The 72,089-nt window shown below is 45.3% G+C and overlaps 1 protein-coding gene across 1 annotated transcript; it reads left to right on the plus strand.

The window, feature by feature from the left end:
* Positions 1-3,147: 3,147 nt before the first annotated feature.
* On the plus strand, positions 3,148-25,801 carry BARX1 (BARX homeobox 1). The gene is made up of 4 exons (XM_069206409.1): positions 3,148-3,656; positions 9,301-9,586; positions 15,408-15,492; positions 24,008-25,801. Exons 1-4 carry the CDS (start codon positions 3,452-3,454, stop codon positions 24,173-24,175), a joined length of 744 nt encoding a protein of 247 aa, XP_069062510.1. The 5' UTR covers positions 3,148-3,451; the 3' UTR covers positions 24,176-25,801.
* The last annotated feature ends 46,288 nt before the right edge of the window (positions 25,802-72,089 follow it).

A 72,089-nucleotide genomic window follows, 5' to 3' on the forward strand; every position in this document is an offset into this window, starting at 1 on the left:
CTCATTACATGTGAAAATGTACCAGTTGTAACTTTACAGTTATAAATTGGGCTCTATTCCCTGAATTCAGAGGGTGGAGTCATGTAAATGTAGAATTTACAGTAAATGTGTGCTTGTAAATGGTGAATGGCCAAAAGGTTGACATTTACTACAAAGTGTAAGAATAAACTTCAACATGTCATGTAGATTTACATATGTGTAAGTTTACCTTTGTGAATAGCCCTTTATCTACCATCTCAGGTGACACTTACAAACCACTTGATCTTCGACCCTGTGCTTTATGATGTCACTAGATCCCCTAAGTTTAGTATTGTTCCTTATTACACAGTTACCTGTCATGTACTCTCTCTTTGTATTTATACATAGCATGTTATTTAGAGCAACAATAATAATAAACAGACATTAATTCATTTATTACGGCAATGAAAAGGTCAAATTACAGTTTATTACTTCGGAAGAGCAAAAGTGGTATGTCTAACAGATTGCATATTGGAACTACTTAACACACTGAAGCATTTATCCTAAAAGTCACAAGACATCTTTTATGTGATTTAACTTGCTGCACAAATTTAGTCTCTTGCATCCTGGTTTTGGATACATAACTTTTAAAAAATAGATAGGCATGAAAAAATACCTTGGAATAAATCACATATGGTGATGTGCAGAATGTAATCTGCAATTTATTTTGCTATTGTTGAGTGAGGTGAGGGGGTCATGACCCACTATAGGCTTCATTTCTCCTGAGTCATGGTACCTCCCCACCTTCACCAACAGTAATAAATGGTGCATTACACCCGCCATAGAAGACATAAATAAATAATTAATTAAGGATAACTGGGTGATATGGACCTACATTGCTACTGAATGGTTCTAGTGACATTTACAAACCATAAAATTACACCTGAGCTTCAAGATGGTAATATTGGACCATATTAATCATGTTACTTGTTATGTATTTTTTATATTGTACGATGTATTAACTGTTTATAGCACACTTTAGAACGATGTAATGAATTTAAGCATCACCCATGTAGTATTTCTTGTTTGCCTGAGGCTGTAGATATGCGTGACAGTGCTTTGAGTAATGTATGTTTTTGTTTGGCGTGTATTCTAATAATTAAATTTAGTTTTTTGTAATAATGTGTGTTATTATGCAGCAATTTTGTTAAACAGAATGTGCATTGTTAAGGAATTTTAAAAAATGCATTCTAAAATGTGCTTCTGTTTTGTAGTGCATCGCCAGCAAACATTATGTTTAATAAGCCATGCATAAATAATAAAGAAAATAAAGTGCAGTGAGAACAGTACATTTCTAGGGACAGAGATGTTCATTCAAAATGTTAATTTTTAAACACTGGAGGATTCTTTTGTAGATGGCTGAATAAACAATGGGCCTGAAAGGTTGAGCTTGTCATGTGTGCTGATTAATGGTCTGTAAGCAACACTGTACATTGTGAAAACTCTCTTTTTACCAGCACATGAAAGAAAGACAAATACTGTCTTAACCCCTCATTTAATTTTTTTATTTCTTTAGGGAGCATAAACAAACTGCACTTGAATTCACCACATAATTTATAATTAGGCCTCTTTTCTGTGAACATGTGGTTTGAAAACCCCGGCAAATATTCAATAATGATGATTACATACATGTACACACACACACCACACCCATTTGTGTGTCATTCTGTTTTTACGAATGCAGACATCTTTCCTCTCTCTAAATGAATACTTTCATGTTCTCGTTACTTGTGCTTCAGGGTTATCAAGCTTCCTAGAAATATGATGATCTTCAACTGCACAAACAGTCTAATTATCCAAAAATACCCGTCTGTATGTCTTCCTGTTGTCGCAGTCTCTTGGGAGGGCGGCGTCCCTTCACCCGTGGCTGCGCTCGGAGGTCTGAAGAACACACATTTGTTTCCAAACGGCGGGATGACTTCCTTTCTCTCTCAAACTTCACTCGAGCTCAGAACCTGCCAAGAGCGCGGAATGATGTTGTGGAGCGTCTGCCGTGAAGACTGACAGCTCCGGCATTGTTCGCAGTCCTTCCCGAGGGGGACGGTTATCAGCGCAATTAACAAACCTTTCATGTGCTGGAGTCAGTTTGGCAGCAGAAGTGGAAACTCACGCTCACTCCTCCCTCAGTCAGAGCAGGAGCGGGGGCCGGCCTCGCTGTCAGTCTGGTGTCAGAAGGACCGGTTCCACACCGCGACCAGGCAAGGTCTCGGCACCGGTGGAAGTGAAAAGTGTGCCGAAGATCACACGTCGAGTCAGTTCACAGACACTAGGTCGGGGCGCGTCCGTTCCTCTGGCGGTCCGGGGGGACAGGGTCACTTCAGTGCGGTCAGGCAAGACCAGGGCGCAGCTAGAAGTGAAAGTATGCCCAAGATCACAAGCAGCGTTAGTGCGTGCCCCGCGAGTCAGAAAACGACGCACCCACGACTCTGACGGCCACGGGACTGACCTGCGTTTACAATTACTCTAGGTCCGAATGTCTCATACTATGTAGGGGAGCATAGCTCCTTGGTCTCAAAGCGGGTATTAACGCTGTTTGACCGAGCGAACCCTGAGTGTCCCAAGAGAGCTCACACTCCCTTCATTGGTTGGCAGGATGCTTTTCCGTGGTCCTGGTCCCCACCCAGAAGTCGCCACCGTCCCCTTTCCAGAGGTCCTGGAATCGCTTCCCAACTGCCCGGACTCTGCGCTCTCCCGTGGCTTTTTGAGCCCCGTGTGTCCGCAATGAGTCTAGTTTATTCCTACTTTCAAGCTACCTTCCACAAACCCTTCTCTCTCTGTCTCTCTCTCATTTCCAAATTCTCTTTAAGCCATCAGACCATTTCTATCTTTAGAGTCCCTTGTTCTCTATGTGTAGTTAAAAAAAAAATCAAAATCTTTTTTCTGCTCCAGGATCCTCCTTTATTTCTCCCTGATTCCGGACATCTCACAAGATCCATACCCACCCTACTAGCCCCTCCCCTTACACCCCAGTCCCCCCACACACATACACACACCCTCGTCTCACGTGAAAGTGTTCACTTTTTTTAATTTAGTTTTTTTAACAGACCGCGCCTCCGGTGCACCATTCATCCTATAGGCTGCCCTGAGCCACGGGGGCGGGCTCAGCCCTGTGCCACGTGACCCGCCGCTGGAGCCTGGGACGCGGGGCGCCTGGACACAGAATTATTGGAGCTATTCTACCGAGCGCTGCGTTCGCGCCCTGACCAAACAGCATCTTCTCAGCTGTGCTGCGGGGGCAATAAAAGAGGCAGCCCACCACATCCGGAGCACGATGAGCCGACCCCCCCTGGTGCCAGGGCCCGCCGGGCTCCCGGATAGCTCCTTCTGGTGAACCTCGCGGCGCACGGACACTCTCCGTCCCGGTGGGCGCGTTTTTAAAAAAAAGTTTCGGAATCTTTCACTTTCTCCGGGAAAGGCGAGCTCTGGAGGAAGGATGCAACACCCTCTGGAGCTGGGGGCGCAGTACTTCCCCCACGAGGCCTCCTTCCCAGACCACCGCTCCCATCGCTACCGGAGCTTCATGATAGAGGAGATTCTGACCGACCACCCGGACTCCAAGGTGTCTGCGCCGGCCGGGGAGCTGCTCAAGTTCGGGGTCCATGCGCTGCTGTCGGCCAGGCCCTACCACAGCCACCTAGGTATGCCTTTTCAGTAAGCGCCTGCGCCCCCAGGAGCTGCACTAAGGCCCCGGGCCGCTGTTCCTCCAGAAATATAAGATGTGCCAGGAATTAATTAATACTCAGCAGCTGAGCAGCGAGAATGTGGATCAAAACGTACAGCAGATGTAGAGGAGGCGCATAGAAAATAATAACAGTAAAACAATGGCAATAGGGATAAAGCCAGATAATAATAAAAGTAATATCTGTACAAATTACATTAATAATAACAGCGTCAATGGTAACAATAACAAAAATAATTAATTTAATTTAATATTTATTCTCGCTTTCATTATTCCTTGTAGATTTATTTGTTGTGCTACTGCTAATATTAAATGAACCACGCAGAGCATAGCTTAATATTTATGGTTTATGTCGTTTTTATTATGAGCTGTGAGTTGTCTTCAAAATGATAACAATAATAATACATATTATTATGAATATTGTCAATAATAATAATATAATATGTTTCCATCTAACGTATATTCAGTCTTGAGACTTCAAAAGCCCTTGTCCACGCCCAGGAGGCGGCAGTGACTCCAGACTGAGTATTTATTAGCTGTGCTTGAAAGTACCACAGTACTGCTTGATTCTGAGAAGTGCCGGTACTCTCCAATTGAAAGTATTAACTTTTTCTTCAGAAGTGCAGGTACTCTCCCTCGCAAAATAAACAAAAGTGCCGGTACTAAGTACCGGCCCTTCAAAACACTGAATTAGGCCTTGGCTCTCGCCAGACCGAGGATCTATTGGTGTTTTCAGGGGCTGGGGACTCACGCACTGTCCCCTCCACGGCGATTCGGGAAGGTTTAAGACAGAAGCAGCATCAGAGACGGCCCAGGCGCGTGCATGGACGGGTCGAGAGCACGTGCATTTACCGTCGTTGCGACCCCTGCTCTCCGGCAGACATCCCCGGGCCGGCGGTCTGTGTGCGCCGGGGGCCCAGTGGGTTGGGATGGACCTTGGGGACACCCGAGGGTGGGTGACCAGGTGTCCCGCATATGCCAGGGCAGTCCCGCTTTTTCACCAGCTGTACTGGCAGATTTCAGCAATTTTGTCTTATGTCTTGGTTTTTAGAGAGAGTCAACTAAAGACATCCAGAGGAGCAATTTTATGTGGTTAGCAAATATTGCAAAAAAACACTTTAATAAACAGGTGTGATGCTGGGTTTAAAAATAGCATTTTAAGCTTTTTCTTAGTAACCATTTTGTATTTCTTTGTCCATAGCGCTGTCATTCTGTTGCGAACAGATAATGAAAATTGCAGTCCTTCTATTTTCGAGAAATGTCCCCGTTTTGGGGATTTAAAATCTGGCCACTCTGGAATTGCGTGGTGTATCCCTCGGCGCGTGCGTGCACGTGAGACTCAGGCCGAGGGTGACGACTCGCGGCCCTGTTCCCTGGGCCGCCCGTGTCTATCACAGGCTTCCCCACCAGTCAAAAGGGGATTTTTAATTAAATTCAAACCAGCGGTCTGTGAAGATGTGCCGGTGGCGAGCGGCTGACTGCATAGAAAAACGGACATATACGGAATATAAAAAGGAATAGCAAATATTCCTTCAAAGTAACCGTTCCAGTTCTCCACCGAACGTCAAAAATAATACATTGTACGTACAGTGCCTTTCTTTCAAATACATGGAGAGCAGAGAAACTAAAGGGCTTGACTCTAGGGGCTGCAGAAAGGTAGCAAGGGCTGAAAGATAGAAGCAAGAACAGGGCTGGGAGTAAGCGGAAGGATGAATGAACTAATGCATGTATGTATCGATTGCTTGCATCCCATATAGAATATCTACTTGCATTGTATGCGTCGTAAGTGGAATGTGATAGACTGTGGGTACGGAAAGACTCGAAAAGACACATGCAGAAATAAGTCACAAGTATAGGTGGCTCAATATGTAGATGAATTATCGGTGGCTGTGCTTAAATTCAGATGTGACGCACTGACATATGTGAAAGGTCTATGCATCAAATAATGTCCAATCTGCGTGACCTGCAGACGCCTAATCATGCTCTTTACAATACCGCTAGGTCATTACATAATGTCCATTAATGCTGCGCATCCCTCGCCTCAGGTGTTGAAGTGTTTACCGAAAGGGCAGGGACACGTTTTTAAATGCACAGTTGTGGTTCTCACTGTTTGTTGTTGGCCTTAACGGCGTCTCGCGTGCCAACTGGCGGCCTCTCTGCGCTGCTTCACGCTGCAACACGGGGTATATCTTGAAATAACACACATATTCCTGCCTATGAAAGAGTTGGCAGAGTACGCCGTGCAAACCTCGGCTACGCCGAATGAACGGCTAAGCAAACAAAACAGGGGCAAGCGGCCCGTCCTGCGAAACCGAAACCAGTTGATGTGCAGAAGTCAAGGGTGGGCAGGACTCCTCTGAAAGGAGAAACAACTGCACAGCACTAGCAGGGAGGTGTGGGGAGAGGACAGGTGCTGTGTGTGTCACTTCTGCAGCCGAACAGCAGACCTGACACAAGCAGCCAGTGAACCTGCCGCTCTGGGCGGGCAGGGGGTCGCCACTGAAGTTCACCCCCAATAGGACCGCGTAGCTTTTATCCAACCAAGAAAATAACAATTCTAGATACATACAAGCCAGGATGCACTCTGAAAGTCCACTGTCCACATGTTCTGGTGACTGAAATCTTTTACACGTACAGCAGGTACATGAGCATAATGCAGGCGCCTAAACAGGCGCCTGAAACTATTTTAGCTTTGATTCAAAAAAGTGTAATCCCTTGTTTGGTTGAGCGCAAAAATAATATTAAAGGCCTTGCGGCAAAATGTATTTAGGACTCGAAATAAGCACCAAGAACACACTTTTAAACAGTAGAAGACAACAGTTCCTGAATATTTTTTTCATCAAATTATTTGATATAAAATAAAAAGCGTTGAAACGGGACTAGCAGGACTGCAGCCGTTTCCTTTGTCATTATTGTTTCTCTTGTAGTTTGCTAGGAGGTCGGCGTTTCTGCTGCACCCGTGTGAGAGCGCGATTCTTGCAGCAATGTTGTGAGCTACTTGGACACGCGCGTGGCCCCTCTTCCGCCCAGATACTGACAGATGATTGGTCAGGTAGCCTTGAACGTGTCAATTATGGGAACATGGCGTGCAGCGGGTTGAGAACGCCGCGTAGGCACTTTACAATGGATTACATTTTTGTATCGTTGTTTTATTTACAACAATACAGCACCCAAACTGAACGAAATTGTTGTACAATAATTCCTCCTGCCTGTGCATGCAGCATACATAACAAACTTTATTATAAATATTCAATAAAATGTAAGTTTTCACAGCTGCAGTAGCTTGCAGCGCACAAAGACTGGTAGGGTATTTGTTCTGTCATGTTTTCCCTCTATGAGGGCGCTTTTAGTGCACTTATAATGTCCCGGAACAACTCCGAGGCCAGGCCTCGGCCGCCCAGCCGAGTTTAATTTGTAAAATGAATCATAAATGCAGGGCACACGTCTGTCTTGGGGAACGTCTGGGGGCCTGCCGAATGCAGGCCTGGTGTTGGTGTTAAAGGTCCCTGGTGTGGATTTCACCTCATGCCTCTTTCTTCCTCCACCACACACTTCCGGTGTCTTTATCCCAACCTGCTGGCTCTTTCCATCCCCGTTTTCGCCGGTGGTTACCCGCTTCTTTATCTTTCTGTCTCCTTCTGTCGCCCTTTGTTATGGAATTTTGAGCTCTCTATTCCCCCTTTTTGTTATCTCACTGTCACTCGTTGCCGGAAGTTCCCTTCCTCCGTCTTTGTACTTTTTCTGTTTTTCTCTCTTACTCCGGGCCACACTCTGATGATGAGAAGTACGTCCGGGTCAGCGCGGGCAAAATTAAGCACCGTCAGATCTACTGACATCCCGAAATCGCCAGATTTGGGCACACGGAACCGCCGCGTACGTCCCGTGAGTCCTTGTGACAAAATATAGTGCGCGCTTCCCTCAAGGAATCAAAGTACTAGTATTGTGAGCCAAACCGAAAAAATAAGGCTTGCGAAAAAGTTTCGAGCGCCTTGTAGCGCGCGGAGACTACGAGGGCGGCCCCTTTCTAACTCTTTGAGCCCAACACGAGCTAAGTGTACCTGAACCCAAGGGCTGTTACAAAGGCAAGCCATGTGACCTGAAGTTTTGGAGCAAATAGTGACAAAATAAGGGCAATCAAATGACGGCGACTTTTACTACTGTGTGTGCACTACTGACAACACAAACTCTGGCATGTATTTTTGTACGTCACTACAAAGCAGACATCTGCTTGGGAAAGTGAACATTAAAAAGTTTCAACAGCAAAATATGTTTTATTATATATTTCAATACGTTCCCACGCTGATTGCTCTTTTCAGATATTTTAGCTCCAAAATGGTCTCGCCGAGACTGTGACTTCACTGAATATCTGAGCAAAATATTAGAAGTCGTTTAAGACGAAACAGGTGAACGTCTGTCAAGCAAAAGGCTATTATGTCTGTTGGCCGAATTCCCGAGAGTCAGTCCCGTAAATGACCCCCTCATTTCCGGAGTCACTGGTGCTTTCATACATACACCGCGAGGTGTGCCGCACCCGGGTACGTACGACAATGTATTTTTTTCCGAAAAAAAAAATGAATTTATCAGACAAGTGACAGCAACACAATCCGGCAAATATTTGTTTATTTTTCGGTTTTGCATAAAAACGCCGTGTACACAGACTCTCATCTCCGGGTCTATGTGGGCGCCGCGCTTTCACTGAGGGTGCGTGTTTCACCCCACTGTCACGGGTTCGCACACCCGGCGGGCTCACTCATCCTCGGCTCACTACAGGAGAGACGTTCACACCTGAACCTTCTCAGGTACACTCTGTACAGGTGGGTGGAACAAACTGGGTACGGGTGGGGGTCTGTCACCACCCCCGGCACCAGCTGCAATGAGAATGTTTGACAACACTTTATCCAAACAGGTAACCTCCATCTTTCCAGACGCAGGGCCTGCCCGGGCCATTTTGTTCGTCGAAGTTGCAAACGTCTGTGTTTGAAGCTTTATTAAAAAAAAAACAATAAATAAAAACTATTTTCATAGCAGAAAACTGCCACCCCGGATAGAAATTTATATTTGGCAGTTATAACGTAGTTATTTTATCCAGTTGTGGCAACGTTATTTCCCACGGTTTCTGAGTAAAATCCATGACTCCAGTTCACCTAGAACAAATGTGTTTCGCATGAGTCAGTTGTGGTAAAACAGGTTTCCAACATCAACCGAATGAGATTGTTTTTTTTCCATTGGGCTCTATGGTGCAATTCAAGTCCAAAAGCACGGGTACTAAAGTCCAATTTATCAGATTTAATTTGCAATGGTTTTAATTAACTGCGCAAATAAAGATTTAATTTGAGGTATAATATGAAACTGGCATATTGGCACTTAGGCCCGAGGAAACACACTGTTCTCAGGAAGGTTTGGCTCAGGTAAGTAAAATGATATTCACATAAAAAGCTTTCGATAAATGAGAGAGATGTTTGGTGAGCTTTGAAAGAATGAGGGGAAGGATGAATGAATTAATTAATGCACACTGCTTGTTTTTTAAGGAAGAGCTTTACTCTTGCATCCTATTTTGAGTGTAAATGCCCCTCCTCGGCTAACGGTGCCCCCTCTGTCCCCAGCGCTGCTGAAGGCGGAGCAGGCCGGAGTCTTCAAGTTTCCGCTGGGCCCCTTGTCGTGCGGGGCCCTGGGCTCCCCCCTCGGCGCGGCCCTTCTCGCGGCGGGGCCCGGCTCCCCGCACCACCCCCTGGAACTGCACCTGCGGGGTAAATTGGAGGCCTCGGGGAGCCCGGATCAGGGCAGCAAGGCCAAGAAGGGACGCCGGAGCCGCACCGTCTTCACAGAGCTGCAGCTCATGGGCCTGGAGAAGCGCTTCGAGAAGCAGAAGTACCTCTCCACGCCCGACAGGTAATGAGAGGGAGGGGCTGGGGTAAGGAGCGAGGAGGGGAGGGGGACATAATGCGGGGGTCTTAGAGAGGGTTAAAAGAAGGGGTATGACGGGGGCAGGGAGGGACGAGAAAGAGACAAGTGGGGAGTGAGGTGCGATATAGACTAAGGCAGAGGGGCTAATCAACCGGGGGTGGGGGTGGGTGGGTTGCAGGGGGGAAGCGAGAGAGGGGGAGAGATTAGCAGTATGAATTGACCAGGTGGAAATCGAGAGGTACAGTGTATGCCACTCATGGCAGAGAGTGCCCCATCCTAATAATTCACCTTTCAGTGTCTCATATTTCTGTGGTTAACTCATGGCAGAGTGTTGTCTCCTACACGAGTTCACAAGTTAGTGCTTACCTTCGTAGAAAGTCATCTCCCCTTCACACACCCACACACCAATGTGTGACTCACGGCAGGGATTTGTCTCCTACACTAAATTCAACGTCAATGTCTAATTCGGGACAAAGGCACCTGTTCACACAGGACACATCACCGTTTCACTCATGAAAGATGCGTCTCCCCTACATTGATCCAGACTTCAATGGCTAACTGGGGACAAGATACTGCTCCTTCACACACTCACACATTAGCGTCTCACTCGTGCCACAGCGTTGTCGCCTACAAGAGTTTACACTTTAGTGTCTAACTCGGGACAACGTGAGCTCTCCCTCGCACACAACGTTAGTGTTTCACTCATGGAGAGGGTTGTAGGCTTCACTTATTTACACTTCTGTCCCTAACTCGCGACAAAACCACACACACCAACACACCAGTTTAACTCATAGCAGGCGGTGGTCTCCTACACCAATTCACACTTCTGCCTCTAACTCGCGACAAAGGCACATGCCCTTTACACACTCACACGTCAGTGTTTCACCAATGGAAGAGGGTTGTCCCTTACACGAATTCACACTGCAGCGCCTAACTGAGGCCAAGCGCACGTAACCTGCACCTACGCGCCAATTTTTCTGGGGACTGTCATTGAACCCCTCTACCTCCCCCCTTACGAACCCCACCGCCCTTCACAGGTCTCGTCCCTCGAAGTCTACGTGGTCGTGTCAATTCACTGTACACACTCACAGGAGTGTCTCACTGGGACGTGCCTTATACATTAACTCATACATCCATATTTTCACTAGGAACAGAGCTTTCCTTACTTCAGCACTCGCGAGCACACCGACGGGTCGCTTTCAGGCACACAGTACTCCCTCTCGTTCTGTCATACATGCAGACACACACAGTCATACGTACAGGCACTGGGACACACAGGGAAGTATCTAACTTTGGATCAGGGCCTCGTCTTTTTTGTGGTCTCCCTTACTCGTGCGTCCAGACATAAAGGCCTACAGACTCACGCACACTCAAGACAGCCAGATAACACACAGACTGGCAGAGAGACGCATTAGCGCCCTAACCCCGGGCAGCGTCATCCGTCACATTATATCGCCCCTCGTCTTTCTAACACACACACGCGCTCACATACCAGTCCAGTGTGGGCCTGCCCCTCATGGGGTACACACTCCCTGTGTCTTGCGCTCCACCTCTCTCCATCTCGCTCACACAGGCTCGAATTGGGACAGAAAATAGTCCCGGGCACCAAAATAAAAATAGCCCTCTTAGTGAGTTAGGTAGCAAAACTCTAGCAACGCTTGTGAATTAGGACAGTGTGGAACTTTTGGCAAGGTGTGAAAAAGTGCGTGGCTGTGAGCTTGCGGCAGACGATTTTTGTTTATCAGGGAAATCAGATATACAATCCGGTCCAGCAGACCATAGAACAGGTCCACAAGCGGCCCGAAAAAAGACCTACATCCTGACCTGTTAGACTAGCCCGTCAGTCCCTGTCTGATTGCCCAATGGGCCAGTCCGACCCTGCTCACATACGCACACAATCACATGCACGGGCAAGCGCGCACGCACACACCAATGTTTTACTTCAGACAAGGCCTCATGGTTACTCTCTCTCTCTCTCTCTTTCTTCCTCCCTCTCGCTCTCTATCTCCCCCCCTCCCCCAACACACACACGCGCGCGCGAGCTGCGCAGCAGGCGGGCATTCATCCCAGTACACGGACAGGGGCTCATGGCCTCTTGGTTACCCTTTCTCTGTCTCTCTATCTCACACACTCCAAAATCACGAGCGCGACACGGGCAAGCGCGCGTGCGCGCTCACACCCCAATATTTTACTTCGGACTGGGCCTCTTGGTTACCTTTTTACACTCGGTCTCTCTCGGTCTCTCTTGCTCGCTCTGTCGCGCGTGCGCGCTCTATCTCACACACACAAAATCACATGCGCGGACTCGGGCAAGCAAGCGCCCCCCCTAATGTTTTAATAGGGCCTCACGGTTAACCTCTCTCTCACACGCACACACAGACACACAAACAAATTCCTACATGCACACGCACAGACCCGGCGCCAGAGCCCTCACGAACGACACTCGGCTCTTCATACTCGTGTAGGGAAAAAAAAACATCCCCAAGTCATTGTTGTCCTAAAGGAGACCGCATCGAGGGAACTCCCCATTAAAAGAGCCTCGCGCTCCCGCCTTAATGGTTTTAGCAATAACCCGCGCCCGAGGCACCAAGTCATATGAGGATTGCTGTCTCTCATAAGGCGACTCTCCAACATACTTTCCCCCCTCTCCACACAAGCTATCCGTCCCAGCTCCGTGTGTTGTGGGAGACGGCGCCTGTGGCTTCCAGAGTCCACACCTTGGCCTATTTGCACCACACTGGGTCTCAGAGCATCACACCGAGCCCCACCCCCTCACCCAGCCTTTCTCCGGTGCTCATTCGATTCAGTTCACACCATAGCCCCACTGCACAACATTCCTCCATTGCTCATTCAATGCAGTCAATGCCCTGGCCTTGTTGCACAGCACTGAGCTAAGGCCATCACACTGAGGTCCCCTCAAACCGCCCCGCCCCCCAACTTCAGTGTTCACTCACTGGAGTTCACATCCTCACCCCAGTGTACAGCACTGAAGCGCACCACCCCACTACCCTTCAGTGCCCATGCAGTGGAGTGCACATCATTGCTCCATTACACAGCAGCCACCCCCACCCTCAGTGCCCATGCAGTGAAATGTACATTACTCCATTACATAGCAGCTTCCCCTCACCTTCGGTGCCCATGCGGTGAAATGTACATCGTCACTGGTTTTACACAGCAGCTGCCCCCTCCCCTTGGTGCTCATGCAGTGAAATGTACACTATTACTCCGTTGCACAGCAGCTGCCTCCTCTCAGTGCTTATGCAGTGGAATGTACATCATTACTCCATTTACACAGCAGCTGCGCCTACCCTTGGTGACCAAGCAGTGGAATGTACATCAGTACTCCATTATACAGCAACTTCACCAACCCTCGGTGCCCCTGCAGTGAAATGTACATTATCACTCTATTACACAAAAGCTGCCCCCACAACCTCAGTGCCCATGCAGTGGAATGTTCATCATTACTCCGTTCACACGGCAGATAACCCCCACCCTCGGTGCCCATGTCAGTGGAATGCACATCATTACTCCATTGCACAGCAGCTGCTTCGCCATCATCGGTGCCCATGCAGTGGAATGCACACCATCACTCCATTGCGTAGCAGCTGCCGCCAGCCTCGGTGACCAAGCAGTGGAGTGCACATCGTTGCTCTATTGTACAGCACTGCAGAGAAGCTGCCCCCTAGGTGCTGATGCAGTGTAGTGCACACCATTACTCCATTGCACAGCAGCACCCACCCCCCCTGTCTATGCAGTGGAATATACACGTCATTGCTCCACTGCACAGCAGCTGCTCGCCCCCTCCGGTATCCGTGCTTTGGAATATGCAAATCATTTCCCCAATGCACAGCGGCTGCTCCCTCCCCCGGCCCTCCGGAGCTCAGGCAGTGGAATATGCACATCATTGTTCCATTGCACAGCGGCTGCCTCCCTCTCGGTGCCCATGCAGCAGAGTGCACATCATTGCCCCTCATCCCCGTGCCCAGGGAGGGACGAGACCATCACAGCTCCATTGCACGGCTGATGCCACCCATGAACGTCAATTCACCAAAAAGGCAGGGTTAGCGGGAGTGACATCACACGACATTGGATCTTTATGCTTACTCACACACACATGCTTACACAAACATACAATCACACATACATACATACTCTCACACACACACACTCTCGCCTGCACTCATGCACACAACATTCATCTAAAAGCATTTTAGACTAACCTCTGCCGCCAGAGGTAGGTTCATATTCTAGTTAATTGTTCTTCATTTTTGTTTACACTAATAGTGAATAATATATTATTATGTTAGTCACTATCAGTGTAATAAAGATCATTTACAAAAAAAACAGAGTGGAGCCCCATCCGACGTCGGTATGGTCGAGCTGCCATTGTGTTCCTGGCACTGATTTTGCTACCTCTGAGGCCAGGGGTCTCAAATGCAGTGCCAGGGGTGGAAAGGGACAAGCCAGAGGTCGCAGCTGCGACCTCTGGCGACCCCCGCCCAATTCGGTGCCAATGCAGTGGCATCCACACCGGTCTTGAGTGCGTCCACAGAGGCCCTCTTCAAGCCCCTCTGTAGGAGACTCAGCGCTGTCAGATGACACCTAGACAGGATGCTGCACATATATACATTTTACGCACACGTACTACTCAAACCAAAGCAAAAACACTCTCGCCCGAATATAAACTGTACTTAATTCGTCATTTTTCCTCTCGTTTTGGAGGGAAGAATTATACAAAAGAACGCCTTCCGGAATTTATATATTCATTATTTTAGCGGAGGCCTCGAATTTTAGAACAGGTTGCAATTATGAATGTCTGTAACACACCCTTGAAACGTCAGTGCAGTTTAAAGCAAAACAAAAAGGAAATCTACAGTCACATTACATGGAGTTTGCCGACCAGTACACTGCATGTGCGTATAATTTAACAAGCACCTCGCGATCTTCACGGGCTGCCCCGAACAACTTACTTTTTTAAAAATGAATATAAAGCCCAACAGATTCAATCAAAACAATATTTATAACGAAACATGTATTTATCATATCACTGTGTCGCAGTCTAACGTATTCACTCCCTGTAATTAATTGTCTATTCAAGCATTTACTTCAATTAAATGATTGTCCCCTGAGTGCACTTGAAGTTAATCTGCATAGACCGAAATTACTGCCCCATACTTCGTAAAACAAAAGTTTAGACAGAGTTTCCGTGCACTAACAAGGCGCACTATGCTTCAAACCTAAAGAACAAAAAAACTGTTTGTTACACAGATAATAACACGTTTATCAGGGAAGGACAAATAAACGACATACCCTATAAATAGCGACTTTGTACGTGTGGGTGAATGGGCACTCGGATATTTTCTAATTTTTAGGTATATTCTTACTAATTATATATATATATATATATATATATATATATATATATATATTACTTCGGATTCAGGTCAGGAGGCAAACATATTTGGGGGGGGGTCTTCAAATTGGGGGACAGGTCCCCCTGGGGGGGGCTCAAGTGATTGGGGGGGGGGGGAGGCACCAGGCTCTGGCCAAAAGAAGCATTATGCAGATGAAAGTGCTTTGTTTTAAGCAGAAAAAAATATTTATTACATTTTTAAAAAGTAACAGAACTTAACTGCAATGTTTAAACAAAGTTAAACACTGCCAACTTAATAGAATAATTGTGAATAATTCTGAAGGGGGGTGATTAATTTTGTTTTTCCACTGGGGGGGGGGCATTCCCCATTAAAAGGTTTGAAAACCACTGTGTAACTAGAGAGTCCATAACACGCTTCTCTTTCCGTTGCAGGATAGACTTGGCCGAGTCTTTAGGTCTCAGTCAACTTCAGGTGAAAACGTGGTACCAGAACCGACGAATGAAGTGGAAGAAAATAGTGAGTACACCCCCACCCGCATGAACTGAAAGATGCTGATCCTGAGAATGCAGTGGAATGTAGACCCAGGAGCAGTGCATTAAATGGAAATATGGGGGTGCAGGCATTCGCTAGATAGCATACCCGTTTGTTCCCCAGAACTGCTGGCTCCCTCTATTTACGTGTATGGGAGCAGTGCTGAGAAGTGCAGGTACTCTGCCTTTCAGATGAAAGAAGTGCAGGTACTCGGAGTATGAACAAGCAAAGAGTCTTCATCGGAGGGATTTTTATCAGAGTAATATTGTAGTTTGCTATTATATCCCTAGCACACAATGCACTGCTGCGGTTTCTTGCAATGCTTTGCTAGAAAACTTCATTAAATGCACAAATGTGGGAGTTAATAGCCCAGGTAGGATAACGTTCGGAGCCACTGCAGTTGAACATGTTTTTTATATGTATTTAAATAGTTTAATAGTTTACACACAGTGTCCATTTTTAAAAATATGACAAACGTTAACATTTTAAAATGTGACCATTAGGACCCATACTTGACATCTGAGAGAGGGAGAGAGGCAAAGTGGTGCGGGGTAGAGAAGGACGGAGCAATAAAACCGAAGGAAGAGAGCGGGAGGGAAGGAGGGAGGTGCAGTGAGATTCATGGGAGGGAGGGATAGAGAGCGGCAGAGAGGGGCGAGGAGAAAGAGAGAGAGAAGGACAAGATGGGGGAAGAGAGGGGTGCAGGCAAGTACATGGGGAGGGAGAGATAGAGAGAAGCAGAGATGGGCGGGTTAGTGAAGGTGGGAGAGAGAGAGAGACACACAGAGAAGTGAGAGAGGGAGGAGAGGGGCGCACAGAAAGAGAGAGACATGGGACACACAGAGAAGGAGGGACAGGGAGCACATATTCAGAGACACACAGAAAGAAGAGTAGGCTGAGAGAAATAGGGGGAGGAGTGCGAGAGGTAGGGAGGGCTGAGGTAGATAAGGCGGGGAGAGAGACAAGGAGAAGGCTGGCGGGGGAAGAGAGGGGTGCAGTGTGATAAATGGGGAGGGAGAGGTAGACAGTGGCGTAGAGGAGTGAGATCGAGAAGGTGGGAGAGAGACAAGCAGAAGGCGAGGGGAAGGAGAGGGGTGCAGCGAGATAAATGGGGAGGAGAAGAGAGAGGAGGTGGGGAGAGAGACAGGTAGAAGGCAGAGGGGGAGGGAAGGAGAGGGGTGCAGTGAGATAAACGGGGAGGATGAGAGAGAAGCAGGGAGGGGCGAGGTAGGAGAGAGAGACATAAAGGGAAGGAAGAGAGGAGGGTAAGAGAGGGCTGCAATAAAATACATGGGGAGAGAGAATGAGGTAGGGAGAAGTGAGGAAGAGAAGGTTGGCGAGAGAGAGAGAGAAAAAGAGAAGGAAGAGAGGGTGAGGGAAGGAGAGGTGAAGTGAGATAAATGGGGAGGAAGAGAGAGAGGCAGGGAGGAGCGAGGTACCGAATTTTGGAGAGAGACAGAGGAAAGGCAGAAAGGGAGGAAAGGAGAGGGGTGCCCAGAGAGATGGGACACACAGAAGGATGGAGAGAGAATGTTCTATGAGAGAGGGGGTAGAAGAATAGAGAGAGAGAGACAGAAAGAGTGAGAGGAGTGATGGAGGGAGAAAGAAGGGAGAGGGAGAATGGTCTGAGAGAAAGAGGGAGAGTAGAAGGAAATATGAAACATCTTTTTTATGTGCTTTCCGTACTCACTCCTTAGCACAGTGGGTAAGTGTATAGGTGGGAAGCCTTGTTATCCATGCTTTGGAACCAGCCGAGTTTGATCACAATATCAAGTTAAATACATTATACATTTTTATAAAGTTATATGTTGCCAGGATACACTCGCACACGCGTCCACATACCCGCACACATGCACCCACATACTCCCACACACAAACACACCGCACTCACCCATGCACATGCGTCATACACCCTCATTCACACTAACATACATACATAAACACAGCACTCACACATGCATTCTCTCCCCCTCCAGCGCATACATACATTCACACTACCTTTCCCCCTCCAGTGCATACATACATTCACACCCCCCTGCCCCCTGCACTGCATATACGCACTCACCCGCTCTCCCTTTCCACTGACACACATGCACCGGCTCTCCCAGTTCACTCACACAAAGACTCACCTCCCTTCCCTGTCAAAGTACATACACATGCACACGCATACATGCACTCACCCCTTTCTATCCGCTCAATCGCACTCACACACTCAATTGCTTATACCAACCAGCACACATGCACTAACACACTCACCCCCTTTCCATCCACAAACACTCACATACTCCATCCACGAACACTCACACCCCCCCTCACCCCGTCTACAATCACTCACACACACAGACGTGCCCCCAGCAACATCCCCTTACCCCCACATTCACAACATTCACACACGCACTCACACACACATCCCCCATCTCCCCTGTCATACGATCCACTCAACTCGTCTGGCTTCCACCTCCGGCAGCGCCCCGCCATCAGGACACTGCCCCGCCATCAGGACACTGCCACACCATATTACCGGTCATAATACAGCATGAGGCGTCCTTTCGGCGTGGCGGTGCTGGTAGTGGAACCGCTTCTCCACCACCGACCGCCAGCATGACTGGTGTTGGAATTCCACCCGATTTCGGGTGGAATTGCTAAATCAGTTGTAACAGGGCGGTCTTAATACCGCCAGTACTGGCGGTCTTTCGGCGCCTGCAGCTTCGGCGGTGTTATGGAAAGACTACTGAAGTTGTAATGAGGGCCTATGTGTTCTTCCATGGAATTAGCATTTTAACCTGTGCCAATTTTATCAAAAACTCTTTCCACGTGTCTTCTTTTTGCTTACAGTTTAAAGGTGTGTGTTCTTTCCCTATGCGTTTTATGAATTGATATTATTCATACAAAAATAAAAACGGTTAGGAGTGGCCATGTAGTGGTGCAGTGTACAACCCCATCAACATCAAAGGTATCTGTTGAAAGACTGAGTTAACGTACTTTCCATCTACACAATAAAAGAAACGGCCTTGTACCCTGCCAATCTAATAGTCCCACACACTGTACTTCCTGTCCCATCTTTTGCTGGTCCCTATTTCAGTGGGGGAGGAAAGGTCACAAAAAAGGAGGCAAACCTTAGTCAAAGATACAAACAAAGGTTGCAGTTAGACAGATGGAAATGGTTATTGACAAAACAATCCAACAAAAAATAAACTATTCTCAGTGGGCAACATTCTTTTATATTTTTGTAAAGGTTTCCGTGGAATCGCATAACACAACAAAAAATCTGCTTCCTGAGCTTTACAAGCTTGCATAGTTGCACAATTCTTAATTTGGTCAATGAGCAAATGTCTTATCAGTGTTCATAGAAACCTGTGACATTCATATGATCATGTGGAGAGATTTCCACATGTGTTACAGTACATAGTGTACAGCTGGACATACCGATATGCCTTGTCATGTGTGCAAATAAACTTTTTTCTCCATCCATTTTTTTCTCCACTAAGAAAATATTTTTCTGGTTGAGATACGCCCTAACTCGAACCTTCACCAATGTTGTGGTTGATCTCTTCCCATTACCACCTATGATAGGGATTTGCCCCTGCCCCAAACAGAAGTAAATCTCCAGCCATCACTACAATGGGAATGGATTGGGAAATAATGAATAAATACCTACAAAGAAGTACATTTGGAGATGTACACAAACGTTAAGGAAATATGAGCCTCTGCCACAATTATAATTTTGGGTCATCTCAAACCTTAATCCCACTTTTAATAAAACATCTACAACTGGCTCTATCTTCATCAGTGAAGGGCTGGCACCCATGCTTTAAGACTTCGAAGTTGACGACAGGGACTGATGCAAACACAGACCTCTGTAGATAACCCTGCAACTGGCCTCTACTGGCTCATTTTCATTATTTTTAGGGTAGCTTAGGGTACTAAAAGGGGTAGAGTGCCACAAGCTCGTCTGCAGAATCAAATGGTTCATTAAACTGGGAGACAAACTTCTAACCTGGATAGAGAAAAGAAAGTCAGATAATAAAGCACCTAACTTAACAACAGCACTAGGGCACTGGGAGGATCTTGTAGCGGACTTTCGTCAGGCGCTAGAGAGCGGGCAACGGTATCCCCCAAACAAAATCCTCTTAATTCCAACAAATGTCCCCCCCGACACACTATGGCATTAGTTGCCTGCAAACACTCTCTTCGTAGGGCATCGGCAGCCAGAAGAAGAGGCAGCAAAGTAGCAGATAGCCAGTTTATCACTGCACTCAGAACTGCTTACAAGCAGAAAGTCTGGCAGCACAAAAGAGAGTACATCGGCTCAGAATTTATATGCTATTAAAAGACAAGATTCACTTTTGCATGTGGAGGCACATAAACCCTTTAGGCAATCCAGGGCAGACCAAGAAGAATGGTGTGTCAGAAAAGGATTGGATCAGTCATGTTAAAAAGTTATATAAAATCAACCGAGAGGTGGAAGCAGTCCCTTCTCTCCCTCTACCTGTTCCAAATCCTGGGGTCCAGCAGAGACAAATTTACAGAAGGTGCAGTAAGAGATGTTATTAAAGAAAATGAGGAACAACGGGGCCTCGGGGCCAAATGGGATCCCTGCTTCTGTGTTCAAAACTGTGCAAGACTTCTGGGTGACCACCCTTGTTCCACTTTTCAATCCCACATTCGCCACGCAACAATACTATCCTGGAGGGAATCAATTTTATTCTCCATTCACAAAAAGGGTTACTGTTCTAACCCAGCAAATTATTGGCTTCATGCTCTTCTCATTCTCCAAGCCAAAGCCTACGCCTGCATCCTTCTGAAGGCACTGGAAACATGGGCAACGGAAAAAAAATTCTTCTGCTCTTTCAATCAGGATTTAGGCCTGATTGTTTAACAGTGGATAACATCATTGCATTAGCATACTTAGCTTCTCAAGCTGTTAGGAGGACGCACCCCCATTTGTTCTGCTGCTTTGTCGAATCTAGCACTGCCTTCGACAGGGTGGATCGGGGCAGGCTATGGAGAAAGTAAACCATGCAGGGAATCCCCTCTTTGTTTCTCAGGACAATCATATGACTACACCAGGGGACATGGGTTCGGGTAAAAACAAGCTAAGTACAGTTAACTCCAGTGTGTTGACTTACAACAGGCTTAAACACGGTTGTGTTTTGGCCCCACTACTTTTTAATCTCTGAACTGCGGACTTTGAAGGTGCCCTGGAAGGAGCCAGCTTAGTTACTCCAAGGCTGGGCGGAGTGCATCTCCCTATCTTACAGTAAGCAGATGACACTGTAATTATGGACCACGCCAGAGCCGGCTTACAGAGAGCCCTCAATGCACTTCACTGTTACAATCAGGTGAGGAACCTTCAGGGGAACCAGAGCAAAACAAAGATTGTCGTCTTTGGCAAGTATCCCTACAAAAAACAAATCCACTGGTGGCTGGGAGTCCTCCAAATATCGACAGCTCAAGCTTATAACTACCTTGGAGACTGGTTTGCAGACAGGGCCAAGCCCACCATACACTAAAGACATCTTAAATTTAAATCCACCAATGTTATCAATTGACTGAAGCCCCTAAGCAACTGCCTACATAGCACTACTGCTGAGCCTATGCTGACAGTCTTGAGGGCAAAACTGATTCTGGCTCTCAACTACGGCTATTTGGCCTTTCCTGATGTTTCTAATGGACTCCCAGATTAAGGTAAATAAGAAAATCCTGCTTGCCCCTCGGCAAGCTAGAAGAATTGGACTGAGACTGGAGCTGGGTCGTGGGAGCCCAGACCTTGCATGCCGGGATATAATAAAGTACTATCTCAGGGTCTGACGAGCCCCAGAGACCACCCTCAAACACATCTGAAATTGTTTTTGAGGAGGCGGATTCTCCATTGCAAACATGGATAGCAAAGGAAATTAGCAGTTTGAAGATCAAGGCCAACAAGCTGCACAGCCCAGAAATTCCATACTCAGCTTGGAAAATAACATGAACAGGCAGGTGACAAGATCCTCCTTTGAACAAAATATTGAAACACTTTGTGCCAGCCCCGTGACTGAGACTCCTCGGGGAAGGCACAGTCTTTTTTTCAACATGCACTTTCATCCCAGGCTTGTAGCAAAATCCTCTATATGAGGCTTGTTGCTTTACCAGTCTCTGACTTTAATCTGGGCTGGGCCCACTGACAGGAGACAATCACATGCAGGGCATGCAAATATTGCAAAGAATCCTGGTTTCGCCTGCTGTGCTATTGTCCTAAAACTGTTGAGGAGCGTTGTTGCCTGCTTCTTCCATTGTTTCGATCCAAAGGCATCAGGCACTGCAAAGGGGCTTTCGACCTGTGCTTTTTGGAAAACTCTCCATGTTCCCTAGCCAGACTGGGGAAATTCACGAACATCATATGACAATCACTCTCCGAAGCCGTTACAGGGTGACATTAGTTATAGCATCCAGCTTTCAAGGGGACAGCTGCCAATTAGTTCCATTAATTTTAAGGATCGGAAGTGGTGTCCCGCTAGAACAGGCAATTTCTTACTCTGCAGGTAGCCAGCCACTCACCAGCCAGTCTCCGGGATTGCTTGGGCGATTCCCACTTTGGGGGCTGGGGCATGTGTCCCATTGAATCAGTTTGCCCAACGAACACAGCCCCAGGCTGCATGAGGTCTCTTTAACTAGCTTGTAGTCTGTACTTTTCTCCTCTCCCATTAAAGTCCCTGTTGCTGTTTTTAAGGCTTGAAAACATTAAAACTATCTGAACCATCTTTTTTTAATTTCTTATAGTTTTATTAATTATGTGTTGATTGAATTAACTGTCTTCTTTTATATGCAAATGCTATGTACTGTTTTACACATGTAATGATTCTAATCAATTGAACATGAATAAAATGTAAAAATAAAAAGCCCTGCAACGCCCCACCCAAGGCTCTTGAAATATATTAACTTTATGTGAACAAACACTTTTACAACTGTAAAACCATCTCCTGTGAATTGCAAACATGTTATCACACTAGTTGATATTTTAAACCAAACGAACACCAAACACACACTAATAGGTTTATGAATCAGGCACATGTTCATTTGATGGTAAAGCACAACCTTAACTCTACAGTCTGGCTTTAGGTTTTGCCTACCAGATTGCACAAGCTGTCTGGTTGCAAAACACTTTTGTGAACTTACAGTGCCCTTCCATTGCATAAACACCAGTTGGCTTTATTGTCACTCTCATTTTCTTGCATCTTATGCAATTCCCTGCCTTCGTCTTTTTGTCTTTGTCCCTCTGCTGGGCCATAGCCTCTTTAACATCCTTTTGATTGGCTGACTTGTATCCTTACACTGGTCATGTTTAGGGAACTACTTTTTTCCTTTTTGGCTAAGCACTCCATGAGAGTGGAATGTTTTTCAGCTCTTGCCCTCATGTCTGTTTCCCCACTAAGCACAATACCCCACCCACTGCGTTGTTCTCTCCCTTCTGTTCCCTCTTGTGTGCTCCCCCCCCATAGGCTCCCCCAACCCATAGTACATGTTGCTCTCTCCCTGTGTGCTTCTCCCCCGCCTGTGTTGCTGTCACATTCGTGTGCTGCTCCCTCTCTCTTGTGTGGTTCTCCTCCCCCCATCTGCTTTGTCTTATTCTCTCCTTCACGTGCTTCCCCCCCGTGTTGGTTTCTCCCCCCTACTGCTTTTGCCCCCTACCTGGTCTCCCACCCACTACTCCGGTTCCCTCGGGTCCTTTCTTATTACTGTAATGCAGTTTGAGTTAAAAAAAACATTTTTTTTATTTACAGATCTAAGTGGCATCCGCCATCTAAGATCAGTAAATATAAACAAGAAAAATGGTTCCTGTGTCATTATGTAGGCACACGCATGCATGATGAGGTATGCATCCGCCTACAGAATGAGGCAACACTGGTTGCCTTGTGGCACCATTTTTTACCCCAATATTGTGCTGCACCACTTAAATAAAAAAACATTTAACTGTTAACATTTTGGGGGAAACTCAATATGTCAAAAGGCAAAGCCTATTGGCTTGGGCAATCTTGTTGCTTTTGTCTTCACACACATGTATTACACTGCAGTGAGTGGGTATATTATATAAACACAGAGTGTACCACTCTGGTAAAATGAGCAGTGCTCTGGACCTTCCAACAATGCATTTATTTATGGGCATCACCACACTGCACAACACACCACCTGAACCCCTCGTGTTTCACGTGTGACTTCACAAGTGAGAGCTATCTGGTAAAACAAGTCAGCATTAAAGTTGAACCCTACATACACAATGAGCAACTGAGAAATCAGCTGCCTATGTTAGACACCCTTTACTGCCTGCTGCAATTAAGAGGGACAGTCAGCGAAATTAGTATAATACAATTGTGGATGTGTGAATAGATGCTAATAAAGTATTTTGCCAAGGATGAGCAAGTTGGTATTTCCAATATCTGGAATTGAACTCGTTTTCTATTTCACACGGTACTGGTCTCGACAATGAACTGTAACATTCCTAATCGCATATTTCTTTTTCCAGGTGTTACAAGGTGGGGGTCTGGAGTCCCCAACAAAACCCAAGGGGCGGCCGAAGAAGAACTCCATTCCCAGCAGCGAGCAGCTGACAGAGCAGGAGAGAGCGAAGGAGGCCGAGAAACAGACAGAAAGCCTCCATTCCCCAGAGTGCGAGGGCAGTCAGGAGGCGTGAGGGACTGAGGGGCCCTGGCTGAGGGCACGACCCAATGAGGAAGGGCCCAGCTTGTGATAAGGCCGCAGCTGGTGACGGGCTCACGCTGCCCACAAGGTCGTGGCTATGGACTATGTGTCTGGGGACAAAGCTCTGTCTGTGAACAAGGCCCCGACTTTGGACAGTTCGCCAGCTCTGGGCCAGGCCCAAAGAGAAAGCAAGGCTGTGGCTGTGGAATTGGCACCAACTGAGGACACACTCGTGGCTGTGCACAGGGCCCTGGTTGGGGAGAAAGACATTGCTCTGAACAAGGCCCTTCCTGTGTATCAAACCCTGGTCGTGGACAGGGTTCGCTGTGAATAAGGCCGTGGATGGAGACCAGGCCCTCCATGAGAGTAAGAACCAAGCTGTGGACAGGCCACACTGCCAACAAATCCCAGCCTCGGTTCTCTGGACACTGAGCCTCACAGCAAAGAATGACCGGACGGGGCCCTCGCCACCTACCTTCTTTGTGACACGAAGATGCCAGTCACCTTTTTGTAGCTTCGTTTATTTTATAAACAGAACACGTACTACAAAGCAGCAGTTTGGCCTGATTTTTCGTCTGTGTGCACCAGCCAACTTGTCCTTTCAGTTTATGTTCGGAACAATTCAGTCTTCACAGCCTGGATGTTGCTTGCAGTGTGGATCTAAACCCCTCCTCCCTCACTCATGCGACTGGCTGCACGGGAGCAGAGGTTGGGCAGGCGGCTACATAGTCATGGGGCTATCCTTGCAAATTAAAGTGCGCCACACGCAGTGTCTGAGTGGAATCCGCCTACCACCGTATGTACAGAGCCTTCGAACCGCGGCTCATCCGTACCAGTTCCGGCGATCCAGCAATGTACATTTTATATTGTGTTTAATATTTGTTTAATAACGTGAAAACCTCAGCAGATTGCCCTTGTGCGTCAGAAGCCTACACTGCCTACAACCCTGTGGTGCTTTCAGCTGCATCTTTGTCAGCAGTTTTACAACTAACGATACGGATTTGAAATAAAGTATTTTATTAAACGAAGCTCAGCATATTTACAGCGGGTCTATAAATTGTGTACATTTGCCCTTGTTTCCCAGAACGATACAGGGAGCAGAATGTTTGTCTCTTCTCATTTACATGAAGGATAAAGCCCCATTTTACAATTAAATTAGCAAATGCAGAATTCTTGCTTTTTTCATTTTTTACTTTCCTTTTTAGGTTGAGCATTGCAGCTTGTTAGCGCTGCTTTTCCGACATGTTGGTATGGATTTGGGATGTTTACCACACCTGGCCCAGGGCCATCAGTACCACTGTCTCGTTTGCTTGTCCTTCAAAAATCCTTTGATGACATTGGTAAATGGCTTACGTTTGTCCCTCCTTGGGAAGGTTTTGTTACCCCTTCGCCATCGCCCCTGTTACACTGCTAATTGCACGTTTGCCGATAAGTTTGACTGCAAGCAAACTTCTTTTTCCTTTTGTGTTTCTCCTTACCACTGATGCTCCTGGCTGCCCTGGCGCTGTGATTCGCTCGCTTATGTGAAACTGTTGTACTTTTAATTTTCAGTTTATGTGGCAATAAAGTCCGGTTAGGCGTTAACTACGCCAATAGCTCTAACTCGAGCAAATGCAAATGCTTGTTTTAACATGTGTTTATTTGCTTTGCGCATGTGTATGGATGGATCAAAAGTTACTTAATGCTTTATTTCCCTAAAAGAAGGGTCGGGGAAAAGACAATGTCAATGTTTTCCCCTAAAAAAGAAAGAAAGGGGAGAGATTTATTCATATTCTCCTAAGAAATCCATTCCCCTAACATTTGTCGATTTTTTTGCTTCATTATACCTGTGGTTTATTTTCATTTTTGGCCATTCTAGAGCGACTCTCTGGTGCTTATCCCATCTCCTAGGCGAGACTCGCCTTTATGTATGTTTGGTTATTTTTAATTGCGGTTCCTAATATTTTTCTCCGAGTTTAATGCGATTAAACAACTGCAGCGCCTATGTAGGTAGGCGCATTCAAACGTTCAGTTTTTCCATAGTGGGTAGTATTTTTAAGGGATCACAAATAGGGCAAATATGAATATGTGATACTGTAAGATGAATTCAATTTCTGAGAATCAGAGAAATCGGCGATTTTAAACGTTATCCTGGGCCCTCGACCCACAAAAGTATTCATTTTTAACTCCCACTCTGAGAGCGAAAAAGTCTGTCAGGAATAAAGTTGAATTCACGTAATGCGGATGGCGGAGAAAAAAATTACAATATCCTTTAAGTTTTGTTTTTAAAGAAAATGCTTTTTGAAGTAAAATGTTTGGGACAGCATTGCTTGTATTATATCGAATTAGGATTGCTCGTTTATTTGGAACTGGTTGCAAACCGGCTGCAAAACACATTACAGTTAAAAACGTTTGCATGTTTAACGGACGAATGCGTGTACGCTTTATGCGGTTACTGGCGTCGTTGTGGCAGTATAAGCCGCAGTTACTTATAACGTTTTTTTTTGGGTTGGGGTGTAAAAATGAATTTACGTCAGACGATGCGTAGCAAGGATACACAAAAAATAGATTACACTATTTGTTACTTCATTTGGTTGACAGAGTGGTCTTTGTGTGATGCCCACAAAGCAACTGACACAAAAAGCAAAACTGCCTCCGTATTTAACTACAAACTCAAAAGATGCCAGTACATAGATCGGAGGTGTCAGTTCTTATTTTTTTATTCTGTATCGTCGAGATTCATTTTTTTTTATTAGCGACATTAGTCAGCTGGCTCTTAGTTTGATTATTAATGCAACACAGCCATTTCCACAAAGTGACGTAGCTTTCTGCCCTCCTCTTCCCCAGGGTTCATTGAGCACTTCCGCAGAATATTTCCGGCAATTTGTTAGCGCGGGTGGTCTTTCGATTTGCGTATAGTCTTCATTCCCTTTCTTCCGGTTGTCAGTCATTCACAAAGGCATCACTTCTGGGGAGGAGGTTTCCAAGGCTCTGTGTGAACGGAGGAGGGGGCTTACAAAGCTCTGCGCCGATTTCCTTATAGTTAGTTCGACGGAGGACGAGGGAGCTAGCAGTGAGAGTGCTTGCAAAAGTCTGCGACAATGTCAAGGAGGACGAGGGGGGATGCAAAGCTGCGCGCCATGGAAGGGGCATGCAAAGCTGGAGTGCGAGGGGGCATGCAAAGCTGTGCGCCATGTCCTTCCCACGCCACAGAGCACGAGGGGGCATGCGAAGCTTTGCGCCATGCCCTTCCTATGCCAGGAGGACGAGTGGGCATGCAACGCCCCGCGCCAATGTCCTTCCAACGCCAGGGAGGACGAGGGCCCTTGCAAAGCTCTGCGAAAATGCCAGGGAGGACGAGGGCCCTTGCAAAGCTCTACGCTAAGGCCAGGGAGGATGAGAGCGCTTGCAAAGCTCTGCGCAAAGTCCTTCCAGTGCAGGGAGGACCAGGGGGCATGCAAAGCTCTGCACAATGTCCTTCCATGTCAGAGAGGACGAGGGGGCATGCACCACTCTGCGGCAATGTCCTTCCAATGCCAGGTGAGACGAGGGCGCTTGCAAAGCTCTGCGCAATGCCAGGGAGGACCTGGTCATTCAAACTCTGCGCCAATGTCCTTCCAATGCCAGGCAGGACGAGGGGGCTTCCAATATGCTGTTCCAATGTCCTTCCAGTGGAGCGGAGCCAGGCTCTGCGCTAATGTCATTCCAATTCCACTGAGGATGAGTGGGCATTCAAAGCTTTGCGCCAATGTCCTTCAATGCTAGGGAGGACGAGGGAGCTTCCAAGATGCCAAAGCCACGGAGAACGAGGGGACATAAAATGGTCTGCACCAATGTCCAATGCCACGGAGGACCATGGGCATCCAAAGCTCTGCCCCAATGCCCTGCCAATGATAAGGAGGACGAGGGGATTCGCAAAGCTCTCTGCCAATGTCCTTCCAATGAAACTGAGGATGAGAGGGCATGCAGAGCTCTGCGCCAACGTCCTTCAATGCTAGGGAGGACGAGGGAGCTTCCAAGACGCCAATGCCACGGAGGACGAGGGGACATAAAATGGTCTCCACCAATGTCCTGCAAGTGCCACAGAGGACGACGGGGTTTGCAAAGCTCTGCGCCAAAGTCCTACCGCTGCCAGGGAGAGGGGCATGCAAAGCTTTGCGACAATGGCCTTCCAATACCAGGGAGGTCGAAGGGGGTTCTGAGATGCTGTGCCAATGTCCTGCGCATGAAAAATGAAAATTCCAAAACTCTGCGCCTATGTCCAGCGCAGAGTATGAGGATGAGGCTTCCAGACCTCTGCGCCAATGCCTTGCGCACGGAGGATGAGGTGTCCATTCCTCTACTCCAATGTCCTCCCTGCAGGGGAGGGCGAGGAGGCTTCCGTGTCGCTGTGAGAATGTCCTGCACACGGATAATGAGGCGTCCGGAGCTCTGCGCCAATGCCATACATACCAGACGCTCTGTACCAGTGCCGTGCGCACCGGAGGATGAAGGCTGTGGAGGGAAAAAAGTGATGGAGCTTCTCCCCCTCCCCCACTAAGTCATTGAGGACCACACAGCCCCCCAGATCTCTTCGGTATTATTAGTCCTTGTGCTGAATGGGTATCTCCTGAAGGGTATTGTCCCCCCTTTCACAGCAGGTGCTGTAAAGACTTGGCCTTTCAAAGCTCTGTGCATGTGCTCTGTCATTATTGTTCTACACTTTGAACGAAAGAGGCTAAGGATCACATTTATCAATACTTTCCAAAACTGTGCAAAGACACCAAAAGTGACACAAACCAGCTCAAAGTACTGATTTGTGATTTAATTTTGAGCTCAAAACTTTTGTCCTGAAAATGGCCCTAAATTAGCGCAAAGTAGAGCTATAGGCTATGGGTTGATATGCATCTGTGGGTGTTTCATTGGTGGCACATGGGCATTCTCAGGCACCACTCATGGTTTTTGATGCAAAGCCAAATCTATTCAAATTGGAAACAGGGCTTGATTGGGGTGGGCATAACTGCTGTAATTCTTTCTAGGGTAATTACTCATAATTACCACAAATTAGTTATATTTATGCGCAATTACATGAAAAGGATGATCCAGTGTTATCATTATTTTCGTAGTGCAAAATGAACCCTCTCATCCAAAATTAGCCAGATAATCCATTTTGTACTAAGCAAATATCACTAAATGCTGCCGGACACAAACAGCAATAGCCAATGCAGCCCTCTGTTTCTTAGATTGTTGTTCCTGTGCTCCTGCGGACGGATTTTTGCCCCATGTTACTCTTAATTACTCAAGATGGTGTAATCGCGTAATTTCGCATTATATGGGTAATGCAGAATTTCTGAAATTACTCAGATTAAGGTGTCGTATTAAAACTTTCACCCAGGGCTAGGCTTTATCATACCATGTGATCCTAGGCAAATATTTTATTTCACTGACTTTCCTTTTTTTTCGTTATCACGCATTCGAGCACCTTCAAGAACATGAGTAGAGGATGTGCAATGTAGAATAAACCTCTTGTGTTTGATTTAATAAAACAGAATATTGCTCCATTTATAGTAAGAATCTAGGCACATACAGGGTACAGTTGAGACAACTGACCTGCCACTTAGTTACCAATGGCGTGTTATCAGGGTAGTTATTAGGAATGTATGTTTAAAAATGAACAATTTTAATAATTACCTCTCAGTAGAGTGATGTACTAATGTAATTTGCTTCTGCCTGTTAAACAAATGCACTTTTTAGAATTTTTAAGATTTTTTTCTTCAGTTTTACATGATGTTAGTTGTATCATTTACATGTCAACTATTTTCAGGGCTGGGCTCGTGCATGGGCTCTTGGAGCCGAGGGAGACCCTTCGTTTGGCTGTGGTGCACTTTTCACTGTTAAATTTGTTGTCTCTCCCACCTCTAAACCATATTCTAGTAGATATGGTGCTGTCGTGATCCTTCAAACAAAATAGCACAGCAACTTTGGTCACTGTGTTGCAGGAAAAAATAGCAAATTTGACCCAAAGGTTCAATTGCTCTGTGTAACTTTCCTTCACACTGGAGGAGCAGACTTCCAATGGATGCACCATGATCCTGCACACTGGAGGAGGAGTTTTCCAAGCTCTTGCCTGTGTCCTGAACTCCTGGGGTCATATCATGGACTACCCTGCTGGCTTTCCTTTCATTTGTAAATTTCAGACATATAACTCAGACGTTCTTTGTGTTAATACATTAAATACAGAGAGAATGTCGGAAATAGCTAGCAGGGACGGCCTCTCTGTTTTGATTAGTTTTGTCTAAAGTTAATGCTTTAACGTGGAGAATTTACAAGTTATGTTTATGGTGACAGGTTTATCAAGGCTTTGTGCCAGTGCACAAAGTGGCTGGAAGTCTTAATACACTATTTACTGTCCTGCACAGCAGTGGCATAACAAAGGCCCCTGCAGCCCCCGCGGAGTGGAGAGCCACAGAGCTCCATGGGGCCACCTCAGCTCAGTACCCTAGCATGAGAACTCCAGAGTGAGTTTGGTGTACCACTGCTGCACAGATCTTGATTTGTACAGGAAAGTAGTACTAATGTAAAACAAAGAAGCACTTTGGGTGTGTCCCATGGATGGTACATGGGCCTTCCAATGCAATCGCCCTTGCTATATGTCACAACACCCCATCTACAAAAATTGTGGACAGGACTACGTGCCAAAAAAACGATTCTTCCTTGAGGCAGGCATAAAGTTGGAGAAAAGTTATTTTTCTCCAAATTATTCTAAGTTTGTTTGTGTGCTTTACTGTACAGCATGAATAAAAACTAACGGAATATTGAAACTGTATTTTAGCATAGTCCTTTGTACTGGAAGAGCACCCTTCCAATCCAAAATCTGTGGTAGACATTACAAGCACATGCTTGCACTACTGTGCGATGGTGTGGATGTGGCTCAAGGACGCCTAAAGGACTAAGGACTTGTTTAGAATCATATTACATATTTATAAGTGGTGTGATCTTTTGCTCCATTTTTTGCAGTCTCGAGATAAGCGGCTTCAGATGAGTTATCACAGATAGTATTGTACACACCACCATATAGAGTAGTTACAATTTTAAGGCTTTTGGGGTCCCAAGCAAAACACATTTTCGGGTCCCCATTTGGAACAACCTTGCATTTAATACTCATTTGCAGCTAACGAAAGCCCTCATGATGGAAGGCAATAGTGAATTATGGGGCATATTTAAGAGCCCCTAGTGGCATTGCAACACCAGATTAGCATCATTTTTTTTACACTAATCTTGTGTTAGAAGGCCAAAAATGCTGCGTCATATTTACAAAGGGGCGCAATGCATGCATGCATGCATGCAGTGATGTTGTAATGCAGCCGGCGGGTTTGTGACCGCATAGGCGGCCACTCGGCGGTTCAACCTTGGCGGGCGGGAGGTTGTAATGAGGGCCTAAGTCTCTTCTGTTAGAGAGGCACGCATTTCATCTTCTCTGGCAAGTCTCCTTGTTGTTGGGGGGCCAGTTCCAGTGACTCTACCTCACACACTGATAAGTCAGTATGCCTTTACAACACTGTGCCATCCTATACTCCAGAGAGTCCTGTCCAGGTATTCCTACTTTAAGGTAATGTCTCACTGTCTCTCTGTCATTCCATTGAGTTACAATAGGTGCTCTCTCCTCTCCTGGAAATATAAGGAGTAGGACCAACTTCAAGGGCATAAGGTGGGATATCCCTTGAGCCATGTTGTGAGGGTTGGGGCACTCTAAATCTTAGGTAACACTATTGTGTAGGAACAAAAAGGAACACACTATTCCTATAACCCCATTTGTCATATGTGCTTCACAAGCATCCCCTAAACGTAGAAGTAACCACACACTGTGGTTGTCACTGCCAAGGCTTGTTGGTGGCCAGCCATCCTATCACCACTTTAGTCAATGCTGTACCTCAAGGAAACTCCTCAACACCTTTAACCACACATATCAGTGGCCCCATTGTCAAGCTTTTGCATCTGTTTTCTCTCTAGCACTGTCTAAGTAGTAAATCCCGAACCAACAGCTTCTGCGTTCAGCACAAAAGACAGCCAGGATGATTCTGAGCACGGGTGGTACGAGCCAGGTACTTTCTGGTGTACTTTGGTCCAGGGACCCACACCAGCTTAACATTCAGTGGGTTAATCTGAACTCCACCTGCAAGTGACCGAGTGCCACAAGTTTGTCTTTCCAGCAACTGCGGCTCCCGTTTTCATCACCGAGGATAGCCAGGGCAACTCTTCACCCAGGCCCTACCAGCCGTGTAAAATTGTACTGACTGCTGAACTTTAGGACCTACATCACCTTAACCCCCAGTGGTTTCCACTGGACTCGACCTGCAAGTGACCGATTGTCACTAGCTATCTTCTCTACTGACCGCAATGTTTAAGTTTGACAATAGAGAGCTTCACTGATTTATTTTTCATTCTAAAATCCATAATTTCAGTTATACATGTCTGAGTGTGTTTGTTTTGATGTCTAAATTTATATAAAATCTGCTTTATTTTTATAAATTGGTGTCAGGTTTCTTTTAAATTGTGTCATTTACTTATCGTTTATGTTGGTACTATGAAATACTTAACACATGTTCCTCTAGGAAAGTCTGACTGCTCTGCCACACTCCAAGGACAGTGCTTGGGAGTTATTATTGTGAATCCAAAGGACCTAGTCTGGGCTATTCTGAGAGTATTGCATAGTGAGACCTAATCAACCTCACTGCATAATACTCCACTGTCATGCAATAACATGTATTTGTACTGCTCTAAATTGGTGCAAACTCTGAATTCTGCTCTGTCTACTAGGATGGACATTTTTCTTGAACTAAGGCTGAAATAACAAATTCATTAACACTGCATTGCCAGTGAAGCCAATTTGCCACACAGTATCAACAGAGGATTAGGTTTGCAACCATGAAGTTTAGTAGAAAATTAGAAAAGTTGCAATCTCCAATCAAATTAATTAGACATCAATCAAAATTCTGATGATCAACTGGAGAGCTCTGCCGTATCCAATGGACTAACCAGAATATTTTATTGGAAGCATGACAATGGCTGCAAGGAAAACCCTTACCCACCATGGTTACCCCTTGGTGGCATGCTTAATCATTGGGTTCTTCCAGTTCTGTTGCGGAATGGGGCATGTTGGTATTCATAAATTGCAAGGTAGAATGGAATGGTATCCAATCAATGTTGCAAGTGCATAGAAGATGGAGGAGGTTTTAATTTGTGAGTTAAAAATACCTGTCCGGTGACCATTATTACTTCCATATGTGCCACAGTCAGAATGGTTAAAATCTGGGAAAGAAAAGGGGAAGTCTGTAAGGGATTCAATGGCCTTGACTTCCTTCTTGTGTCTGGTCTACATGTTTCTGCCACTTTTCGCTGTGGCAAAGTCAGGACCCTCAATCTCACTCTCTGAGACCACTTCTCACATAACAGCAAAGTGCAAACCAAACACAAACTCTGCATGCCAAATTAATTTATACACCGACTTGATGTTTGTTCCACAGCAGGCATAGGAACACTCAATAGCGCCCCATAGGTCCATGAATGCAAGCTGAGCCTGTAGTCACACAATTGTCAAGGTCCCTGTCTGGCCCTTTCCCCAATAATTCATCATCCGTGGCGGTAGCATGCTTACGTGGACCTATGGGGCACTATTGAGTATTCCTATATATGCTGTGGAACTTATTCCAACTAGGTGTATAAATTTAATTTGACTTGCAGAGTGTGTGATTCGTTTGCACTTTCCCTTACGTGATGATTGATTTCAAGGACTAAGAAGAACCACAAGAAGGTTCCAATTAAAATGAGAAGGAATGTGCTCTTGAGAGTAACTCTATGAGCTGAAAAAATAAGGAGCATTGTTTTCAAGAAGAGGAAAAGGTTGTCCTCCTGCAAAGGTGGACACGGGCAACGTGATCCAACTAACAAGTTCCATAACGTTAAAAGATTTTTTTTTTTAATGTTATATTATGTTTGTATGATAGTTTGTACTTTATTCACTATTTTGGGGATTTATTATTTGTGCGGTACTAAATAGTTACCAAATATCCCACAATGCCACATAAAGGCATAAGGTGGAAAAAAGTATAAATTGAAAGGAATGGATCACTCACTTACTGTGATCAAGACCTTGTGGGTGGAAACACGTTGGTTTGGATGTTATTGATTTTTTAATAAGAGAGACTTTTCAAGTATCCTGTGAGTGCCGCGTATGACCTTGAGTCATTTTGTTGGAGAATTAAATACAGGCAATTTGGTCCTTCCCTGATGCTGGCACCGGCGTTCGAGCGCACCTTGGGGCGACCATTTGGTGAAGATATATATATATATATATATATATATATATATATATATATATATACACACACACACATATATAAATATCTCACATCCATAATAAAACCATAACAAATATAAACAATTAAATAAGAAAAAATATATTAATGTAGACAATAAATAAAATATAAAAAATTGAAAAATCCAAACACACACATTTACAAAAAAGAACAAACATTAACATAAACTTAAAATAAAAACAAGCAATGCAATAGTAGGGAAAGAATTGGATTGCGGAGGGTGTAGGACTAGGGATGGGTGACATTACCTATTCCCACTCCAAACAGCACAAAAGTTGGAAAAGTGTTCCACCATGGAGGAGTACAATTTACCATTCCCACTCCAGTCTGTATAACAGTCAGAAAAGCATTAGATTTCAGAGGGGTGAAATCTACTATTCCAACTCCAATCAGCACAACAGTAGGGAAAGTGTTGGAATTTGAGGGGGTAAAATTTACTATTTGCACTCCATTCTCTGCGGCAGTGGGGAAAGTGCTGGACTTCGGAGGGGTGACATTTACTATTCTCACTCCAAACAGCAAAATAGTAGGGAAAGTGTTGAACTTTGGAGGGGCAAAATTTACTATTCTCACTCCAGTCTCTGCAACAGTAGGGAAAGCGCAGGATTTTGGAAGGGTGTTATGTAGTATTCCCACTCCACACAGTGCAATAGTAGAGAAAGTGCTAAGCTGTAAAGATGTTACATTTTCTATTCCTACTACATTCTAAGCAAGAGGAAGGAAAATATTTCTCCTCAAATACATTGCATAAATGACTAACCCCATGAATGTAAAAAAATGAAACTCTTAATATTTTTTTAAAACATTATTTATATATATATATATATATATATATATATATATATATATATACATATATATATATATATATATATATATATATATATATATATATGTATTTAAAAGTAAAAACAATTAATCGTTTTACATAATTGCTATTAAAAAATCAATTAATAATTTATTGTTTTTCAATTAATACTTAATTAACTTCCCACCGGCACGGCTACAAACCTAGCAGTCTGAACTGAAAATATAACAACAAAAAAAACTATTCCCTAACTTGCAGGTTTAAAATAAATTAATTAATTTAAACTTAATAATGAATTGTATCTATTAATTGTAGTTAGTAATTAATTGTTATTTAATTAACTTTTTACCATAGACCCCTACAAACAGAGCATCCCATAACTAAAATAAAATAAAATAAAAAAGTATGCCACAATTTACACATTTAAAATTCAATTAAATGAATAATTTACAAATAATGTTTAATAGTTAAGTAACTATTACTTAATTACCTTCCTACTCTATACCCTTAAAAACCTAGCATGGCACAACTAAAATATAAGTAAAATAAAAGAATATTCCATATTTTACATAATTAAAAATCAATTAAACCAATCAATAATTAACAATTAATAATACATTGTTAATTAATTATCAATTAATTAACTTCCACCCTACATCAGTAGATACCTGGCAGCTCACAACTACCTCACCCAGATCACCCAGAGGACCTCCAGGCTTCATTCACAAAATGCCATATAACTTCCTCCAGAGTAGAGGTTCCACTCTAAAAACAGCAAGAAACCAACAAGCCAGTGAGAGTCACTTCACTGACCAGCCACTGACTCCCAATCTGGATGTTGCAACTGGACCAAGCTATACATTGACAACCGCAGTGACAAACCCTGCCAGTGTGCCACCCTCTAGCAACCAAATCATGCCAATAACCTTTTTATTAGTCAGCTAACAAAGGACATCAAGAAAAACAGCCCACCCGAGGCTTCAAAAGAGCCAGGAGGAAGCCCCAGTCAAGGGACTTAAGGAACACCCTAGACCTCCCACCAGAGTGCCCCCGTTGTCCTGCAAACAACCCTTGAACCAACTTACCTCCTGCTCTGGAGGGCAACCTTGCGCACAGCTCCTGGGTCACGATTAGCTCTGTACCCGGCCGCCCTGTGCCCTGCACTGAACAACTTGCTGTGCCCTAAGGGTCCCCTACCTCTTGTGACCTCGACACTCAAAGAGGACCCCAAGGAACCATCTTTAATTTCACCTGTGCAGCGCTTTTCCAAGTGATCCCCCCAGTGGCCCTGCACCAGCTCCAGAGACCTTCTCCTGGTGCTCCTGCTGGAACCAAGACCCCCCCCTAACCTCTACAGCTGGTACAGTGTGCCCACCAATGACCTTGACCAACCTGCAAAAGAAGAACTTGTTAAACCAACTGTACGATTTTATATGTATTTTTAAAGGTAATCTTCCATGGATTCCTATGGTGCGTAATTACACACAAAAAGACTATTTTTATTAAAACTTCCAAAATTCATGTCTAGAAAAGTACTTAGCCAATTTTGATATTCTTGGTCCTCAAAATTAAATAAAAACTTGAAACATTTTTATAAAATGGTTTTCAGTTACTCCTTTGAGTGTGTAAGTTGCAAGATTGATGCTATGAGTACAACAAATGCTTTGCACGTCTTCAGGATTGATCTAACTGCTCTACCAAGCTACCCTAAAAATAAAATCATTAGGTGATCTAGTTTTTACCCTAGAAAACCAACGTGTGGTTGCCTGGCCCCCCTCGGAATGTGCACTGTCTGTAGAGCAGGGCAGGGGCAGTGCAGGGCCCCCCCTTTGGCCCCCGACCCTGGCTTTCCACCAGCCTTTCCATGGTAGGGTACCAACGCAACACACAGAAGGCAGAGCTAATTATATAACACAGCAGCACAGATACTAGGCACCACGTTTTTCTCGCCATCTCTTTTCACACCTAGCACACACTTTTGTCCAGTCACACACTTTTGCAATTCCCCTCTTTAGTAAGTAACTGTCACTTTTTTTTTAAATTCCACCATGTCATGTTCTAAAAATCCACGTTTTTCTGAGGATGAGTTGAGAGTCATGGCGGATGACACAAGTGTTTGGAGCACAAGTCCAGCACACTCCTCTCATTAAGAAAATGGAAAGGTGGGAGAGGATTGTCGACAGAGCCAACGTGATAGGCACCATCCTGCGCACAAGGAAGGACTATTGGAAGATGTGAAACGACCTCAGGGGCAGGATCCATTCCCTGGTCTCCAGGTATCAGCTGCAAGCCAAGAAGACTGGTGGTGGTCCTCCTACTCCCCATTACAACACTATCACTGGGAGGATAAGGTCTTGGCCAACCTGCATTCTCGGGGCTTGACTGGAATACCTGGGGGAGTGGAGTCTAGTAAGTCGCAGCACAATAAATGTCACCAAAATGCAACGTCATGCATGCTCACTGCTCTCCTTGTGCCACCTTTACTGTCACTACACTCACTAGCCCAGTATGCACTTGTCCAAAGACCCCTGTTTGACAACTCACAATTGAAGTGTACTCACCTGGGGGGAGAACATTTGTGTATAGTGTGTGTACTACAGGGAGTTACATGACTACAACTCCCAGCAGGCTGTGCTCTACAACTCCAAACACCAGACCGTGTTTCTTATCCAAATACCCTTGTGTATTAACTCCCAATTGAAGTGTACTCACCTGGCAAGATAACATTTGTACAGTGTGTGTACTAGAGAGAGTGGCATGACTGCAACTCACAGGAGGCCCTTTATCTGTAACTCCAACCACCAGCACATTGGTCATTTGCCCATGTACCCCTGTGTGTCAACTCAAAAATGAAGTATACTCACCTCGGTGGATAACATTTGTATAGTGTGTGTAGTACAGGTGCTGACATGACTAAAACTCCCAGCAGGCACTGCTACTTCAACCACCAGCACATTGTTTCCTTCTCCAAATACCCATTTTTGTTATCTCCCAATTGAAGTGTTCTAACCTGGGAGGATAACATTTGTATAGTGTGTGTACTAGAGAGAGTGACATGATTGCAACTCACAGGAGGTCCTGTATCCGTAAGTCCAAACACCAGCACAGTGGTTACTTGCCTATATATGCCTGTGTGTCAACTCACAAATGAAATATAATCACCTGGAGGGAGAACATTTGTAGAGTGTGTGTAGTACAGGGAGCTACATGACTACAACTCCCAGCAGGCACTGTTACTGTTACTCCAGTCTGCCAGCCCAGTGTCCTCTTCTCCAAAGACCCCTGTGTGGTAACTTGCACATGAAGTGTACTCACCTGGAGGAATAATATCTGTATAATGTGTGTACTAGAGAGAGACATGACTGCAACTCACAGGAGGCTCTGTTACTGTCACTCCAAACACTAGACCGGTGGCCACGTGTCCAAATTCCCTTGTTTGGTAACTCACAAATGAAGTGTGCTCACCTGGAGGGAATAACATTTATCAAGTATGTGAAGTAGAGGGAGTGACATGACTGCTAAGGACAGGAGGCACTGTTTCAGTAACTCCAAACACCAGCACAGTGTTCCATTGTCCAAAGACCCCTGTGTGTCAACTCACAAATGAGGTTTACTCACCTGGGTGGATAATATTTGTCAGGTATTGGGGAGTAGTGAGATTGATCTGACTACAGTTCCCAGGAGGGACTGTTTCACTAACTCCAGTCCAGTGTTCAGTACTCCAAATGCCCTTCATTATGAACTCACAAATGAAGTGTACTCACCTGTGGGGATGGTGGTTATCAAGTGTATGAAGTACAGGGCTGCTGAGGTCAAGAGGCTCTGTCTCTCCAACTACAAACACAAGCCCAGTGTTCGCATGCCAAATTACCCCTGTGTCTTAACTCTTAAATGAGGTTTACTCATCTGAGAGGATAACATTTGTTTGGTGGGGGAACTGGAGGGAGTAACCGGAATGGAAAACTCAGTAGGCCATGTGTCCCTAACTCCAAACCCAAAAACAGTGTTCACTTGCGCAATTCCATCTATTTATGAAATCTCAATTGAAGTTAACTCACCTAAGAAGGTATCATCTGTCAAGTGTGTGTAGTATGGAGAGTGACATGACTGCAACTCCCAGGAAGCACTGTTTCAGTAACTCCAAACACCAGAACAGTGGTCACCTGTCCAAACACCCTTGCCTGCTAACTCTCAATTGAAGTGTACTCACCTGGGAGGGACCAAGATACAGCTCATGCTCAACACTGAGAGGTCCCTGGCTTGCTAGCTCCATCTTGACCTGCTAACCCAAGATGAAACTATTGAGGATAGGAATGACATCTTACCCAGTGTGCAAAACAATGATCCCAAACGCCTCAAGATGCATCACCAGAATGGTATTGGCAGCAGACACAATCACAATGCACTGACCACATGATGACTCCAATCACATATACAACAAAGTCCTGGGTCTGCCTCCATAACAATCAACAAGGACTGAAAATGGACAAAGACATCTCTTGCCTAGCCACTGTTTTGACTGCACTGGTGGCAAGATAGCATTCTCAGGCCATCCTCCCAAGGGCTAATGATATGCACATTTCAGCAGCGACTTGACTTAAAAAATGGAATTGGCATGCCTCACAAATGTCAGGTCAATCCAACCAATACCATGGGTTCCGGTCACGTTGGGATAACCTGCAAATCAACTATGTACAAGGTCTTGGCGAACTGTCACTGTAAACATTTGGAGGAAGATGACACAATACAACCAGTAACATTGTACGTTTCACGTCAATGGATTGAGCGGCCACTGGTCACACAGATCCCACAGAAGAGACTGCCACTACCCCATGGATGAAGCCCTAAGTGACGGTGATACTCCTGGATGTCTGGACATGGAGAACGGTTCTAACCCATTTGGGCAACTTGGTCAGACACCAACAGTGAGTCTCACTGTGGCCACTACATCATCTCCCAGCCTGGTTGCCATTACATCACAGGCAGCCCTTTGCCCACCAACATGTGACCCTAGGACAGTGGCAACCATCTTGTGCCCTCCCAGTCCAGGATCCTGAGTTGCAGCAGAACATCTCTGACAATTATGGTCCTGGAATCAGTGGTAAGGGGCAACCTGTGGCAAGGGCACAGGGCATTGGGGGTAGGGTGCGTGGGAGGGATGCTGTCGTTCCAGTGGGCTGAGGCCACTGGGGATGCTCCTGGCCAGGACACCATCAGCCATGTTTGGGGGTCTATAAGGAGGTGTAAGGCGTGATGGGCCAGGTACTTGCAGAACTCCGGGAAATCAAGCAGCTGCAGAAGGACTTCCATCATGAAACAGTGGGAGGCTCACAATACCAACATGGCCTCCTTAACACGGGTGCTGAGGGACATTAACACCTCCCTGATCAGGGATTGACAACAACACACTACCCCTTCCTTTGGCGCATCTACACCAGGCCCTTCCTCGGTGCCAGCCACTGGAAGGTAAGCCCTGTCAGGGGAAGAACCTGCCCCATACATGCCTGCCTCTGTAGCAGCAGCTCACCCCACCACGTAAGCAGGGGCATCCAGCAAAGAATCCAGGAGGTGTGGGTGGCAAGACACCTACCACTGCCAGCAACTGACCTCTTCCAAAATGACCTCCTTTGTGTGTCACACATTCACTCTATTGACTGTTCTTCAAGCACCTTCCATTTCCAATTGGAGGAGTACACTTGAGTTTGGACTTCTGATGGTGTGCAAAACCTTCAAAATTCAGCAATTAGGCTAGAGTTATTTCAAGTAACTATAACTCGCCGCCTAAGGTAACTATAGCTCATGCCCCCACCATGTAGTCTTTTCTTCATTAATTTTACTGCTAATGCTTCATTTATATTTTGAATAACGTTATAGAAGTTATGAGTGCTGTAATATCTGTGGTAATTAGCAGTGCATGGCAAGGGCGCGAGTTGTAGTTATCTTGGGACGCTGTCTTCCGAGGGCATTTGTTTACTTTTCTCAACCTCCCCCCAGTGTTTGCCACACTGGTGTCCACATCCATGTGGGCAACTTTGCATCCACTACTTCCTCACCTTGTCAACAACATTTCTCAACAGGCCCTTGCAAATTGCGGCCATTCATAGCTTTCTAATCAATAGTAAGTGCTCTGTAAATGTTGGTGCACCTAACCCTGGAGGCAGGAAGATACATCAACAGCAGATAGAATCAGTGGCCATTCATAGCTTTCCATTCACCTTGCTTAGATGTGTGTTTTGTTTATTGTTGATAATCGTCGTTTCCTAGCTGTGCTTTCCTTGCTCTTACTGGTTTCAAGAGTCGGAGGTTGGCATTCTTGCATACAGTACCGCAGCTGCTTGCTGTCTATACTGTTTTTGCAGGATATTACCTCTAGCAGCCAGGTTAAACAAGTGAAGTCGTCCACAGCTTTTTCCGTCAGCAGGACGCGCTGGCCCACCAGTGCTCTGCTGCACGCCTTAGGGATACGAAGGGCAAGAGAGGAACTAAACTGGAACTCTGTGTGGGTGATGAGTACAGCACCGCCCCCAGTAATGTGCCGATCTCCCCCCCCCCACACCTTTAATACACGCTGAACTATCTGGGGAAGAAGAGAAAGTGAGAACAGGTGGTAAGTGACAAGCATTGACAGACCATGTGAGTTTCAGGATACTGGATGGATGTCGGGCGGAGCATTTTTAGGCAGAGCAAGAGAGCAAGAAAATTAAGAGACAGTAATTCCACAAAGTGCACCCAAGTTTAACATAGTGAAGGGAAACTACGGTTTTTTGGAGGATAAACTGCACGTGAAACGTATTTCCACCCTATAGTGCCCTAGTTCAAATATATTTGTTACTCCAATTGAGGATTTGCATTTCTTTTCTACATTTAAAACATGTTTTCATTGGCAAGTCGGAATCTCTTTGAGAAGTCCTGCTGGCAATGAAGACTTGTAGTGAAGGCTATCGTCGGAAAATGGAGCGCCCGACCGCACAAGTTTCAAAAGGACAGAATTCCACCCTGGTATAGGATGATGTTTTGGGACTTAACTCTCAGCATGTCTTTAGTGCAAAAAAGAAACGCAAAACTTCATTGGGAACGGAAAAAAACAAAGACACGAGCCAGGTTCACAATGATGGGTGCACTATAATAGGGAAACTTTTTTAGGTCTGGCATTAGCCAAGACCTTTTGATTTTACTAAATTATATAATATGCTTATGTAAAGAGGCTTTCAGCCACCTCTCTTCACCCGTTGGGCTATTGTGTCATTTCCATTTTGCTTCCACCCACTATAGCATAAAGTATGGGACAATAGATTAGCCTACTTATGGGCTCATTATGAACCCGGCGGTTCAGACGGCCATGCTGGCGGCGGCTGAAAAGACCGCCAGCGGCATGGCGGTCTGAACCACCATATAATTAACACAGGGAGGGCGACTGTTTCCCCACTCTGGCCCAGCAGAATGTTCATAATGCGGCCGGCGGGATCTCAAGGGGTCTGGCGGTCTATGAAAAGACCGCCAGCATTGAACACGGCGGTGTTTACCGCCGTGTTCATAATGACCCCCTTAAGCTTCTGGTTCACAACACTTTGAGTTACTGCATTTTCCACTTTCCTAATGAACACATCTGTGAGCTGGGTAATTTAGTTCCTTTTAGTGCTAGTGTTGCCTAATAAGATAAGAGGATTCATTTGGAATGAGAACAGGGCGCATTTCTGCTTCATCAGTTCATGTCTCCTTCCAATGCGGTTGTAAATTCATTTTGAATTGGACTGCTACTACTTCACAGCATACCATATTGTGTTCCTTGACTCTGTTTCACCAATGATTGTCTAATACACTTTCCCAGGAAGAAAACCATATTTTATCATGTTTCATTTGCAGCACACTTATACAAGATTTCTTTAAACATAGGTGGGGTGTAATTTGGGTTTAATATCCAATAGTTTATAATGTGAGCCCTCATTCCTTCCTTCCTCCTTTCTTCCTTTCTTTTCTTTCCTTGTTTCACTTATTTTATTTACCTTCTGTTTTCCCCTTTTTTTCTTTCTTGCCTTCTTTTCTTGTCATTCCTTCTTTTTTGCCTTTCCTTTTTCTTTCTGTTTCCTTCTTTTCTGTTTCCTTTGTTCTTTCCTTCATTTTTTCCTTTCTGCCTTTTTTGCCTTTCATTCTTTGTTCATACTTTCTCTTTCTTTTTTGCCTTCTTCCCCTTTTACTTTCTTACTTTAGATTTCATTCATTCATTTTTTCTTTCTTTCCTTTGTTCCTTCTTTCTCTTTCAATTATTTCTTTTTTCCTTTTAGTTCTTCTCCTCCAACCCTGTGCTCAGTGTTGCTGTCTTCCATCCATGTGCTGCTGTGGTGTTCTCTCCCTCTTGTGCTTCTGCACTCTTTCCTCTGAGTGCTGCTTTTCCCTTCCCCCACCTGTTCTCTGTTGCACCACAACATCCATGATCCCTTTTTTTATTTGCCACTTCTGAGCTTAAAAATCAAGTGGGGTTCACCATCTTGGATCAGAAAATAAAAAATTAAAGCAAGTGGCGCCAGGGTAATTATGCTGGTGCGCACATATGTTAAGTTGAATGACACATCTGTTATATCACCTTTTTGCATGTTTTATTTTGACGGCATCCCAATGCAATACATCAAGCCAAAAACAATTGGCAAGGCCCATAGGTCTCAAAGGCAAGACCTATTGGCTTTGCCATTGCTAGTTATATTTTGGGGTTTCAGAAAGCTGTGCTTGGCATAGGGCTGGCGGATCGGAGGCCAGGCACTGTGGCTAACCTACTCTGCGTACAGGGGTTGGTTGCCTGAGGTGTTGGTGGTAGTGCTTGTCCACGTGCCAGTGCCTGTGGCCAAACCCCTGCCATGCACAGCTAATGTCCGTGTGCTCTGAGGGACTTGGCTGCCTATGGTGATGGGGGGTGGTCACAGGCCCTGTGGCCAATCCTCCTTTGATGGTGCGCAGCACAGAGGTTGTTTTTATATATGGTAATAAAATATTACTTTAAAACATCCTTGAAATTCAATGCATAAAAACAAAGGTTATTGTGACATTATAGTTAGGTAAATTTATCAGTTAATACATTTTAAACATAAGAAACAAATGAAATTCACCAGTTATAGTTATCTCAAGTAGCTGTAACTTGTGCCCTAATATAACTATAACTCGCACCCTCTTAGGTTGCTTATCAGCGTAAAGTTACATCTCCATGCCATGGTTGTAATTCATCCTTGTAATACACAGATATTACTGGTGAGAGGCAGAGTCCTCAGTTGAAATCAAGTGATAAAAGGAGCCAAAGTTTGGGCATGGCTAGTTTTTCAACACTGAGCACAGGAGGGCGGGCAGGTGTCCAAAACAGGGAACTTAAGTAGAGAGAGATTAAAGAGAGGATGGTGGGCACTGATAATGTCACAGTTTTTTTGTGATGGGCCAGGTTTGGGGCTCGGCCTCTGTCGTTAGGTACGTCAAACATTCTGGTTTTAATTAACTGGAATGCTACAGTAAACAATAAAGATAATGATTAATAATATTAAGCTATTAAAAACTCATATGTTTAACAAAAATGTATTAATTTTGTACAAAAATCTGCCACTAAGTTCACTGCAATAGACCCCCCCTCTTTAAACCCTAAATACTAGCCATCATATTTCCTATCCCTTTCCTCAACCCATACCACCCATACTATCTGCAACGGGCCCACTTGCTTCCCTAAATACAAGAGAACCACAAAAACACTAACAAACCACACCATCCCCAACTGTTCCCATACACATCACCGACAAAAAGACCCACCCATCCCTGAAACCAAGACAAACACACAACCCAGTAAATTCCTCTTCACCGACTGTTCCTACCCACACCACTTGTATCAAGCTAGCTCCTACTCTAACAGAAATGAGATTCTAAAAGTTCAAGACAAGTTCAAGATCAAGAGTTCAAGGGGTATTTGGCTGGCTGCCCATGGTGGCTGCAACGATTATCACCAGCAAGCTGGAAAAAGGACGGTCCTGCAGCATGCTCCACTTCCTTAGAGTCCACCAACTGATGGAGGGCCACCACAATGGCCTTGATTTAGACTGGCGCAGCCAAAAAGCTAACTCCTGCCAGGTTTTCTTCCTTGGTTGTTTGTGAGTCTGGCCTGTGCTGGAAGCAACACAAAGTTCTTAAAAAAAGAAGCGTAATAAATGAGAATTAAATCTGTAACACGCACATAATGGTACATTGTTAGTCAGTTCTTGGGTTAAGGACTTACTATTGCTCTGTTAGGTAAAGTTAGCTTTCAGCCAAACTTTGGGCTTGTGTTAGGTTTGGCTAAGGATAGGCTACGTTATTAATAGAAGGTGGATGACTTAGAAGAATAGACAGATACATGGTGAGGTGTATCACAAAAGGTTTTTGGACCAGGCTTATATGGGGAAAGGAAGGAAAACCTTAACAAATACAGCAGTTGTGATTGAGAAAGAAGGTAAGGAACTTGACATAACACTTGTCCCAGCAGCCACTTACACCTGTCATTCCTGAGCATGATCATCTTACTGATCCTCCTCCATGTTCTATCCTAGATTGAGAGGATCAGGGAAATAAAGAATACGAGAAGGAGAAGAGAGAAAGGAAAGAGGGAAAACTAAAAAGGGGTTTGGAACTTTCATTGCTAGTGTTACCACAGTGAGAAAAAAGGAGGACTATAAAAGGGAAATGGTAAAATTTAAAAGAGAGACGGATATGCTGAGAAAATATGAATAGATGTTAATGTGAAGGTAAACACAGTAGATCTGCTAGGTAAATTTAACAGGCTTGAACAAAGATAAAAGGGGCAATTAGGAAAAAGTTAGCAAAATGTAAAATAAGAAAAATATACACAACCATAAAGTCTAAGAAAGAAATAGTATTACTTATTGTTAAATAAAAGAAGAGTAAATAATAAATAAGTCTTTTGAGAACAAAAAACAGACACTACTTGAGGCATTGGGGTTGTGGCCTGTGAATTGCCCGTCTCACTCAGTTTGGTCTTCTTGGTTCTTGTCATTTTGGCAGTCCTGAAAGGATGAAAGAAGATACTGATCAGTAGTACAACCTACATTATTATTAAGCAAATGTAATAATCTGTATGCAAACAAATCTACTGCTTGATTAACCTATCATATTCCCCCTTCATCTCCTTAAACTCTTAAAAAGAGAGTTATAAGCGCAAATTATATTTTTTCTCTTCAAACATTTTTGTTATCATTACACTAACGCTTCAACCCCAAAGTGCAATGCTGATGGTTGTCACTATGGGTGTTGGTTGACTGCAATGAGTTAGGTGCAGGGGCTGAGCACAAGCCATGCACAGCGGTGGTTGGCTCACTGGAGGCAGGGGTGCAAGGCATGGAGGCCATGCCCTCTGAATAACGCCGCTATGTATTACTGAAGGCCCCATGGCATGTGTGCTGTGTTATACTGCGCCCACTGGAAGTAGAAGTGTGTATCAGGATGACAGAACTTCAGGAGGTAGGGAATTAATCTGTCTACACCATCAGGAAATGTTGACTCAATTCCTAGCTAGCTCACAGTGTCTCACCCAAACCTCTAACCTTCCCAGGGTAAGAGATGATTTGAGCAACCTCGAACATGATCACTCTGACTCCTTAAGAAGTCATGGAAACAGATCTTACCCTTTTGTTGTATACTTATGCATGCCGAGGGTAAACACAAGAAAGATACAACTAAAGGTTTTCAAACATTTATTGAAATAATCGTATTGCTGCATAGAGAGAATGAGATGCTATTTCAAGGCAGATGAAATAAAGTGTTATAATTTACAATGCTAACATGGAGAATTAAGTAAAAAATCCAAACATGGCAATCTTATTTCTTTATATTTCTACCTATCACTACTTACACTCTTAGAAAATAGCACGTGTACCCTCTGCCCAATCTAGAAGCATAGACTGAAAACCTATACCTGGGTAGATGGCCACGGAGCCAGTCTAGGATGAAGATGTCAATCTTCGCTACAAGATGAAAAGTCAGCATAGCTGCATGTCGAACACAGAATTCATTTCAGGACAATCAAGGCTGGAGTGCTCCTCTGACCCCTGTAGGTCAGTGCACCGTTTACATAATCAAAACTGTACTGTTTTTGAGGCACAACTCTGATGTGATAATATGTCTAGGTTTCAGGAGCTGTCTCCAAACGGGCAATGCAAGCATTAGGAAATCTTGTTCTATGTTCCTAGTCATGAACAGAGTGAACAGATTACATGATGAGAAATGCTTACTAAAAACAAGCAGCATGTACAGTGTATTCTCAGAATAATATTGAAAAACATTGCTAAAAACTACCTCAGCCTAAAATGTGTAGAATGTGAAGCTAAACATGGAGAATCAAAGTGGGCCCAAGAAGGTCTCACAACACCTTGTCCTTGGCCGTGGGAGGCAAAGCTTCGTACAAAAGTAATCTAAAAGTGGGAAACCCTCTAATTGTTGTGATTCCCTCGTCTATGTCTAGTTCTTGTGTTGTGTGCAGCCAGCTACCCCAGGGGTGCTGGCTCAATCATGTTAAGTTAAATAATAATTGCAGTTCACTCCATTGAATTGCCACTGCTGGGTTTAATTAAGGCTTGTTACTTGTTGCTGTTAATGTGCACAGTTGCCATTGCCAAGGCTTGTTTATTTTGCTTTATTCTGCTCCCACGAGGCAGGTTTGTAAACACCTGAGCCTCTGCAGGTTTCTAGACAGCTGCTGTCCTGGTTGCTAGGCAACACCCTCCTGCTCTTCTGTTTGCCATGTGCTACACCTGACTTCTTCCAAGAAACCATAGCCTCACACAGGTCAGGCAGTGCTTGGCTTTCTTTCCTGTTTCTGCTGAGCTGAGGTTAAGAGGGCCAGCCAACTCCTCCAAGCTTCTTCACTGTAGCCAGATAACCAGGGAAAGGACCAGCCTAGCAGAGAATTCCCCAAGGCTTTCTCACTGTCGCTCAGCAAACAGGATTCAGGACTTCTTCCAGTAAAGCTGTGACAAAATAAAAGGCACTCACAGAAGTGTGAATGCTTTTGAACTAATTCTTCGTGTATTTAAAAAAAAGACTTTGGAGACTATAATTTCAGAAAGAGAGACATTCAAGGTGGTAAGCTAGAATGTCTGAAAGACTGTTTAGCCTTGACTATTTTTATTACTCTTATCCAATCGCTAGTTGTCTTTAACTTGTGACCTGTGAATGAAAGTGACACACCTAAAACCGTGTTATAAGAATATGACCCTCATTAATGTTTGTGTGCCACCTGTTACTAACAAAATGACAAATTCTTACAATTCATTTTCAGCATTGATCCATACTCAATGTCAGTGATTGTCACAAAAATGAACATGGGGGCAATCATGTTCTGAAAGTCTTCTGAGCTTTATTGTTCAACCAGTGCTTCTGCATATTTGCTTGTGGAAGAAAATATTCCTGTCTTGTGTGTTTTAATTAAGTTACATGTTTAGTGCATGCAACAACGTCAAGAGTGATTACTTAACATGATATAGGTCAGAGAGAAGTCCCAGGCAATAGTAGCGCATTCCTGCCAGCTCTACAGAGTGGAGAGAAAGTACAAGGAGTCAAGTTGAGTGACAGGTGATTATCTGGGGGTCTGAGTGAGTGCATGAGCTTTAGTTGCTTAGTGGGTAGCACATCACTCATACCTGTTCCTTTCCCGCATAGAACCTGACTCCTCAACAACGCAGTGACACCGACCACCTGCACCCTCAAGAGTAGGGGCCTGGCTGGACCAGGCAGCAGTGGCAGTATCTCTCTCTCTCTGTCATCCAAATCCCCCTGCCTTTGGGGACACCTGCCGGGACTCCCGTGTTAAGATCAACAGTTCCAAGAAGTGTTCTGGAAGGATGGGGAAACCGCCATCGCCCCTGCAGGCAACCTGCTTTTCAGGTGAGTGGTCGAGCTCTCACACTATTAACATTTTCACCTTAAAAACCAAAGCAAACAAAAGCAGTTCAAACAATATGACATTTCAAATATATAATTAAAAGAAGAAAACAACTTAATTAAAAACAAGGACAAATTGAAAATAAAAGGAGGCTTCCACAAATTCATCCATGTTGTCAGCGAAAAGTATACAATGCCATAAAGTCTAAGAAAGAAATAGTTATAATTATAAAAATAGGAAGAGTAAATAATAAGCAAGACTTATGAGAACCAAAAAATTACACTTCTTGAGGCATGGTGGTTGTGGCCTGTGACTTGCTCCCCTTACTGAGTTTGGTCTTCTAGGTTCTCATGTTCTTTGGTTGTCCTAAAAGGAGGAAAGAACAAGAAGATTCTGATTAGTAGTACAATCTACAATATCAATAAGCAAATGTAGTAATCTCTATATAAATAAATCTACTGCTTGAGCAACCTATCATATTCCTCCTTCATCTCCTTAACCTCCGTCTTAAAAAAAGAGTCATAAGCACACATTTTGTTTCTCCTCTTCACATTTCAAACAGGATATGCAACTAACCCTAAAGTGCAATGCTGATGGTTGCTCACTGCAGGTGTTGGCTTACTCCAATGAGTTGGGTGCAAGGGCTGAGCAGAAGCCATGCACAGTGGTGGCTGGCTCACTGGAGGGAAGGGTGCAGGGCCTGGAGGCCAGGCCCTCTAGCTAGAATACAGTTGTTTCAATAAATATTTGAAAACCTTTATTCGTATCTTTCTTGTGTTTATCCTGGGCACGCATAAGTAAACAACAAAAGGGTAAGATCTGTTTCCACAACTTCCTTGGGAGTCAGAGTGGTCATGGTTGAGGTTACCAAAATCATGTATTACCCTGGGAAGGTTAGAGGTTTTAGGTGAGGCACTGTGAGCTAGCTAGGAAGTGGACCAACATTTCCTGATGGTGTAGATAGACTCAGTCCATACCTCCTGAAATTCTGTCATCCAGGTGCTGTGTCATGCAGTTGTCACTAGAAGTAGAACTGCGTATGAGGAAGATAGTATGAATTGACAGAAAGTATGCTCTCATTTTAGATTCTGTAGCACCTTCCGTAACCTCTATGAGAACATGAGGTGAGAATTTTTTTTTTCTTCTGAAACATGATCCATCAAATCTCAGCAGAGGCCTGTATTTTACACAGAGTACATTCACCTTAGAATACATCACAATTCCTAAAATTAGTATGGTACCAACAGTATTTTATTTATAATCTGATTAAATATGTTAACACAATGTGATTGTGTGCACTCTTGTGACCTTAAAAACCTGCCGTCCGCTACAATGATGGGACCAGTTCCCAGAGTTTAGTAAGTCTACCACAACATGTAGGGGATGGTACTTTTAGGCCCTCTTCAACATGCCATTTGGGGTCAGGGTGTGTTCACCCTGCCCCATTACATATTTCCTTAATTCATGCTCAAGACACAGGGCCCTGTTGTGCACATCCTCTCTACCATAAAACAAATATATGTTTTTAGCCTTAGGGGGAGTCTCTCCTGGACCTCCCCACCAGGCCACCGGGAAATAGCCTTACCCTGCCCCCATGTTTTTTTTCTTTTTTACTATTTCTCAGGACAAGGAACTGAATCCTCTGGCCTTAAAATGGCTGTTTCTACAGCTCTGCTGATGTGGTGGCAGCTAATCAGAAATCATCTTCATATCTGTCAGGTCTGTGGATCCTCTGCGACTTGATATATAGAAACAAATTGATGCTTAATTTCTCAAAAACTAATGAACAGGTTTACACTAAATCACAAAAAGCTCATTTCTGGAAAAGAGAACTAGCTGCCTGCCAAATTTGGTGTAATTCCATTCAGTTGTTTTGGCTGTATATGTGTCTCATTTTCATATGGAAAATTGCATTGGAAAAATGCTTTTGGAACTCTGCCTTTTTTTTCAGCCCCCACTTGATGGATCATCCTGAAACTTTCAAGGGAGGAGCTGAGATAGATGATTTTGTTTTTTTTTGGGGGGGGGGGGGAAGAAATTTCATGAAGATTTGTCATATGGTGCCAAATTTTCAAGTAAGCCAAAAAGTAAATTTCTTTGGGAAATGTGGTCCTTATAATGTAACATTTTAAATACAAGAAACCACTGAAATTCACCAGTTATAGTTATCTCAAGTAGTTATAACTTGTGCCCTACAGTAACTTTAATTGCTCCCTCGCCATGAACAGTCTAACCAAATATTTAATTTAACATATTGCAGTGATGTTTTCAATGATGTTATAGATCAGTGCTTCCAAACCTGTGGACCGGGGACCCATGGGGTCTGCGGAGCCTCCTCAGGGGGTCCGCGACTGCTTAGAAAATTAAATAATTTTAACAGATTAGGTCCCCAGCTTTCAGTAATGACTCAGTGGGGGGGTCCCCAGACCTCAATAATGATTCAGTGGGGGCCCCAAGGTTCCAGTAATGATAAACTGGGGGTCCACAGAAGTCAAATGGTTGAGAACCACTGTTATAGATCATGTCATGAGTGATGTAATATGTGAGTACATAGCTGTGCATGGTGAGGTCTTATGTTGTAGTTACCTTAGGGCACGAGTTATAGTTACTAGGGACAACTATAATTGGTGTATTCAAGTATATATTTGATTTTAAAATGTTATGTTGGTACAAAAATTTTCACCAAACTACAATGCCACTTTAACATTAGTTTTTTCAGTGAATTTTTAGATTTATTTTGCCTAAGTAATATCAATATGTATAAAAAGCAAATCTATCAACTTTCTCCGAAAATCACCATTATTTCTAATCAATTGTATATTTCAATAATTCACACAGCACAATGTTTATTAATAGTCAATATTATACAAAACGTAAGGTTGTATTAAAAACATGTCTGCAAATCTTTTTATGTAGTTTTTATTACTACATTCTGTTGGTGAAAAATATTAAAATAAAGAATCAGAGACATATTTTCTTTAAAAAAATCAAACCACCTTTTCTCTGAGTCTTTCTATTAAAATTTTTCTGCTCAGAAAATGCAGTCATGAAGCCTTGCACTTCAGCTGAAGAGCATAGAGTTCCAGCTAGGAGTGCTTTAAAAAAACATAAGGTAAGTTTGGAGGTCATGGATTTAATGACCCAGAAGACTTAGGGGCTGATTACGAGTTTGGCGGTTTGACCCATGGTGATGAGGCTGTCGTCAAGCCAATGGCCTCACCCCCATCATATTGTAATGTTTCCACAGGGCTGACTGGTGGAAATATCGTATTATGATGTTTACGCCTGGCTGCCTGGCAGAAACAGTGTGGCAGCATTGGCCTCGGCTCCTATAAAGGAGCCAAGGCCAATGCCGTGGCACATCAGCATCCTCAGAATGTGCACTGTCTGCAGAGCAGACAGTGCGCATTCCGAAGGTGATGGCAAGGGGCCCCTGCACTGCCCACAACATGGTCATGGGCAGTGCAGGGGTTCCCCTGTGGCCCCAAGCATTGGTTTTCTGCCAGCCTTTTCATGCAGGGACCCTGCTTGAAAGGCTGGTGGAAAGCGGAGTTGTGATCTTGGCACCGCCGTGGCTGATCACGACTCCAATCTGCCACCAATCCATCCAGGTCTATGATCCTGGTTTTGGCGGTGGTCTCCTAGCGGTCTGACTGCCTTGATTGTAATCTGGTGGTTGGACCTCTAGGAAAGCAGCGGGCCGACTGCCACTACAAGTTTGGCGGTGTGAAGACTGGCAAACTCTTAATCAGGTGTTTTTTTATGTTGTTGGAGGGGCTTACTGCAACGCTCAACATTAACAAAAGGTTTTGTCATGTCCCTCCCTATTGTAGAGGAACCACCATGCAAACAAAAAAAATATATAACAAATAAAGCCCATGCAAGGTATTATGGCGCGTTCTTTCAAAGGAGCAATAAAAAATAAATGAGCAGCTCCTGCTGCTTGTACATTAGTCTATTTTAAAAAACAAATTCTGTGGGTGTCCCAGTATCCACCAAAGACACCCATATATTATTTTTTATAAAGCGTAGGGCCCCCTCTCTTAGCCTTTGCAGGCCCCAGCGACCCCATCCCCTGGTGGCATATTTAGTAAGTAGAGGGGACATGCAGCCCCGCTCCCGGAGCCACTCGTGCCCCCCCTTCCCTTCCCCCTGAGGTGCCTGTTGTTTTTCTCTCTGATGCCCCGGCAGTGTTCTCTCCGTTTGTGGACAGGTATCTTGTGTGGGCCTCGCCCATGCATTTTTGGACTTGTGGTGCACGGACATTGAGATGTGCATATCTGCACTGCTTCTCGTGATGTATATACCTTTGTATGAGTTTATATATATCTGTATATATTTGACACATGTATATTGATACATTACAATGTTTGAACTGATTTTGTTTTGTCTTTGCATTCTTCCGGGGGGGTTGTGGGTTGTTACTGTGATGTTTGTAAATGCATTGGTGTGTGTGTTATAATATGCAAGGGTGGGGGTGGGGGTGTTTCGTGTGTGTCCCCCTGACTTTTGCCTCCCCCCCCTATGTCGTAGGTGCAGTACTCACCGTTGTCTTCGCCGCCGCCGGCGCTGGTCTTCGTAGATGAGTAGGAATACAAGGGCAGGTAGGATTTGTAATTCCGCCTCCATGGTGATCTCCTTCCTCGTGGGATGTGTTAAGGTGAGCGTTTTCCCAGTGCTGGAACTGTTTCCGCCGTGTTTTTATCCACGGTGAATCAGCCCCGGAAAAGGTGGCGGATTGGCGGGTAGTGATACTATGGGCGGTACATTGTCTTCCGCCTGTCTGTTGGCGGTGACCGCCGCGCTGCTTGTCTGTACTGCCGTGGCAGGCGGAGTGTTAAAGTGGCTGTCTTTGTTGGCGGTTTCCGCCAGAGTCATGATTCCCCTTTTTTGTCCGCCGGCCTGTTTGTGGTATTACCGCACCTTTAACACCGTCCGCCAGGGTTGTAATGACCCCCAATGTGTTATGAGAAATTGGTAGATAGGAGAGCCACAGGGTTGATAGAATGGGAAGAGTATAGTTTTTTAAAATGTGAAAAACCCAGGATACCCACTTTGTATCATAGATCTAAACTCCACAGAAATGCCAAAAATCACCCTGGTAGACCGATTGTTTCGGCTAAGGGTTCTCTTCTAGGGAACATATCCAGGTACATAGATTACGTTTTGAAACCATTTGTATCTGCTCTACCAGCCTATCTAAAATACACTACTCTCTTTTTAAAGATTTTTGAAGGTATACAATGGGAGAAGGATTATCAGTTTGTATACCTTCATTGAGCATGAGTTGGGTTTGAATGCATGTAGACACTTCTGAGAGCTTGCTTGCTTACTATCATACCTCCTACACTCAGAAATGATCTTAGATATGGTTTGGTTCTGTCTCAATAACAACTAGTTCATTTATGATGATGGAGTGTTTAGACAAAAACAAGAGACAGTGATGGGCACCTGCTTCGCCCCTAGCTACAAGAATCTTTTCGTAGGCTAGTTGGAAGAACAGGTGCTTAGCAACTTTGTGGAATATTCAGAACATGTGGCATTATGGATCAGATTCATTGATGCTATTTTCTTCATATGGAACGGTAATATGAGATTTGTGCCATATTTTGTGCCAAATTGTATGACAACCACTTGAATTTACATTTCATTGGTCAAACGTAAAAGGACATGGTGGAATTTCTTAATGTAGAAGTTAAGGTGGTAGGAAACAAGCTCAAGACAAAACTGTTCAGGAAGCCAACAGCGGGAAGCAGTCTGTTATTTGCTAAGAGGGCTCGCCTGGCTAGTTTGATAAGAAACTGTAGCATGTTTGAGGCCTACACTAAAGAAAAATAGGTGTTGATAGCAAGATTCAGAGAGAAGGGATACTCCAAAGATGCCATCAATAAGGCAGTGATGAGGACTGACCTTATATCTAGACAAACCTGCAAAACAGTCATAAGGATGAAAAAGACAACAGAGAGAAGAAAGTTAGATTTATTACCACATTTTCAGCACAAGCAGGTAAAGTGAGAAACATCCTCAATAAACATTGGCATGTTCTACATACAGATGAGGAATTGAGTAAATATCTGAATGGCAGTCCACAAATTTTGTTTAGAAGAAGTCAGTCATCAAGGGACACACTGAGCAGAAACCATGCTAAAAGTGAACCCACAAGGACATTACGGCAGGATTTTATGTGCTGTTAAATTGCAAAGCATGCAAGAACAGTACTGATGTATTGACATTTTGTATCCCTAATACAGAGAGATCTTTCACCATTAGGAAATCTACCTCTTGTAATATGATTATTGTGTATACTGTTTGTTATGCCAGTGCAATATTTTGTATGTGGGCAGTACAATTCACAAAGCCAAGAAGCAAGTACTTAGACACTTAAGGGCAATAGTGCATAACAATCCACAATATCCTGTTGCACAACACTTTACCAGTATACATTTCAGTAATGCAGATCTGATGCAATTTTTTGTAATTGATAGAATTCCTGTAAACATACAGGGAGGTGAAAGAGAGAAGAACATGAGAACATTAGAATCGAGGTGCATCCTTCAATTGGATACACTTTCCCCCGTGGGCTACACTGTGGTGAAGAAATGGCTACCCATTTATATGATTAGATGGGGTTCTAGTCTATGCCTCTCATAGATTTGCAGCTCTAATCTTTTTTAGCTACGTATGCCTCCTGTCTGTTTTTTATCAAACTTGCTCACTATTTGTATTTGTGCTTTCATAGGTTATGCACAAGGTGTGAGGGCGAGCACTTATTCATATCAGCTTGGTCACTTTGGCATGGAATCCATGGGAGTGGCTCACTCTGGGATGTTTGTACGGTGAAACTTTATTTTTCTATGTTGAGAATGCCCACATGGGCTAGACCATATTGGACTGGCAATTGTTGGAGTATTGTAGTATCGATGAGCATAAACCCACATGGCATAGACAGATATGAGTAGATTGTATTTTGAATAGAGCTAAGGGCTAAAATTAAATATGCATAAAGATACTATTTTGGCAACATTCACATGAGACTTATAAACATTATCTCAACGGATATTGAAGAATTAACAATTGTGTTATACAGTTATATGAGGCAAATAGGTGAATTGTGTTGATTTAGGATGATGCCCTAATGATAACATTTGTTTTATTTAATTTTACTGATGTTCTATGCTTCCATTGAGGTCAGTTGGAAATGCCACAAAAATAGCTAAAAAATCGCCAATCTGTTAGAATTCTTGGTGTATTATATTGTAATGAAAGCTACAGAACAGCATTCCAAGATGGCACCCACAAAACTATTGTGAGCCCTATGTTTCTGTTAATGGCTGCATGCTGTATATGTACAGGGAGAAGGCTTTTGCACTATATACCCCTGAGCAAGGCCTGGCTGGGCTGAAATACGTTATCAATATCCAATAATTCATAGAGTCCAATGATTTCCGTGCCAACTATTAGTATAAACCTATAAAGTAAAAAATTTCTTTTTTTTTGATAGAAGGGACTCTGTCACCACCTCTTGGGTTTTTCGCTATAACGTCAATACCTGTCTATTTTAAGTCCTTCTCACAGTGTGAGTATTTAAGAAAGTCATTGACTAAGGGAACTTAAGGTTCTCGCATCTAATTCTCGAATTATGCTGGATAATACGTTTGCAGACGTCTTAGTAAGTCTCTGTTGTATTATTTTCGCATGGGCAAAATATGCCATAGATATAATTTATTGTTCTACAGTTGTAAAAAGTTGAATGTACCCATTTTTGTTTGTGAGCATAAGGTGCAGTCAAAAGATCCATGGTGTCTTTTTTGAGGCATCAATTCCATAGTCCTCTCACAGATTTTTGTTTGATTATTTCAGACAAAGTTTACACTCTAAACAAATGGTTCCAAAGGCTGTGTTTCTTTTTCAAAACAACCAGTGTTTTTTTGAGTTTTCGTTCAAGTTTGGAAAGAATATACCCATTATGGTTGATGATTTTCTTTTAATGCATTTGTCCTGTTTGGGCAATACTTGGAGATGCAGATGATCCTGTCTGTTTTGTTTGTTGTTTTTGTTTTCCATCAGGGTATCTCTGGGTATGTAGCACTCCATCTTTAGTGAATTTTTAGCTTATTTTATAATCCTTCGAGGGGTATGTTGCCATAGTGGAGGTCCAGTCAACTTTGTGGGTGCAATTTCAAAGAGTCTCTAAAATTGTCCCTAAGAAAGGCTGTCTTGCAGACTCCTCGGTGGTAGCAGTTGTATCTCAAGGAACTTGTCGGTAGGCTTCTTATATAGAGGTGTTGTGCCATTTTTAACCACATTAGCGTAAAAAAAACGCACAAGCAAGAAAACAACTATTTGAAAGACAAGATGGAGATTGCAGGCCAGGAGAGACCCAAGAGAGACTCCAATCATCCAAGTACCAGCCGGGAGGGTCCATCAAAGTCCCAGGAGAAGGAGAAGAGGAAGCGGAAGTGTCGCTTTAATGAGGAGGAGCATGACATCCTGGTCAGAGAGGTGACGGAGCACCAACACCAGCTCTTCGTCGCCTCCAAATTGCCAGTCGGTAGGAGAGACACCATATGGCAGGCAATAGTAGATTTTATTTTGTTCTGTATTTCTTTATTAGGGATTTATAAAGAGAGACAAAGCAAAAACAGGAAAACACCACAATGCTTCAACCGCACCCAAAATACAAGAAGCAATATAGCAATGCCCCTTACTCAGACCCAGTTCCTCCACCGACCCGAACCAAAAGAGTGAAAGGCTAAGATCACACAAATTTACGACAGGTTCATGTGCAAATGAACGATAAATATGACTTCAGCAACCTAAATTATCAACCCGAAATGTAATGTTGCTAATAATTTCGTACACTGCTAGACCACATTGTTAGGTCCCTCCTCATTCATTGAAGGAGTATCTCCCACCTCCCCACACCATAGTCACCAACCCATCGCGTGACAGGAATGGGAACCACGTGGAGCAGGATCATTGCTGGGGAGTCCTGAAGAAGAGGGTGCATGACTCATGTACATCCCGGATTCCCCAATACAGACATATGTCAGAAGGGAGAGGGTAGGAGGTCAAAGGAGGGACTAGTCGGGCCAGTAGTTTTGGGGAGTCAGATCATGGAACATGCAATGAGGTTCTTAGAGAGGGGGATATGTGATGAGATTGCTCGACTTATTGCCCTGTCAAGCACTCCCTGGTGGGTAATGAGATGTCAGAAGCATCCCCGCTTAGTCCCTCAGGTTTGAGACAGTAAAGTACGTATTGGGGGTAGCGTGAGAGTAGTTGGTATGAGATATGAAATATAGAACCATTAGGATAGTGAATGTCGGTCGTGTTGTTCTTCAGCTTGACGGTTGAGATTGGGCGGTGAGGCAGAGGAGCCAGTACCAGGAAGTAGGATATGGCTAGGGACACTATAGTCATGAAAAGAAAGAAAGGAACGGAGATGTGAAACATAATTATGAAACTATGAGAAGAACATAGGATGACAAACAAAACTGAAACTGAAACAAGAACTAGAATAAGAACTAGTGAAAAGGCAAGAGCGAAAGTAAATAAGTAAGTAAGTATCGGCGGGGGGAAGAGTTGGGGGAGGATACGTGGGTGCATTGGGAGTGTGGGGTGGGATGGGGAAGTGATCTATGGCGAGTCCTGGGGGAGTATATGTGGGGCGATGGCTGAATCGTAGAGGGTGTGGTAGGAACTGGAGAGGCTGGGAGCCCAAAAATAAATGACAAAAAAAACATGTCTCACCTCCTTCACAACAGACCACAGAAGTCTTCAGCGCAATCAGAAGAGAGGGGGTCAACATCCCCTAATGGGAGGACAAGGTGGCGACTCGGTGTATGGGCATGTAGCTTACTATGCACTCGGCACCTGCAAAAAGGGTGCCATTGTCTGGAGGAAAACCTCCAGCCTATCTTGGAGACTATAGATAAGTTTCCCATGTGAGGCTGCCTGGTACGTAGCAGCGATCCATTCCCTGTGAAGAGGGACCTGGGTCATACGCCAGTGTCTCAGTATACACACCTTAGCAGAGGCAAGCGCAGTATGTAGATGTTGTTGTGGTCGTGTTAGGCAACTTAAGTCACTGGTGTCATGTAACAATAAGAGGGAGTGGGTTAGGGAGGTCGGTAATCGAAGTATCTCTCTGAGGGTATGCCTCACCTTCCGCCAAAAAGTCCGTATAGCAGGACAATCATGCAGAATATGAAGGAGATCACATTGATCGTGAGGGCATCTCCAGCAAGAGGCGTGAGATAATAAACCCACCGAACGCAACCTCTGAGGAGTCCAGTACCAATCATACAGTGATTTGAATAAGCTGAATTTCAAGCGAGCCTCTCTAGCCCCCAGGTCCCTGGCCGCTATCAGCTCAGCCCAGTCCTCCTATTCGTATTCAGTCTGAAGACGTGTCTGCCACTTTGCCTTAGTGGAGAGTAAAAGTGGGAGGGAGATGAGATGGTGGTTTAGTTGTGCATGTAGCCCGGATATTGCACCCCAGAAAGATCCCCAAGTCTCCAAGTAGTGAAGTATCGGAGACTGAGGAAGATCCCATGGGGGTCTAGCAGATCGTCCCTCCAAACAGTGTTGAAGCTGAGCGAAGCGCCATATGTGGTGCCTAGGTAGATCAAATTCCTCTCTCAGTTCTGCAAAGAATTTCAAGGTGCCCCCATGTAAGAGTTGATCCAATCGACAAAGGCCTTTTGAGCGCCAAGTTTCCCAGACAAAAGTTTTTTTTCCTATTAGTAATCCTCCATTACCCCATAATGGTGCTTTATCATTGATTCGAGGATTGATTTTGAGTAATCGGTGGGCATGAATCCAAGAATTGAGCATGGCTCTGACCATAGGGTATCTGTAATCCCAATGAGGGACGAAAGAGAGCTCTCTCCATCTTCACCCAGCGGGCGGATCATGCACCTTCGGCAACATGTACACTAATTGCGAGAGGTGCAGCACAAGCGCATAGTCTTCCGTGGAGGGGAGCCCCAACTCCCCATCTCCCGTCTGGCTAGCAATGCCATTTTGGGTAGTCTTGGGCGCATTGATCCCCACACGAAGGTCCAACTGTGGTGATCTATCTCCCAGAGTGTCGACAGGGGGATCTGTAGAGGTATCATACCTAGGACATATAGGAAGTGTGGCAGGGTTACCATCTGTACCATCTGGGCCCTGCCCCACATGGATAAACCAATATGCGCCCATTTATCAAAGCCACGCTTCATATTGGCTAAGAGCAGGTCTAGATTATCTGGAATCATGTTCTCTAGTCCTCTATGAATGCATATGCCAAGGTATTGCAAGAGCAATCTTTTCCATTTGACCGAGAGACCTCGGAGAGATGCGCTCACTGTTACCGGGGATAGCGGCAAGGCTTCACTCTTATCCCAGTTAATCCTGTATCCCGACAGGAGCTCAAACTCAGAGAGGATGGTACGCAGCACCAGCAATGACTTGGGTAAGTTGGTAAGGGTGAGTAAGATATTGTCTGCGTATAGATAAATCGTAGAATCCCCACCTGGGACGCGTATCCCTGAGATGTCACTCGAGACACGGATTGTGGCTGCCAAGGGTTCCACCACCAGAAGGAAGAGCAGGGGTGACAGAGGCCAGCCCTGCCGGGTTCCCCTGCGCACAGGGAACGTGTCAGAGAGGAACCCCCCACAATTGACCTGTGCGGACGGAGAATCGTATAGCAGACGCACCATGTTGATAAAGCTGTGCCCGAGGCCAAAATTCTTCAGTGTTTCGAAGAGGTACCACCACTTTATGCGATCTCATGCTTTCTCAGCATCCAGAGAGAGGGCTAGTGCTTCCTCGTGTGAAACCCGTGTCACCCAAATGGCATGAAATAGTGTGCGGGGTGATTTCTGGAAGATTGGCCCAGTACAAAGCCAACCTGTGCTAGATGAACCAGGGAGGGTATGACTTTCTTAAGACGTGTTGCGAGGATCCCAGCCAGGATCTTAACATCTCCATTGAGGAGGGAGATAGGGCGATAGCTGCCACACAGGGGTCCTTGCCCTGTTTGGGCAATACTACAATAGAGGCCCTGTTGGATAATGGATATAGAGAACCGGTTTGTGAGGCCCCTTGGAAGGCCTCGTGGAGGGTTTCCACCAGGTCATCCCCCGCCCATTTATAGAATTCCGCCGGGTATCCATCTTCACCGGGTGCCTTGTGGTATGGCAGATTAGAGATTGCCTGCCTGATTTCTTCTTTACTAATGTCACCGGTTAGTAGAGTCCTTCCTTCCTCCGAAAGTCGCGGTAAGTTTGCCTTCTCGAAAAAGGCAGATAGTTTTCTCTGATCTACCGCCACCTTTGGAGCATAAAGGGTCCAATAAAAGTGACCAAACTCATTGGCGATTTCTTGTGGGTGCGTGATAAGTGAATCATGGTTGTTGTATAGAGCCGGAATGGCCAGAGTCGCCTCTCTTTGCCGGAGTTGGGCAGCAAATAGACAGCCTGCCTTCGCCCCATGCTCATAATGGTGGCCCTTAAGTCTTCGGAGAGTGTATTCTGCACTGGAAGTGTAGAAAGAGTTAAGTTCCATTTTAGCGTGCTCCAGTCGTCGTTAGAGGGGTGTGGAGTGGGAACGGGTAAATTCACGTGTAGTTTGCAGAATACAGTGCTCCAGGACCTTCTGCTGTTCACGTTTCTTGGCGTTGGCAATGGCGCCGTCTCTCATGAGTTGCCCCCTGATTGCCGCCTTAGCTGCCTCCCAAAGCAGTTGAGGCGAAGCCACCGAGCCTTAGTTATTGTGGAGATATTCTGTGATGTGGGAACGTAGCTTCTCTTTCCCCTCTGGAGTACGGTAGCGTGAGATATCAAGGCGCCACGGCTTACGACCGGGTGAGACTTGCCCGAGTCGTAGAGATAGGAAAACCGGGGAGTGGTCCGGCAGGGCTGCTGGAAGGATCTCAGACTCTTGGACAGCTTGTAAAAGCCGGTACGAAACTAAGAAGTAGTATAGCCTGGATTGGGTTCCATGTACTGGGGACATAAAAGTGTATTCAAGATCGGTAGGGTGCGAAAGATGCCAGTAATCCTGCAGACCATGGTCAAAAATGATGTCCCCCATGAGGGATCTGTCTGCATTATTACCCACGTCATTGCCGGTTGATCTATCTAGAATAACATCTGGTGCAAGGTTCCAGACCCCCCTAGGAGGTATTGAGAGGCACCAATCTCGGTCAGTATTCTATTGAGAGATAGGAAGAAGGAGCGTTTAGAGCCTGTTGCGGCATAGATAGATCCTACGCATACCGTAGAGGAGCCCAGTACTAACTCGGCAAGGACATAGCGTCCTTCTGAGTCACTCCACGTCCTGAGAAGTCTAAATGGCAATGATCGACAAATGATAATTGCCACACCACACTTACAACCTGTGCCCTGCATGCCATCTTGCGTTGATGGTGGTCGACTGTGAAGCACCAGACCCACCCAGTCCCTACGCAGCTTTTCTGATTCCAAGGAGGATAGGTGAGTTTCTGGCAAAAGAGCGATATCAGCGTGTTTGGATCTGATATAAGACAGAATCTTCTGTTGCTTAATATAATGGGTCACACCGTGGACATTCCAGGAAAGAATCTTTAGTGGTGTAGTGGAGCTCATTGGTAGGTATCAAGGGCGTGGCTGTGTGAAGATATGCAGAATCGCTAGGTGGGGAATATGCTCACTGAAGAGACTATAGGGAAAGCGATCTAAAACACCGGAGATGAGTGCTGCGGTAAGGGTCTATCGAAGAAGGGGGAGGAAAGATATATGGGGGGTTCCCGGCCGGAGAAGAGAAGGAGATCCAACCAATAGATAGGAAAGGGCGAAGGAGAGCGATGAAAGAAGCTAACAGATACCAGAAAAAAAAAAAATATATATGTATATATATATATATATAGAAAAAGGCAAAAGGAGGCACAGAGGCACAGATTACAAGGGTATACCTGTGAAAGGTACGGAAAGGGTCCTCGCCTCCGGAAGTGCTGTTAAACCGCGGGTCGGCGCCAACATGGTCCGCATGCCAAGCTAACGCAGAGGCACGGGGGGACAATTAAAGGTGTATGATTCATTGATATGGGCCGTCTGATAACCCCTGTGAGGGGGGACACTGGGTATGCGGTTCATTGATAGTGCAGGGAACAAAATGGGAGGAATTGGAGGGAGAGGGCAGAGCGGGGTGGCCATCACCCTACACAGCAAAAGCCAAAGGACAAGAAGATGGTATGGTCATGCATTGAGTATCAAATTAGAGGTGGGAAAACCCAGCTGGACTGTGACCGTGGAGAAGAAGTGTGCAAAGGATCGATCGGATCGAGGCAATGGAGCATATGGGTCTATCGCTGAACAAGGAAACATGTTAGAGCAAGGGAACCACCCTCATTATGTGTCCCCCTGGGCCTACAAGTAGACGGTCCGAAGATAAACCCAGCAATCCCCAGAGGTAAAACTAAAACATTACCAGCACACTGAAACATTAATACCATAATGTGTATAACCCCCCCATCCGCCCTCCCCCAGTAGTTAAGGAAACACAAGAAAGGTCCAAAGCCAGATCACTTAGCTGTCCGTCGCAGATGGTCTTGTCTGAAGACCCCAGTTTTAATTGAACCACAGAAATGCCATGAGAACATCAGATGTGGTCAACGGTTGCCGGTTTTAGGGGGGATCGAGACTTGTCTCTCCCCTGATCCTGCATGTGTGCAATCACTGCTTGCAGTGCATGATCCCGCCCATCCTGCACTTTAGGTGGTCGATTTTACACCCGTCCTCTCTTCTGCGAGACAGCAGGAGGTTGAGCGAAAGCAGTGGGGGCCAGAGAGGTGTCTCCCTCACCAGGGGTATCCGGGCCCGAGGGTGCAGGAGTGCAGTCCATGGAGCACTGTGCAATTCATCCAGGAATGAGCCAAGACTTCTGGGCTCCAGGAAATCCCTCGACTTGCCATTGTATGTGATCCACATTCTTGCTGGTTTTAATAGTCCAAATTTAATGTCTAGCTTATGAAGTTGGGGCCGAAGAGCCAAAAAATGACTTGCGCTTTTCATTTGTGACCTTGGAAAAATCCGCTGCCACTCTGATCTCTTGATCCTCCAACAGGAATGGACCCTGGGACCATGCCTTCAGGAGGACCTGTTGAGCCTGCTCATGCCGAAGGAAGTACGCAATGATCGGGCGGGGCCGCCCCAAGGATATGGAGCAAGGAGGGCCGACCCTGTGTACTTTCTGAAATTTGAGTGGTGGCGAGAAGGTCAGACAGGTGAGCTCAGGCAGCAGACTTTGTAGGAATAGTTTGATATCGCTGCCTTCCCTTTTTTCTGGTATGCCAAAGAAGGGGACGTTCAGCATCGTGCTCTGGCAGCATCCCAATGTGGTCCTCTACAGTTGAGAGGCGTTGATCGAGATCTGCTACCTTCTCTCTGAAGCAGGCTATATCCGTACTGATGGAAGCAGAAGCCGCGGTAACTCAGTAATCATCAAGTCCATCGCTTCCAGATGCCATCCGACTGCCGTAATCTCCTGCAAAATACGGTCAGAGGCATCCAGTGTTCGAGATTCCACCGAGACAGGAGCTTGGTTGGAGGAGGACTGCTGGCAGCCATGACCTTCGGCTGGGCTATGGCCTCGGAGAAGAGCAATTGACGGGAGTGCTTGCCTGAGGGTTTTCCACTGGGCACCGCCGTCGATGATGGAGAATCCTAGAGGGATCAGGCAAGAGTTTGTTGGTGGTGAAGTTATACCTGCTGCCTGTGAGCCAAGGTGCCTGCTCTGTCACCATCAGAGGCTATCCGGGGGGCATGGGAATGGCGGGGAGGCCAGAGTCAGGTTGGGTGCAACGCTGCGTGTGCAACCAGTCCCAGTGTCGGTATCAGGGTCCCGAGTAACGGTGAAGGGACCTGGACCGGGGGGGCCTCCCCACCCAGCAGTTCCTCGTGGGCCTTCCTAGTCTCGTCTCCTCTCTCTGAGCCTCCCGGGAGCCACAGGGGTCCTCACCGCACCTTTTGGGTGGCCATGGGTGGAAGGGGATCTCAGTCCTTCTGGGCGGGACGCTGGTCACTCCCTCATGTTGACCGGGCAAGCCTCCCCACTGCGCATCGTGCCAGGCAATAGTTGATAAAGTCAACAGCATGGCAGAGGTGAGGAGGACTGTCATTGATTGCAAGAAGCGCTGGCACGATTGCAAGCGCAGGACTAAGGATGAACTGGCCAGGAACCAAAAGGCCTCACTGCAGACTGGAGATGGAAGTCCTGCACCACAGGACGACCTGGATGAGTTGGTGGAGATGGTTGCAACGGTCATCCCGGAGGAGCTGGTCACTGGAATTGCAGGACAGGACAGCACAGACTACCAAGAACAAACACAAATGCAGGGTAAGTTGCATGGGGGGGGATATCTGGATTCTCACAAATAGCAGAAGGGGGAGGCACATAGGACACACTCAAAGAATGCTAAAAGGTTGCATCTGGACATATAGGCCCCAAATCAAAATTCCCAATCACCACCAAACTACACTTGTACTAACGCTTTGGTTGAGAAATGCACTCTGACATATACACAACGTGGACATAAGCCACTTAGGCCCTCATTCTGACCTTGGCGGGCGGCGGAGGCCGCCCGCCAAAGTCCCGCCGTCAGGTTACCGTTCCGCGGTCGAAAGACCGCGGCGGTAATTCTGACTTTCCCGCTGGGCTGGCGGGCGGTCTCCTTCAGACCGCCAGCCAGCCCAGCGGGAAAGAGGCTTCCACGATGAAGCCGGCTCGGAATCGAGCCGGCGGAGTGGAAGCTGTGCGACGGGTGCAGTTGCACCCGTCGCGTATTTCACTGTCTGCGCAGCAGACAGTGAAATACATGTAGGGGCCCTCTTACGGGGGCCCCTGCAATGCCCATGCCAGTGGCATGGGCACTGCAGGGGCCCCCAGGGGCCCCGCGACCCCCCCTACCGCCATCCGGATCTCGGCGGTCCGACCGCCGGGATCTGGATGGCGGTAGGGGGGGTCAGAATCCCCGCGGCGGTGCAGCAAGCTGCTCCGCCGCGGAGGATTCAATGGGGCCGCGGTACACTGGCGGGACCCCGCCAGTGGTGCCGGTCCGACCGCGGCTTTACCGCCGCGGTCGGAATCCCCATTGAAGCACCGCCGGCTTGTCGGCGGTGCTCCCGCGGTCCTCCGCCCTGGCGGTCAAAGACCGCCAGGGTCAGAATGAGGGCCTTACTATGGCTATACTCCACCATGTAAATATGCAGCACATTGCCTGGAAGTGACATGCAAAACACCCATTGCATATTGCCATAGCCCCAGATCCAATACAACTTGTACATCAGAGACTAGGATTGAAGTCAGTACCACCCCAGGGGTGGTGATAGGATGGTGTAACAGGCCAAAATGCTTCCCTTCCTCCTTGTCTCACTGCCCTTCTCATGTGTGCTGCATCTTGCACCACACATTGAAATGCCACCTTAGCAAAAATAGCTTGTACATGTGGAGGAAGGGACACCTCTATGCACATAAACAATTTATCCCCTCAACGCAGGCAACAATGCCTGCGTTGGTGCAGGGAGAACAAATCTGCACAGGTGCAGGGGGAATTTCAGGGATGTACTGTATTCCAGTAAACATGGCACTTCCCTGCATTTCCAAACTGGTGCACCGTCGTGCAACACATGTTGCTGCTGCACTGAGCTGTGCCATTTGAGAAAAAAATCAGGCCTAAAGTGTGCAACCTGTGGAACGCAAACAGCACAGGGTGTACCCACAACAACTCTCACACAACTCCATGCGCCATATGGGAATGGCCACACAATTAAACAAAACACATGGAGCATGTCTGTACAAGTAGCTGCAATCTCATCATCTGACAAGATAGGGTGTCTTGTGTGAATGATTAGTCTATTGCTTAATGGTACAGTCAACATACATGAAAAGTGCCACAAGTGGCATCAATGTTGCACTACTGGCACAATGTCACTAGCCCATAATGCAACAGTATCATCATTCTAATAATAACCCATGTGGAACCAAGCTGCACATTCCCCTTGTGCCAAATCTACAAAGTCACAAAATGCATGCATTGATCCACACTCAACATTCTTACACCAACACATGTCTGTTGCTGATATGTTGTGTACAAGGAAATGTTTAAAATTTAGGGAGGGACTATCTAATGGTGCAAACAATTCATAATGGTTGCACTGTCCTTTCCAATTAGCACATGTGTGGGGCCTGCTACAGGCAGATGAGAATGTAAGAAAAGCAGTATATGTAATGGACCTACCTGTGCTATACTGCACTAGTCCCATCATTCATGGTGCCAATGCATCATTTCACCAAAAGATTGACAGCACACATTACACAACTTCACCAATGTCCACTATTGTGAATAGGAAGGCTAATGACATGCCACCATGGTGTCAGTGGAAGGGACAAGGAGCCTGCAAGGAATTAGGTGGTGTGGGGTCAAAGCACAAAGGACCAAATGTAATAGGAAATTATGGTGTGCCACACTTCCCCAAATTTGGCAGTGTTGTGCACCGTCATTTTCATAACTCACTGATGGCCAGTGAATACTCCCTGTGCCGGCGCCAAATTAGCTGATGTGGGCCAATGCAGCAACCCTTGCACCATAGTGCAAGGATGGCTGCATTGAGGGGAAGATTGTTTTTGTGCAGGAAGGAACTCCTTTCTGCACAAAAACATCATTAAATGGCCATTAGCTCTCTCTATGTATGTTGCAAAATGCAGCACACATTGAACAAGTTCACAATGAGGTGAAAAGATGGCATATACCTTCATTGCGCCATGCCAATGCCACCCCTGGGGTGGGGTTATATTTTGGCAAGGACTCTGGTTTACGAAAACTCGTACGTCTGAGGAACTGTCAAAATGCAATGGGTGTTGAAGTGGCATGCCTAGAGCAACACCTATTGCACGCTCCTACCATACAAAGTGCTGCATGACAAGGGCCCCTTTGTACAAGATAGTGTTAAGCCACAGTAAGTCGCTTAGCGCCACCTTGTTGAACCGTCACATGGCAGTGCCCCACCCGAGTGTCACGAAAAGTAACGCTCAGGTGGTGCTAGGGGCACTTAAATATGCCCCAAAATACCTTGTGAGCTTGACCCATGTGTGATGCACAATGCTACACATAATATACAACTACAACCTTGGGTCTGTAACATGTCACTGAGCATCCGGTAGAAAATAAATGATGTGCCATGTCAACAGCCATCACAATCCAAGATTGACATTTCACTATCTCTTTTCAGAGGATGATGCCTTACCTCCTGCCGACCTGTCTGTCCTGGATTTTACAGATGATATGGATGACCAGCTGCCGACCGTCAAAGAAGAGACTCTCCAGGAGGTCCTAGGTTCCCTCCGGACACCACCTCCACTCTCAGGGAGGACACACAGCGTTGCAGGACCTCCACATGAACCACCCAGCAACCAATACACAGCACCAGCCAATACTGACACAGCCCTGGATTCCGAGGACAGTGGTAGAAGTCCAGTGGAAGCTGGCAAAGCAGGTGCGGATGGGGATGGAGACCATGACAGGCAGCCTAGAGGGAGTGCAGAGGTGTCTCAGTCCAATTAAGGACAACTTAGCTGCCATCAGAGGCACCCACTCCTCCTACATGAACTCCAGCAGTCCCTGGCCACCATAGCTGCTGCCATGAGGCAGAAGTTTCAATAATTGCCTTCCAAAAGTGGCAGCAGAATGATAGACGACAGACTGGGGGTTATACAGAATACCCTGGATTCTATGCAGTGGGAAGTGGCCTCTCTCAGAGACAATATGGCTGCCTAGCACCGTGATGTTGCAGCGGTGTTGAGAAATCAGCAGTTTCTCCTTGCTGCAGAGATGCCTTATGTGTTCCCACAAATGGCAGCTGCTGGGACCTTTGGCTCCACATCCCTGTCCCCTGATGTGTGTGTGGCCCCCTCAACCACACCAACAGCACCACCCATGGCACAGGAAGCACCACACACATCAGAGGATGAAGATGTGAGAGGGACAACGTTCACAAGGAAAACCACCTGGTAGCAGCAGTCTGTACCACTTTGACAGTATCTCCTTAGTTCTGTGCTTAAGATCATGCCAGTGTTGTGACACAAGGAAATGTACCCTCTTCACTCAACCACTGTTGACTTGTCTGCTCTGTACTGTCATTGTCTCAATTCTTACCTATTGGCAATTTTGTCACCTCCTCACTAATGCGCACATCTCCTAACCATACCTCATTACATGTCCCTCACCCCTGGACTCTGATTGTACTACAAATGGCTAAGGTTCTCTCACGGGCTCTGTGAACTGGACATTGTATAGCATTTGAAATTACACTTGCACCTGCAAATAAAGCACTTTTTTCACATGTAACATGTCTAGGTTTAATGTGATCTGTCAACTCAGCAAAATGATTACATTGTGTGAATCCATGTTAATGAGTACAGAGCATAATTACATGAGTGCATTACCGTCAGATGCAAAGTCACACTCTAGGATCCTAACATGAAAAAGGTGAATGATGGTGATGTGGGCTACAACCAACTCACAGAGTATTCAATACATGTATTGAACAGAAATCCTTGGAAGTTGACATACAACATGTATGGCTCAGAACCAAGTCAATGGCAGTTTACCCAGATGGGAGAACCAGTACAACTAATATTAGTGGTAGAAAAGAGGCTAAACTAATCAGTGACGGGCACCTGTCAGTGTTGCAGGGTACAGTTCCAAATGTGGCTGTTGTCATATGTGCCAAACTTGCCAACAATGATTCTACAAGACCCCACCAATGACAGTTGAAGTTCCATCCTTACCTGTCCATGATAACATATACATACACATTGTGAATTGCTGGAATAGTGAATGACAAATGTATGGACTAGTTGATGTAATCTAGGAGCCAATCTGACTGCTCCTTGATCATAGGGGATGCACATTGTAATCCATGCAAATAAAGACAGTAAGCATACCCTAAGCCATTCCTCCTACTTGGCCAGTGCACCCAGACACTCAATCAACATGGAGAAAAAATTGTCTAATACAAACAGGATTTATTTAGAATGATTTAAAACTTCATACCTAAACCTATCCTAAAAACTACCCTACACTAAACTAACTTAACTTAACCTACAACTACACCTTTCTAACCTATTCTTAACTAATCTTACACATGTAACGCCACACTCTAACCTAATACTACCCATCTAAAACCCAATAGAAATATCTATCAACTGTAGAACAGACATGCAATGTACACAGCATCCGCAGATGACACATGCAGTCCACTACACATTCCACATCAATGACTTACTCCAAATCTATGACTATTTCCTACCAGCCTTCTACAGTATCATGTACATGTCACTGGTATAACAGCTATACATTGTTGACCATCAGGGCCCAGAGGTGAGTGGACTACTGTGTCCATGCTCAACAAACTAGTGAAGATCACGTGGCCCAACAGGTCTAATTTCCCTGTGCCATTGTCAATATGGGTTGCTTTGTATGCAATCCATCACTTTGACACCCATGGTGCTGCATCAAGCCTTGCCCAGGCATCATGGATGCAAGGTGGGGTCATCTGATAGGGTGGCTGGAAAGTTCCCACCAGCTATTCTAAGGTTTGTTAAAACTTAATTCATGAGTCCTGGTTTAAGACCTGGTCTGAGCATACGTTTCAAGGGGGCGCACCATTGCTTATGATGTGCCCACATGTACAAATAATGCAAAGTCCCTATAAACATTGTTATGTCTGATATACAAATGTACTCATACCAATAACACAATAGATGTGATGTGCTATGTCCAATACATGGTAAGGCATGTGACAGCCATGAAAAATTGTACTCAGAGGATGCAGTGGATTATGGCTAGGTTGAAATCACGTTACCCCTGGCAATGTGTGTGCATGTGTGTCCACTCTGTGGTGTGTTGTTGTTTTAGCCTTCATGATGCTCTGCTACACGTGTGGCATATAGTTCCCCATGCATCTTAGTTGCAGGAGATGGTGTACACACGTGTCAATGTGGCACTGCTATGTGGCGTGTGTGTGTGTAAAGATATGTGTAGTGTAATTTCAGTAACATATGACCACAGCTGTGTGTGAATCCTCACATATCTATCTTCCTGCATGGATGCATGTTGGACTTTGACAACTGCCTGTGTAGTCATATCAGTGCCACCTATGTTTCCGTATGTTGGAACACATGTTAAGGTCATTTCTTTCTGTCAATGATCTTGTGATATATATTGTTCGGACTCCAGTACACATTACCAGGCCTGTGCCATTTAAGTGGTACATGTGTACAGAGATATCCAGCATATTTGTGCATGCCACCAACTAGGTATTCACATTCAACCACGTCATATTTGTTATGACTGTCACATACAATGGCACACCACTGTGTAGTAGTGCTTCTGTCTGGCAAAGATGGCAGCCTACTCCTCATCACTACTGTGGGAGTTTTTATGCTGACACAGACCCATGGTTGCATGTGAAGGTGCTGGTTTACGGAGCTCCAGACTACTCTCTCCACTGTGCACATGCATCAGGCCCCTGGCAATGTCAATAGTCTATGTAGCCAGAGCAGTGGTGTTAGGGTGTTTTGAGTGGGAACCTAGCTTCTTCATGTTTGCTGTTCATCGGAGCAATGCTCAGTCCACAGCAGACAGACACATGCACAATTGTGATCAAACAGACTGGGATATACATTTTTCATCTGGGGTACTTGATGTCAGCGTTTCCCTATCATGTACTGAGGACGGGCTACTTGCATGTGCAGGACATGTCTCATTATTTGTCATGGTCTGACAGACATGAATTTATGTCCTTGGTAATATCCATGGGCAGCTTGGTTAGGGGTT

The sequence above is a fragment of the Pleurodeles waltl genome, chromosome 9 (genome assembly GCF_031143425.1).
Source record: "Pleurodeles waltl isolate 20211129_DDA chromosome 9, aPleWal1.hap1.20221129, whole genome shotgun sequence".
Taxonomy (NCBI): Eukaryota; Metazoa; Chordata; class Amphibia; order Caudata; family Salamandridae; genus Pleurodeles; species Pleurodeles waltl.

Bases quoted from the DNA above. Each gene is read 5' to 3' on its own strand.
- BARX1 (XM_069206409.1), top strand. From the start codon at position 3,452: ATGCAACACCCTCTGGAGCTGGGGGCGCAGTACTTCCCCCACGAGGCC. The intron at 3,657-9,300 runs GTATGCCTTTTC...CTCTGTCCCCAG, and splicing joins GCCCTACCACAGCCACCTAG to CGCTGCTGAAGGCGGAGCAG. The intron at 15,493-24,007 runs GTGAGTACACCC...TTCTTTTTCCAG, and splicing joins GAATGAAGTGGAAGAAAATA to GTGTTACAAGGTGGGGGTCT.